Source organism: Coloeus monedula (genome assembly GCF_965178545.1).
Source record: "Coloeus monedula genome assembly, chromosome: 16".
NCBI classification, from domain to species: Eukaryota; Metazoa; Chordata; class Aves; order Passeriformes; family Corvidae; genus Coloeus; species Coloeus monedula.
In genome coordinates this window covers 3,689,375-3,759,784 of record NC_138796.1, presented here as the reverse complement: position 1 = coordinate 3,759,784, position 70,410 = coordinate 3,689,375, and the positions used below count along the sequence as shown (strand labels likewise).

Here is a 70,410-nt window from a genome sequence, read left to right as displayed (position 1 = left end):
ATGAGGCAATTTTAAAAATGGCTTGAAAGATAATTTAGGAGAGAAGGAAATGTCTTCCCTGTGGAAGCTGGCCAGGTGGGCAATGCTGCAATTAGAATTTCCCTTGCCACAGATGGTGCACAAGCATTGCTGGGGACTGCATCATCCATGTGCAGTAGGTGCATTTCCTCTGTTTTAAGGGACCCTCACACACCTCCTCAGGCCTCCCAGCCAAAGCAGGGGATGTTTATAAGGGAAGTTTTTCTGTCATGACACTACGTACACTAGAAATTGGACTGAGCCCATGAAGTTCGCTGTGGACCAGAGCTGCATTTTGGAGCAGTGATCTCGAGGTTACCGACTCCATCAATCTCTTGAGCCATCTGGCTCCTTATCTATTTTATTTTTCTCAACTGCTGTGAATGCAGAGGCCCTGCTCTGGTGTGATGGCATTTTGAATTGAATCGACAGCCAATTTGGATTGAGCAACCATGAAACAAAGAAACAAAACCCTCCCAGCAAAAGGTGTCTGATGATACTTATGGAGTAGGTGGCTCAGGGCCTTCAGGGGAAATTCCAGATGGACAGAAAGCAGCAGTGATACAACAAACGTTTAAAAAGGGTGGGACAGGGAGCACGTGGTGAACCACCAGAGGAGCTGTGGTTATGAGATCAGATGGATGGCCTGGGGAAAGTCAGAGGAGATGTGTGGAAAACCAGTGGGCAGCTCAAAGTATGATGCCGAGATAAGCGTGAGATGGGAAGGGTGCGGTAAGACAAACTCCAAAGGACTAAATGCTTGCTTAACGCCAGGAAAAGAAGCAGGTCTATCCTAATGATGTCAAGAGAATACTCCATGCCCTGGGTTAGTCATGTCCTAAGTGCTGGGCTGAATCTGGGCTGTGTTTGACCCTCCTGCTCCATCCCTCAGGAAGCCAGGATTGAGCAAGACCACACATCACACCGAACACCTCCGGAGGGAAGTGATTAAGCCATGAATAAGAGATCCACCAGCTGTTGTGCTTTGTGTGTGTGCATACACCATGGAACTACTGCAAAAAGCTAAACCTAGGGCCAAGAGAGCCTGGGACCAAAGGTGAGACCTCCATGAAGGACCACGACAACAACTACACGACTAAAAGCATGAGCAATGGAAACAGACACCATGCTGGCATGGATGTTTGAATTTGGCATCTTAATTTTAAACAAAGGAGGATAGAAGAGTATTTTTCAAATCCTCCTCATTAAGTAATGCTCTGAACTCCCCTTTCAGTGGGAGTTACACACACATATCTTTGGTGCCCTTGGAAATTTCAACCTAGCTTTGGTGTCAGGTCTACGGGGGATTTTTGTAGAAGTCTATGATAGCTGGCTTCAGAATCAGCCCTTCCTTGTTTCTGAACAGCTTTTATGCCTGGCCACAACATAGTTTAAAATACTTGATAATTACAACAGAAGACTAATCCCCAAAGACTGCTACCACTGGCTTCTGTAGAAACAGGCTTTTACACTAAGGGCACGTATTTTCCCCAGTGGCTTTGGACTTGGACTTGCTGTCTGCCCTGAGAGTAGAAATTGAGCAGGCCTGAGCTGGCCTTTTTCACTTCCACAGCAGCTACTGTGAGCATCCAGAGTTGAAATGGTGGCATCCCCTTCCAGCAGCCCCCATGGCACTGCCCCCAGACTCCAGACATGCCCTGGCTGGAGGAGTATCCAACCACTCTGGGACTGTTGGAAGTGTGTTAGAGCAGTTGGGGTTGGCTGGCTGCAGCTTTCCTTCTCCCTGGCATCCACAGAAACTGAAATGAGACAGGAAAGACACGGCAAAAGATAGAGAAAATAAAGAGATGGAGAGAATCTGAAAACCACAAACTGGGGAAGAGATGGGCAGGAACAAGGAAAAATGCAGAGAGAGGAAGAAAGAAAGAAAAAGTCACAGCAAAAGAAGCGCAGCAGTAACCCCTGAGATACAAACAGAAGCAGTTTGAGGTTTGTATGCATTGTGGCTGGGCTCTTGCCCGTGGTATTTAACTCCACAAACTAACCCAGCCATTATGCACCGAGGGATTGTTAGTGCAGCAGATGCAGCCAGACATACGTAGGAGTGTGTTAATATAAGGCCTGATGTAAAAAACACCTGCTGGCTTGGCAGGGTGTCTCAGGAAAGATACTTGTGGCTCGTGTGAGGGTGCAGTATTTACAAAGGTATCTGCTGCTTTCCCATCACATCATGCGCGATTCCCATTTGCGTTACCGGGAGCTTTGCACAGTGACAGTGTAACAGAGACTCCAGGCTGAAGCTGGATGGAGCTGGTCCCATTTACACTAGAAGGGAAGCTGAGATTAAATGTTCTCCTTCTTTTTCTCTCTTTTTTTTTCCATCCAAAATATTTAGGACACGGAGAGGAATTCTCTCTCTACAATACCTAGGCTCCAGGGCTGCCTTGTTTACAAAGGCTTAAGCTTTTATAAGCCTGAAGGAATTGCACTGATGCCATGCAAGGGGAAGAGGCACTTTGGGAAGATTATAACAATGTGGCTGTGTTATCCCAATCCCTGATGCTGCTGAAGTGGATGTGTGCCATTACTGAAGTCTTAGAAGGGCTGGCACACTGTCCCAGGATGAGATTCTCTTACAAACCAAAGATGGGGCTGGTACCAGGCAATTAGGCAGCAGTACAGTGCCAGGCTGCTTCCAGGAGCATCCCAGGGATGGAGGGCTCTGGCTCACATGCAGAGTGCAGACAGCTGCAGTGGTTTAAGATGTTCCCCCACAGCTGTGTGTCCCGCTCTCAGTGGGAGGCTGCCTGCAAGCAGGGCTGACGGAATGGGAGGGATGCCTGTGCCTCAGCTGTCCCAGCTCAGGGCCCAGGGGACACATGGAGAGCACAGATGGAGAGCTGGAGCGGCTGCAGCGTGGGCATCTCCAACACGAACTGGGGAGGCACCTCTGGCACAGATGCAAAGTGTGATGAAGGAAATACCGTAACGGTCCCACAAAAACTAATTACAGTTCATTTGCTAGGGCCCTCAGCAAACAGGTTTATTCTCTGCTTCCTCATTGTTCCATGAGATTTCTTTCCCAAGGTTTGGTCACTTTTGCCTCTCTCCTTGCCCAGCTGTCCTTACTGGAGCTCTGGTGTCTCCCCACCTCTCCACAAGGTGCACACACAGGAAAGCCTCTGGCACCATGGGAGCTGGTGGTGGACAGCCAGCACAACAGCCAGCCCCAGCAGTGAGCTGAGACACAAAGCAAGGATGCAGGGAAAGCTGCTCTTATGCCCTGTCTCTTGCCTTCCTTCTTGGCATTTTAAATCTTTCCTGCTCACCTTTCTCTTTCCAGATTTTTTTCCAGCCCCAAATAACTGCAGCAACACAACCCACTGCCTCGCATTTCATTCTCAGTCTCGCAGTCGCCACTTTATTTTGCCTTTTCTCAGTTTCATGAAAGAACGCAGTCGCATGAATAACAGGATTATTTATCATCCTCTCTCTCCCCTTCCAGGATGACTCGCTGTTTATGGAAAGCACTGGAGTGCAGGAGAGATCGTGCTACAGTTAAACAGACAGTGCTTAAAGGGCCATTGCCTGCTCTCTGCTTTAACGCTGTACTCCTCACTGACTTCCAAGAAAGAAGGAGTTCTGTATCCCAATTCATGGGAATGGCATCACTGCTGAAAGGTAAACAAATGGTACATCCAATAGCATGGAGAAGATGGTTGGACTCAGTGATCTTAGAGGTTTTTTCCAACCTAAATGATTCTACAATTCTATGGTTCTGCACTTCACTTTTTGCAAAAACCAAGAAATTTGGTTCTGGTGTAAATGGGTATGTGGTCCCTCTCTAGCCCAGCATTGTACCAGGGACATGCTCCCAGGCCCCACATGATGGTGGCTAGCAGGTGACAGACCAAGTTAAGACATCTCCATGCAACACAGCCAAATGATGTGACCAGAGGTGCTTCTCAGAGGTCTGCTGGACCTGGAATGTAGCAGGGCAATGGTAACACTTGTCCTGAGGTGGTGAGAAAAGGGCTTTGGAAATGGTTGCCCCCAGCTTCTCACCTGCAGTTTGGCCACAGCCCCATGGCAGGTTCTCTACATCCTCTCTGCATTTCTGATTACTGATGTGCCCTGTGCCTATGGAGGATCTTTATCAGCTCGCAGGAAGAAATCGCCTAAGTACACAGTGTTGAGAATTTTCAGCTGGAAAGCACTGAATTCCCCAGGAATTTCTGTCGAGGAGCAGATGCCATCTCATGGGTTGCCTGCTCTGGTCCGACCACCACTGTCAGCAGGTCTGTGGGTACCAGTGTGTCTCAAAAGGATAGAAGTGCTCAGGGAGGGAGGGTGGATTTGGAGACTCAGTGCAGGCTCCATGAAACCCTTCTGGAGAGATGCTGCACTGGGCTGGGGACTTCAGGCATGATCCTTGAATGATGTGCAGCCTCTGAGGACCAGGCTGCTGTAGGTGTAAGAAAATGAAAAGAAAAATGCACAGAACTCTACACTGGAGTTTCTGTTAAAAAAAAAAAAAACAAAACCAGAAAAAGTAAACCAATCACCAATCCTTTACTTGCTCTTCTCCTTCCCTTATAGTAACTAGGTTTCTGTGACAAAAAGGGTCAGAAATTCAATTAGGAAGCTTCACAGCCATTACAAACATTTGCAGTTCAAAGTTAGCAATTCCACTAGAGCAGCCTCCAAATCTCCCATGTTCTTTAGGTACTGCTGGATCCTGCAGTCTCTGGTGCGCTTGGAGTTGAAAATGTGTGTATCATTCTCGTGAGTTTTTATTGTAAGGGAGGGAATCTCACAGGACAAATGTGTAATGTTGTAAGAGCAACAAGGTTGCATGGATACAAGAACACAAACGGGGCGGCTCGCACTTTGAGAATACAAATTCTTCGGGAAGAACAACTATCTCACTGTGTTTGGATGGAGCTTAATAAAACTGACTGCTCCAAGCTAGGCCTCTACAGGCCTCCAAGCTACAAACAATGAAGAATAATATCACAGTTTTATGGTACTTAGCATGGCTGAGTTACATCCTGGATGGTCTCCACAGAATCACTGCAACTGGCGTTGATTTGAGTCAGAGGAGAAGAGCTTTACACCCCCAGTGCTGAGGAGACATGAGCACACCACGCACAGGACCCCAGGGGCTGAGCCCTGTGTGCATTGCTCTCATTTACAGCGTGTATCAGCATACCTTAAGCTGGGCTGGTACTTTTACAGTCGTTCAGCTGGATGAACTACGTATTCCTGACAAAACACAGCCCATTTTTAATGGCTTTATCCACCAGGCAGAGGATATCCGCACTCACAGCAGCTCCCTCGTCCCACAGGGGTGGGGAGCAGGGATCAGCTTCATATACCCACTAAAATAGCGGCCAGTGCTGGTATGCAAGTGCCCTAGTTTAATGCCTAAACATGGTATCTTGCCACCCAGGCTGGCAGGGCTGCCAGTTCGTGCTCCAGCCCTGAAGGTGAACTGCGTGTCACTCACCAGTGGCTCCGGCAGCAGGGAAGGTCAAACAGCCCCTCACTGTCAGCTGTGCTGCTGAACCTCCCGGGTAAGGAGCAGCTGGGCACTGGGGGAGAGAGGAGCACACTAACAAGAGCATTACTAACTGTCTTTTGTAGCTATTACAGCAAGTAATGTCTCCAGGGACAACTGGGTCTAACCCCCACTGAAGTCAAAAGGGTCCTTTGGGGGGAGGATCAGCTCTACAGGAACCCTGCCCAATTCATAGGAGGGCAAAACACCTCCAGAAATATTGTAGCTTTAAGTGTCAACCCATATAAGTGGAGGCTGGCCATGGCCACCCTCTGTGTTTGGGGCAGGGACATCAAAAAACTTTTCCACACCACTTCTGATCACTCCACTTAGCCAAAACCTTGTGGCAGATTTGCATCTCATGACTATTTAAGAAAATTATCAACCGTGAAAGCATCTGGAAAGCTACACCAACAAAAGTTTCAAAGACAACAAAGCTCAGCCAGAAGGATGGAGCCAGTGCAAGGATCCAAAAGGAAGAGCTGGAAAAGAAGGAAATCATATCTGTAGGTGTACCAGCTGGAATAATAACAGCCTTGCTTGTTCTCCTTGCAGCTTTCCTTGCTGCTCTTTACGGGCTGGGATTCAACAAAGGGAACGGCGTGTCTGCCATCAGTGCCTTCTGCATTTGTAATCCTTGCCTGCACTGCACCTGCACCTGTGCCAGCCTCATGCCTTTCCACAGGCAGGCAGCAACCGAGCTGCAGAGCAGGAAAATTACCTCCCCCCCCCATGGCCACATGCCCCTCCGAAGCTACAGGCCAAAAAAATGTTCAAAACCAGAGAGGAACCACCCAAAGTGGGTGAACTTCCTGTCCAGCTTTCTGGATTTTATGTTCTGCACTTTTATCCTTTGTTATATGCTGTGGGGCACTGACAGAATGGTGCAGGTCCAAATTGCTGAGAGTATTTCCTATGGTCCCTTTCCAGAGCCAGGACAGCTGTGGTGGCAGGATGTACCCTGCAGAACATGCTGAGCAGCTTTGGCCAGCCCCAAAACCACACTGCAATAAAAGCAGGCCATCCTTCCAACAAAAACCCTTATCCAAACTCATTGTTTTGTTAATTTTAACTGCATTATCTATGAGGGAAAATCCCCGCTAAAATCACCTTGGAAAAAACTCAGGTTTCCCGAGACTCCCTGAGAAGGAATGTCATTGCAACGAAATTATTCCTCTTGCAACCTCAAGACTTGCCAGGAGGGTCAAACAAGCGTCATTCCAACCTGAGCTCTGAATAGACGCCCTGGACTTCAGGTACCATTTTGGAGCCAGCCCAGTGCCCCCTGAGGCTTCCACCCCCTCCGAGCACCACAGTGCCCACCTTGCTGGCCATCCCTGACTGCACTTCTCCCAGCGACCTTCCCGCAGCCCAGCATGCATCTGTGAAATGTGAGTTGGTCCTGTTACACTGCCTGGCCTGTGCTTCTAAGAACTGAGCCAGGAGAGATTTCAACAAGTTCTGTAGTGGGTGCTGCAAGCCTGACTTGGGGCACCCTGGCTTCAGGCGATTCCACCCGCAGAAAGCAGCACTGGTGACACTGAAGTGGTCTCATTCTGTGTCAAAGAGCTTCCACATCCCTTCCCCTATGCCAAGTGCTGTGCAAACCCTGGGAATCCTCTCTCTCAACCCTCTGTCATGGTGTAATTCTATTATAATTCCTGACATTTGAGAGACTTAGTGCGTGCTTTAAATTAGACAAGCAATATCTTGCTTGCTGCTCTCAGATAAATAAAAAAGTGCAAAACCTAATTTTCTGATGCTCTGTTCTGTGTACTGATTTCCTTTTAAACCTGCAAATACCATCCTGTCGCTCTTTCCTCATGTGTGGCTTGTGGGTATTACATAAAAGGTGATATTTCATGTCTGGTGTACACATGTGCAATAGCTGTGCAGACTGCAGGAAGGTGCCATGCTGAAGCAAACATGCACTGGTATTTTGGTTTTCACACAGCTGTATGTAGGGACTTTTAGATCAAACAATAGACAAGGACAAAATGTGTTTTGTAAGCAGACAGACAACCTAAGTATAAAGTTGTTTGCAAAATCTGTGTGAATTTTATTTATGTTCCCTGGTCTTTGCTCTCCTCTGGGATCTTACATATTTTGCATTATTATCAAATATTTGTAACGATCCCTATAAACAGCCTAATGTTAAAAGCTACTCCAAGTGTAACTTGACCCAGAGGAAAGATGCTTATCTGATCTCCACAATGACAGATTAAAAAAAGATGCTGATGCAGTACATCTCTTGTGAAATGAGGGAAATATAAGAAAAATCAAAACTGCATAGATTTTTTTTTCTTTTACCATAAGATAAAGCAGGAGTTATCTCTGATGGCTTTTGCAGTGAAATACCACTAGCAAGAGCTACAAATATACTGCACTTCTGATACCAGATGCACTAGCCAGCCAAGGAAGGAAGGAGAGGAGTAAATGCTCAGCCAGCCGGTACTGTCAGAATCTTTTTCACTGTTTAGTAATTATTTTTTTTATTACTATGACAACACAGACCATAAGAATTGCTTCTTTAACCCCAGCAAATGATAAGTGCAGATGAGACTTAAAAACCGAAGTAATCACTTTTTACTTCTGCCATGTAAAAAAGTGATGGCACTACCAGAGTGTCCTGCCCTGCTCTGCCTCCTCCTGCCCTGCATGGATGGCTCTGCTGCAGTGTGGCACTTGGGTCATTTTTTTAATATCAGGAGGCATTTGAGAATGGCTCCACACTGGCTCAGCATTTTCTGTCTTAAAAAAAAAAAAAAAAAAAAAAAAGCATTCTCCTTTTTAAAGTGCTTCCAAATCTTTTACATCTCTTTTCCTTTTCTCTCTTTTCAACCCCCACCTTTTTTTTTCCCCCCTTGTGGTCCTGGAGACCACCCTGTAAGCCTACATGACATCATGAGAGAGAATTAAACGTACTTGAAAGGCCACTTCTGTTTTGGTGGGAACTTCTATGCAATTGCAAAGTGCCCATTAAAGCACAGGTTGTTTCCTAGAAGCATGTCCAAGCCAGTAGCGTGCAAACCCCTTCAGGGCTTCTAGAAAGCATTCGCTTTTGAAATGCTGAAGGAAATTCAGAGATGAAAGGATAAGTCTCCCTGGCTGTGCATTTACAGTCTATTGTCTTCCATGAAGGATAGTATCACTCCTCAGTTGTGTTATTGCAGTTAATCCACTTAAATGCTATTGGATTTTCAGATGAGCTGAATTCTTTGCATCTGCTATTAAGAACCTTTGTTTAGATGAGAAAGGGCTGTTATTTAAATCACAATGAGTTCAGGGAGATGTCAGGGTGCAGCAGGCACCTTGTGCCAATCCGCGACGGGGGAACGGGGGCAATTTCTCGCCGGGGCGGCGAGGAGGGAGGATGCGAAGAGAACGCGAGCTGCCCCCGAGGAGCGGCGGGGCCGGGTCGGGGCCGGCTGCAGGGTTCGGGAGCGGCTGCGGGGTTCGGGAGCGGCTGCGGGGGGGCCCGGGCCGGCTGCGGAGTCCGGGTGCGGTTGCGGAGGGTCCGTGCGGGGTGCAGGGCCAGGCCAGTTGCGGGGGTCCAGGGCGGGGGTCTAGGACAATTGCAGGGAGCCGGAGCAGCTGCGGGGGAGCCGGGGCAGTTGCGAAGGCTGGGTCCGACTGCGGCGGAGCCCCGGGGCGCGGCGTCCCCGCGGCCGCGGCGGGGAGCCCCGCGCCCGCGCATGCCGCAGCCGGGTGCCGCAGGGCGGAGGGCTCCGCTGCCCCCCGCTCGCACCGCCCCCGCTGCCCCCCGCTGCCTCTCGTGCAGTTTGGGGGTGCTTCTGTATTCCTTAAGGCTGTGCGTATGTGTTGTCCTTCGCAATGAAGGCTGCGCTGCAACAGCAACGTTAAAACCCGCACACCACAACCCTCCGCCGCTCTGCCCCTCCCCTTCTGCAAAAGGCAAGGCCCCCCCCCGCTAAAATAGAATAACAACGATAAGAAAGCACAGACACGCGCACACACGATCGCTCCGTGGCCATGGCGATCCGCTCTGCCTTATGTAAAGGCAGAGCACACGGCCAAGCCCGCCAGGTTACACGGCGGCTGCTGCGCAGCAGCGCCCGCCCCCCGCCCGGTGCCGCAGAGGGCCGGCGGCGGGGGCTGCCCCGCTCCCCCCGGCCCCTGCCCGCCGCCGGCTCCTTGTTTTCCCCTCTCAGTGGGCAGAGCCCCTGGCCCCGGAGCAGGCGCCGCAGCTGCCGGCACCCCCACGACTTGTTGTTGGTGGGTCTGGTGCCGGGAGTACCCGGGAGGAGGGGCGGGGGCGGTGCACGGCGGGGCGGGAGCGGTATATGCTGCTCCTCGCCGGGGCCACGCTCCAGACCGGCCACCGCTCCGGAGCGAGTCCCGAGCCTCCCTCTGCCTGGAGTTGCAGTTCGTCTCCGATCCCCTTGGGATTTAAAGCTTCTTGCATATATATATATTTTTTTTTTTTTCTCCCCCTTCCTCCTCCTCCTCCTCCTTCTCCTGTCTTTTTCTCCCGTGCAAAGTGGAGCAGGAACTGCACCAAGGCAGCCCGCGAGATCCTGCAATACTGCTCCGATTTATCCCTGCTATTATTCCTAATTAATTATTATTTTTGACCTCGCCCCAGCCGGGGAGGGAAGCGGGACCATTCTCGGCAAGAGAAACATTTCGCTCCGTATCAATAAAGATTTTTGATTTTTCCCCTCTCCAAGGAGGGGCCGGGTGGAGGGCAGGCACGGCGGGGGGGGCCGGCCCTCGGCGGAGAGCGCAGCCCCGCGGTCCCGGCGCGGCGCGGAGCGGCGGCCGCGGCGGGGGGAGGCGGCCCCAGCGCCGCCCGCGCGAGGGGGGCAGCCGCCCCAGACAGGTGATGGGCGTTTCGGCTGCGCTCCGGATCGACTCCTTGGGTTTCACTTTGGTCTGATCTAAGCAAATATGCAGAAGTACCGGCTGGTCTAGTCCTAAGAGCCAAGAGAAGCGAGCGAGAGCGGCAGAAGGGAGAGCAGCCACGCTCCCGTAGCGAGGGGAACGTACAAACAGCGGCCGCGCCGTCATTAAGCCACCGCCGCCCCGGGCAGCCCCGACCCACCCTGGATGCGGAGGACCCCCGAGCCACCCCGCTGCCTTTCCCCTGAGGGATGGTACTGAATTCCTGCGCGGCAGGAGCCGGCCTGCAGCCCCTCTCCATCAGCGTTGCCTTCCCTCCGTGTCTAAAGTGCACTAGACCGCGATGAGGACCTGGGCTTGCGTTTTGCTGATAGGTTTTGGCTACCTGTCCTTTACCTTCTCCGAGGTAGGTGAGAGCGGCTTCCTGCGCTGCCGGTCCCCGGGGCACGCTGCAGCCGGGGGTCGGGGCGAGCGGCGGTGGAGGGCAGCGGGGAGGGAGCGGGCTGCTCACCTGGGCTCCGTGGGCATCCCCGCGCCCCGGCCCCGCCGGGAGCGCTGCCCTGCCCCGGGCCCTGCGCGGCCGAGCCTGGGAGCAAGTTGCCATTTCATGCATGGCAGAAGCGAAGGGGAATGACCGTGCATTCCGCGCCCGGGCTGCTGGCTGCCCTTAAAAATTAACATGTATATAGTATATATAATATATATAATAAATATATGATAAAATATCCACGCCCCGCGGGTGCCAGCGGGCTGCGGCTGTGCGGAAGCCGAGGGTGCGCGTAGCCGGGCCGCCCCCGCGGCGCCCAGCGCTGCACACCGCGGCCGCGGGCACCGCTAGTGCAGCGGGCAGAACTTGGGTGAATCCCCCGCGCCCCAAAATGCCCCTCCCCGGTTTGTCAAGCTCTCCCGGAGCACTCGGGAGCTCTCCCGCCCGTCCGCCCGCAGGGGACGGAGGGGGCGCGGAGCCGCGTCCCGGGGTTGCTACAGGTGGCCCCGGTCGGGGCGAGCGCGGTGCTCGGCGCTGCACAGCGGCTGTAACTTTTCCCGGGACCCGGTCTGCTTGGCACTGGGAGCCGCGACGTGGGCGCTGGTAGGGTGGCGGCGCCCCGTGGGACGGGGCTCTCCTCCTCCTCCTTCTCCTGCCCGGGTCGGGGGAGCCCGCGCCCGCGGGGGACTTGGCGCCCGCCCGGGCGAACTTCGGCAGCCGCTGCCCGGGGTGGGTTCCAGGCGCCGAGCGGGGCTCGGGGGCTCGGCGCTGCCGGGCACACGCTGCCGGGCACACGCTGCCAGGCGGGGCCGTGCGGAGCTGCCGCCCCGCTGAGCCGTGGCGCAGTCGGGCGGGCGGCGCGCAGCCCCCGCGGGCGCGCAGGCGGGGGCGGCGGGAGCGCTCCGGCGCCCCGCGGAGCGCTGTGGGGGGGGGCGGGGGGGGGAAGTGGATTTTCCCCCTGCTTCATCCCAACATGTCCCGCAAACACCCCGCACCCTCTCCGGCAAGCCCAGAGCCGCGGCGCGCCGCATGCCCGGCGCTGCGGGCGCGCTTGGCGGGACTGCGCGGTGACCCGCGGTGTGTCTGTCTTTGAAGGAGGCCGAGATCCCGCAGGAGCTCATCGAGCGGCTGGCGCACAGCGAGATCCACAGCATCCGCGACTTGCAGCGCCTCCTGGAGATTGACTCCGTAGGTAAATTAGTCCCGTCCTCCTTCCTTCCGCGCCGTCGGCCGCCGCCGCCCCGGGGGGAGGCCCCGCACGCCCCGCGCTCCCCGCGCTCCCCGCTCCGCACCTCGCCCGAGACACCTGTGCGGGGACCGGCCCCGAGAGCCAGGCGACCCTGGGCTGTGTGTCACAGGGAGGCGGCGGCCAAGGGGGTCGATCGGGAATTAAAACTTCTTGGGGTTCAGGGTGGAGAGGGACCTTGTGACCCCCCGTGTTTTCAGAGCTCTCTCTGTCTCGCAGCGGAGAAGAATTGCCATAAGGTTTGTTGTTGGTCTTGCATTGCTCTGTTATCTTTAAACTACTGTCCTAGAGGTATTTAAAATATTTGAAACAATATTTATGAATGAAGTAATGTCTCTTCAAGCGCTGGGCTTTATTAAAAGGAAAATAAACCGTCCGTGCTGATTTTAAACAGGAACCTGCATATGAAGCTTACCCTCAAAAATACACTTTTTTTTTCCAAAAGAAAATAGTGCAGGGTTATTTTCTGCATCATTAGGCATGCAAATGGGTGTAGTGAGAACGTGCAGTTTAACAGATCGTTGCAGCAGTAAATCAGATCTAGAAGCATGGTATTGCTGGGTTCCTTATCATTTGGTTTCACTTGATGCACTTTGTTCCTGGTGATTTTTTCCCTCAGTTGAGAGAGAATAAACCCGGCACCTTTGATGTGCCCGGGGGAAGCCTGCATCTTGCTGAAGCACAAACATGGAGAAAAATGAATGAGTTCTTGCTTGCATTGGTACTGGGCCATCTCCTTTTAAACCATATGCTGTGTATTTTTGTAAAGTCTGTGCCAGGTTCAATCACCTTCATTCAGAGTTGCAGGATCCTTCTAGAGTTTAACTCACTGCTTTTTGTACAGTGCTTATTAATGAGCAGGAATGCACTAGGAACCTATTTTACAGTCATAGCTTTCAATTTTCATGTGATTAGGGAGCAAATGTTTTCCCATTATACTGAAAATGGGAGTATTTCTGTCTTGCACAAGACTTTACCATAGAGGCTAATTACTAATTACCAGATTGGCATCAGTTTAATATTTTTGGAGAGCAGTGCTTCATCACTGTTGTTTATCACCGCAATTAGAGAAACTTTCACAACAGGGAAGGGGTATGCAGTTCATATTTCCCCACTGAAGGCTCTTTTGGACCAGACAAGTGCACTACTGCTAAAATCTTTTTCCCAGTGAACTCAGTGGAGTTGGCTGCTGTTGCAGAAGGGCTGGATCTGAGCGCTAGCATTTTAAAATAGTGCATTCTGCTCCTGCCTTTGATTCAGGGTTCTGTAGCTACCAGAATACATTATTTTTTCAAATACCTCAGCGTAACAAGCACATGCTTCATTTTTAAATACCACTTAGAAGGAGAGCAAAAGTTCACGTGGCTCCGTTGCAAGAGAATCAGGCAGACAAGTGAGGCAACGGCAGGAGCTGAATAAATGGGTAAATGTAGCAGAGAAATTAATTTATTTCAGAAAATAATTACTTACCTCGTGGCAAATATTAACTGGAGGATGCAAGACCAAAAATAGAAAAGGTCAGCCACAAGTTTACCCATTTCATTTTGCCGTTTTCTTGCAATTTGTCAGTTTAGAAACCATTAGAGAAACAAGAGACATAAATATTTTACTATCTCACCATGAAACAGTAATTCCTTAAGACGTGAACTCAAACAATATTAAAAAATAATACCAAAATATTCAGCCTTTCACCCGGCTCTTGCTTGTGTGAGTGCTGCTTTTGCCCGTGTGCTAAGCTGTACTCTGAGCTGCTCAGGCAGGGTTGAGTTTTCATGGAGTAGCCCATCTTTACTACCCATATTTGCTTTTCCTGGGCACAGTCCTGCAGGCTTTACTGTCATGAGTAATTCTTACTAAGGGCTTATCAGAGTGACTAATCGAGTATTGAAATTGCCGTGCTTTCCTCAGTAAACAGGATCGGGCCTGTTTACTATATTTAGTATTAGCTTGAATTAGCAATCAAGTGCTTTCTCGTTGTCCCTGGTAAGATGATATTTCTGAAATGTATTTCCTTAGGGCTGCAATTGCCTTTAGGGAACAGCCAGTTCAGTGAGGGCTTGTACAGTGTATATTTCTCTTTTATAGCATGTACTCGTTTTCAGCTGAGGCTCAGAACAAAATCACTCCAGTGACTGTTCTCTCCCTCGTTTTAGTGCATGGTATTGCCAGTCCTTCTGCATGTGAGTAGCCCTGTGTAAACTCAGTGGGTGGACTTGAGAATTAAGAATGATCTTGTAGGCTAAGAGTTTGCAGGATCAGGCATGCATGAAGAAAATGTCTGATATTCCTGAGTAACAAGGCGGAATCTGTGGAAAATGAAGGAAGAACAGTAATTTTCTCTCCTGCAATGCAAAACACATATTTTTAATTGGAAAAGTAAGTTTTGTAAGTCAGAGTGGGCAGGTTTTTCTTCTATTCTGACAGATTTGGTCTCTATATTGTAGCACAGAGATGACTGATAACCCCCTTCATAAAATTAGAAACCACACCCCCAGACCATCTGGCATATTACTTAAAGAAAAACACTACCCAACATGGAGCTTATCATTGTATTCAAAAAAGAAAATCCAGGCCAGTTTGTCAGAGCCCAGTGCTGCATGTCCGACTCGGAGGGTAAAGGCAGCATGAAAATTCTCTATCAGGAAATAGGGTCTTGTATGAATTTGCTGCGATTGGGATCCAGAGGCAGTGACAGAATTGCCTTGGCATGATGGAGAGCAGAGTGTGACCCTGTTTAAAGGAGAAAGCATGCACAGTCCCAGGAAGTAGGCAGCTCTAGTGTGCCGAGTACAGTTTTACTATGAGCAGACTAAATCCCCCGAACGGGGCATTTCCTCCGCTCTGCCTGTGAAGTTCTCTTTGGCTCAGCAGCGTGGTTTTTCTCCTCGTGCTTCACCTCTCCCATCTGTCCTGTGGGAGGTAGAGTTCATTTCATCACCTATTATGTTTGCCTCCCGCTGGGAACAGATTTTCCCCAAGTCATCTGCCTGCATGGGGAAAGGCAGAGCTGAGTGTGCCTCTTTGCACGGGTTAAGGGCATCCACCAGGGTCACCTTAGGCCATGTGAATTTAACGGCCTGTGATTAAGAGCTAGCAGAGCAGCTTTTGTTAAGTGGAGAAATGTTCTAAATTAACTGTGTACTTCCATGGAAAAAGTGTTAGGCTGCTGCAGAGCTCAGTCTTTTGGAAAATGTGCTGTTGACTTTGCGGGTTTTGGTGTGGTGCTCAAAAGTTACAGTGCAATGTTTTGGCTTCCCTTGCATGTCTTACACATCGTGAGAGGCATCTTCCGTGTGTGGCCTGTGTTTTTCCTGAGACAGATGAGGGAGTACTCCTCCTCCTTTACAGTTGGTTGATCACACCTAGGTAAAGGAAAAAAACCCAAAAGTCTAAACAAAACAGGATCTTGCAGGCTGCTACTTTATTTCCTTTAACAGATCAAAGTTGAAAATTTAATGACATCTATCTCCGCAGTTGGATGTCAGAAGAGCAGATTTTGCATCAGCCAAAAAGAAGATCAAAAAACCAGACTGATGTTGCCATGGGCTTTTTGGCTCTAGGACTGATTTGTAAGACAGACCATTTCAGTTTATTGTACTTTACATTGAATTCCTGAAAAAACTGAGATTATAAGAATATCCTAAACTGCTGCTGTTGGTACTAGAAGTCTTGGATCTGTGCTTTCTGGATGCACATCAAAGTGACATCTAGAAGGGTTTGCATTAACACTGCATGTGTTGAGGGTTGTACCTCACATAAAATAGTTTGGGAAGAAGATGGAAATGCAAAGTATAAATTGATAAATATAAAGTAGCAGTAAACTTAGGATGCTTTCCACCTGCTTCTTGAGGGAAAAGAGTAATCATGTATTGGCAGAATGTCACAGGAACTCCATGATTTATATTCCATGACCCAGTGGAAAATTGCCAATCTGACAAAAAAGAACAATTTCAGCTACACTAATGGATTGACCAAGGCTAATTGCAAGAGTTTTTATGCCCGTCATTGATATGTTGTCACTACATAAAAGATTACGGAGAAATTTCTTGATCAGCTGCCATGAAAACATTTTTTTATTATTAAAATGTTAAAAGAGAGCTGCACTAATCTGGCCGTGTGCAGCATCCTCCATCTTCCCTTGGTGACGAGCAGTGTTTGAGTTCTAAACTAAGAACCACCCATTTCTAAGCTTTCTGCTCTGAGCCTCATTTTGTGAGGTGCTGAGCACCCATAAACTCCCATTTCCTTCGCTAAGAGCTTATCCTCACCCTGCAATTGAATCAGTACGTTGGGGGAAAAACTGATACAAATTAAGTATCAGCCTTCCTTAAAGTTAAACTAGAGAATGTTTTTTCTAGCATCGTGGTTTTAATGAAATTAAAGGAGGTCTTCTGGCTACACATTCAGAGCCGAGTGTGAGTTTCAAAGCTGACTTGGTGATTTTTCACTCCTGCTTGGGCAAGACTCCGGTTGACTTAAACACTGCTTGAAGCTCGATGATTTTCCCATTGACTTAACTGGGAAATGGAATTCCTTCCAAATGCCTGTGGGGATCAGGGGGACACTAAGTGCTCGTAGCATTGTGGTGTCTTCTGGCTCCAGCCATGTGCCCCATGATTCTGTTTATTAGACCCAACATGGATGATGTGTTGATAGAAATACTACAATTTGTGTTAGATAATGCAGTGAGATTTGCCTGGAACTTGTTCTGCTGTCTGCTGAGCGAGCTGTGCAGATCTCTTTTTGTAACCCCCACAGAGAGACATGGGCTTAGGAACTGCTATACATGCTTGAGACAATGCAGTGAGACAGTGAGGTACAGGACAAGCCAGAGGCCTCCTTCACCTTAGAAATCATCTTACAAGCAACACATGCTCCTCGAGGTGTCATTTTGCTTTATAAACATGGTGATGGAGAATGGCTAAGTGCAGCTGAATTGAGCAGTTCCATGTAAGCACATGGCTTAACATATTGGTTAGCTGATCACACCAGTCCTTTGGTTCTTACCAGCTTCTTTAAACGAGGCAGCGAGGGATCCTTCATGCTAGGAGGGAGCTGTGCCAGCCCTGCTGAGTGTGGGATTAGGAGCCGTGGCCCAGCCCTGCCGTAGCGCTGGCAGCACGGACGGCTTCCCTTTCCAGCCTGACGCCTGTGCCCACCAAGCAGTTCGGATTAGAGGCATTACTTTTGTGTTTAATCTCCTTTTAAACACTGTTTGCTTATGGATGGAGATGCTGCTTGCACTGAGCCTAGCTTGGATCTTAGGCTGAGCAGAATTCATGCTGCTTTCTTTTGAGTATCACTTCATTGCCTCAAATTGAGGGAGAGGTTGTGACAACTCGAAGCTGCCAAAAAGGAGGTCAGTATTAAGGTGTTGGGTGGCTGAGTGCTAGGAAACAGAAGAGGGCTGGAGGCACATCAGAACGGATCCTCATTTTGCATAACACCATTTGGGATCAGGTGGATGGCCTGGTGCCATTGGAATGGGATGTGGGAGACCTGGCTCCACTCCCCAGCTCAGTTGCAAACTTCCTGTGGGATCTCTGGCAAGCCATTTTATTTATACCACTGATGAGTTTTCTGGAGTATGGGGTGCAATAAAAGCAGAAATAAAACCCTTTAGTCATTGCTGTGTTACATGACAGGACTGGGACTGCGAATAAGGCCCAGTACCAGCTAATTAGTCAGGTTCCAAAATTTCCCATTGAAATCTATGGGAAACAAGCACCGTACATAGGAACTAGGAGCCAATTTGTTTGGGTAAATTGAGACTGTGGATTTCACAATGACTAATTTCGTACAAGGGTCTGTTCAGCTGATAAGGAGAGTAGGCAGGACCAGTGGGTGATCCTGGCACTACCTCTTGGACCTCCCATTTTATCTTCTCTTAGCTACTTACAATAGTATTTTCCAAGAAGTGATGATAAACCCTGAGATGCAGAACTCTTCCTGAGGTGCTGAAGATCCTGCTGGCTTCATGTCTCACCTGGCTGTGCAGGTGATTTGACAAGCTGCACATTCCTTAGGGCACAATTTCTTGGGAGGAGAAAAGGAGTTGGTTGTTTTGTGGAGCAGAGCCTTATGATGTGTGTTACTAATAAAGCTGAGATGAAAACAAGTTCCAGAGACAGTCAGCTGTGTATACAGAACAAACTGGAAGCAGGGAGTGTGACAGTGCAGAACATGGGAGTGTAGGGTGTTGGTAGCTTGCAGAGAGGGTAATTGAGTACTGTGTAATACCCTTTTATACTTTTTTAGAGCACGTCACAGTTTTCTTAGGAGCCAGCAGTGAGAACTTGGAGCTCTGCAGTGATGTTACAGAGGACACTCCAGGCAGCAGAGTGCTAAACCCCTTAGTTTGGGTGTCCTGGGGTCTGTGTGCAGTTCTCTGTTTGGTTCCATCCTCTTGATTCCCCATTTGCAGATTGTGCTTGTGGTTTTCAGACCCCATGGCATGGGACACGACCTGAACTGCTTCACTTAACAAACCCAAATAGTTGGAGCAGTTATTTTGTTGTTTTTTATGATAAATGAAATGCCAAGTTTTCCATCTTTGCTTTTTCTCATGGCCCTTTAACCCATGTGGTAGGCTTATTTAAGGAACAAGACAAGCCTGGATGCAGTCCCAGAGTTTGCAGTAGCTTCAGATGCCCCTCCAAAGGTTAGGATACTTCACAGGGGATTTGTTCTGCAACAGAGAGACTAAAAGGAAACCCATGCTAGTTACTTTTTGCTTTTGATTCTGTCCTAGTACTGCCCTGAAAACCAAGCAACAGAAAATTTACAGAGGCAGCATTGTTGCTGTTGAGACTAATACCATATTTTCTACTGTAGCCTCATACCAGAACTTCAAAATGCTCGTAAGAAACATTTCACGTGCAGGATTATTGTTCCTATTGCTACACCTTTGCAGTAAGAAAATCTGTATTATGCCTTTCACATAAAAATGCAACTGTTTTACTTTAGCTATGGTTCTGTGCCACAGTGTGTGCACTCTTTCTGGGGGCTTTTGGTAAAAGGGATATTGGAATGAAATTGTGCATGCTTATACATGACATTCAATGTCTATGTCTTTCTTCCATGCCTTATGCCCTTGCACTTGCATTAACAGGGGTTACACTGGATTAATTGTAGCAGGATTTGGTCTTGTGCCTGTGAACAGCACAGATTTGTACCTGTGGAGCAGCACTGTAGTGACACTGGTGCAAACAACATACCTGAAGTTTAACATTTTGTTTCCTGTTCCAGGATATGATGATGTTTCAGAAACAAACTTGAGATCTTACAGTGTTCATTCTGCTAAACATGTGCAAGAGAACCGTCCTGTGCCCATTCGCAGAAAAAGAAGCATTGGTAAGAAACAAGCTATTTGTACTTTGGGAGTGAAAGCAGAGGGGGTGCTTTTGGTCAGCCAAGCAGGACATTTCACTGGAAAAATGTGACATGCACAAAGGAAAAAAAGGGGCATTTCTAGCTTCTGCCTTTCTTTTTGCACAAAACGAGCCGTTGCCTGAGAAGCTGTCTTCTGGAGGATGTCCATAGGAGACAGACATGCACAAATTCTTTACATTCACTTTCTTGTTGCAGCATGTTGGAAAGCTAGACCTCGGTTAGAAAATGCTGTGATATTCAATGTATAATTCATAGTGTGGGGAACAACTACAGCAGTGTGCTTTAAAAAACATCAACAGTTGGTAGAGTTTTCAGTACAGAAGCTCCACAAAAGGAAACAGCTTGACTCTTTATTCACAAGAAAAATACAGTTTATCCCGAAAATTGAAAGCCATTGATAGAAACTCCAGGGCATTGATTTCCATCACTGTGTAGGGCACCAGGCATGTTTACAGGGGATTTTATCCTTATTAATAACGATGGTGATCCAACAAAGCCCAAATATAAATTTAAAAAAGGCATGATGAAGAGGTTTTATATGCACTGCTTGTTCACCTGGTTAGGTGTGAGTGTTCCACCATTCCATCTGACCGTGGAAAACATCCATGCTCTTACCCATGGTGGGTAACTCAGCCTGTTTGTGCTTGGGGCTGTGGTGGTACGCAGAGATAGCCCAGCCTGCTGTCAGCAGGGATTTGCAGTGGGAATTGGCAGGCGTGCCTGGCGCATTGGCTGCCTTGGGAGAGCAGCGGTTCTGAAGCAGCCTGCGACGTTGGCACCTCACCCTGCAAGGTGCTGAATGCGTCCCCACAGCAGGCACTGGGAACTGGGTGTGCTCAATAACTTGCAGGAGTTGCCAGCTACCTTGCAGTATTGGATGTGTTAATTTTTTTGAGTTTATGGCACTGGGGGTTGAGAGTAAGAATTTTCACTCTGTTTAGTCTACTGAAATGCATCTCTTTCAAAACTAAGCCTAGATTTCCATGATGCAGGCACAGGCTAGGCCTGAGCTTCTTGTACTTAAGAACTAAGTGAAGAAGTGCGGGCAGTGTTCCAGTTCCCTGACACATCTAACCCAAAGCTATCACAAGCTTCCACTGTAAGGCAAGGAAAAAAAAAATCTCCCAGCTGTCTTTGGAGAACTTACCAGCAAACAACTTGTCCCTGCAATTGCTATTTTTTTCTGGACTGTTTTGAAATATCAGCTTGGCTTCTTAAACAGTCCCTAGGTTGATGATGATACATGGTTTGGATCATGGCAGCATCAGGCAGTGCTACAGAGCTACTCATTATAATCCTAAACAAGCTCACCTTACCTGAGCCCGCCAGGATATTGGTTCAGCTGCAGGTTTTTCGGTCATGCTACTCTGGTGGTTTTGCCTCATTCAGGAAATAACAAATTAAGTAAAACTCACCATGTACAAAGCTTTGATAACTTCAGAAAAAATGGCAGTTGCCCTTTGGAAGGGTGGATGAACCAGACTCCTTGATGTGTGGGAGTCTTAAAGTTCTGGAAGTGGAAACCCAAGTCTTGAAAGTTTCAAGCTGGTGCAGGTTGTTTCCCAGCTGGGCAAATTGGGTGTGATACAGATAATCCTCGGTGTCACTTCTGAGGCGCTGTTTGCCAGGGGTTGCATGTTTGTGTGATGGTATTTGTGTGCAGTGATGATCCCAGTGCTGGAAAACAACAGCTGCTGTTGCACAGTCACTCTGAGGCTGTACTAGGGGGTCATCAAATGTGGAGGAGCTCCTGGCTTGCTGTCACTTCCAGAGCCAGGATTGTCTTATCTCATGGTGTGTGCCCTGAGCTGTGTCAGGAGCCAGGCCACTGGAAACCCTCATTTTAGGGCTGGCCTTTGGGAGCAAGTCAAGCTTGTCCCCAGGCTAACACCACAGCTCAGTTGTCAGCAAACAGCGCTCAGCACTGGCTTGCCAGTGACCAGTGGGGACTGGGAGCACTGGTCCCACGCGTACCTGGTGCCTGTGGGTGCTCTGGGGTGGGAGCAGCTGCTCAGCTGGGGCTGTGACTCTCCTGTGCCCGCAGAGGAGGCCATCCCGGCGGTGTGCAAGACGCGGACGGTGATCTACGAGATACCTCGGAGCCAGATCGACCCCACCTCGGCCAACTTCCTGATATGGCCGCCCTGCGTGGAGGTGAAGCGCTGCACCGGCTGCTGCAACACCAGCAGTGTCAAGTGCCAGCCCTCCCGGATACACCACAGGAGTGTCAAGGTGAGCAGGGGGCTGCAGGGCCCTGACGGGGTCCTCTTCAGCCTGGGAACTCCACTCAGCCCTGTGCCTGTGTGACCCAAATCTTTACTCTCCATCCTCGGGTAGAACGCCCTTCTCCATTTGGAGTGAGCAGATGGCCTTTTCAAGTTACGTGGTCATTGGAAAATCTTGGGTTTGGATTTGATTTTCACCGGATTCCCTTTAGGTTTTCTCTCTCTTTTTTTTTTTTTTTTTTTTGCAATGAAAATAAAGTTGATTGTGCCTTTCCCATGATCTTGCACAGTACAGATCTTAAAGTTAAGAAGATAAAATGACTCAAGGGGCATTGGACTTAAAAAAATAAATAAATCACAGTATGGAATGCTGTTTTCTTAATTAAATATTATGCAGCCTAAATTGGGCTTTTATATTTGACAACATAACACTTTTGATCTGAAAAAATGTGTTTCAAATTATCTTACCCCAGGGATAGAAGACTCAACAGCTTCATGCTGTATTTACTCATTAGACAAAATCCCTATTGCAACTTTCCAGTAAATACTACGTGAAATATTTATGTTCGTTTGGCTTCACTGTGTTCTAATTTTTATCAGTATTTAAACAAGTGCTGTTGATCTACATCTGTGTGTAGGAGATTAGACTTACACTTAGCATTCATATTGTGAAGACTCTGAGTTCTTGTTGCCCTGAATTTCTTAAGAAAAGAATTCTATAAACCCCACCACATTCTTGAAGATAAAATTGCTCAGCACAACACACTGATTGCTGCACTTGCAATGGATTTCTTGAGGAAAGTGCTGTTCACTTAGTGCTATACATCCTAGAACAAAAAGAAGGCACCTAAGCTATTTCATTGTTTTTCATACACTGTTTTTCATACTGCAGACATGTGTCTGGGCAGGATTTCTTTTTCTTTTCTGTTTCTGAACATCTGAAAAATGTTTTTGCATCCAAATAAGCTGGAGAAACATCTGAGATTCCCTCACTGTTCCCAAAAATAATCATACTTTACACTTGCTTACTGCCTTGCCTTTGTGGGGTATGCTTTGCAGCAACAATTAAAAATGAGGTAAAAATTTGGATCAGTAATTACTTGAGGGTTGAGAACAATCTGGGGAGATTGAAGGACTGTAATTGTGAGCCTTTCTGAACAGGAGCTAAACAGCAAAGTGCCTCAAGGTTGTGATATTTAGTGCTGTTGCCTTTGGGTTTGATGCAGCTTCCAGTTGATTTCGTGCAGCAGCAAACACGTACAGAGCAGCTGGATGTGCTCAGCAAAGAGCTGAGACTTGTGTTAGGAACTTGCTGTTGGTACCTGTGTGTGATAATGGAATCTTGTGCTTCTCTCCTACCCCTGCAGGGATGGGGCAGATGCAGGTAAGAGAGAGGGTCTTGGCTGTCCCCTTGCTGCTGGGACACCGAGTGTTCCCTGAGAGCTGCAAACTCCTGGCAGCAGCTTTGCAGGATGTCACTGCTGGGGCTGCTTCCCCAGCACAGCACCACGTTGAAGGAATCTTAGTCTCTCAGTCAGCCCGTTGTAGTACTTTGAGATTTGCATTCATTTTAGTAGGGCACAAGCTAAAAGTAGGCTCAGTGGAGCAGCTGCTTTTCGTGGCTGTGTAAATATATTGCCACCAGCAATATCAATATACGTCAGCCAGCTTTGGAGGACATTTTTTTTTTTTTTCCAAGCTCCAAGACTGCTCCAAACAGTCATTAAGTAGCAGGGGAAAAAAAGGACAAGAGGTCAAGCAGGAACAGGATGTTCATTGTAAAGGTTGTAGGCTGACCCCACTGTCACACCAGAACTCTTAGAACAGAATCCATATTTATGCCCTCCAGAGTCAGATCCCCATGTAGCTTTGATGTAATTGATGGTTTTCTGAGCCTTTTGCCAATCCTAAGTTTAGAGCTGAATGTCTGCTCATGCCATTAAGTAGCTGGCTCAGAGCGAGGGTCCCTGGAAAGGTGGGAGCGGTTTTGGAGAGCCTTCTCAGCTGCTCTGCAGTGCAGTTGGAAAGCCGGCTTGTGTTTTCCCCTGATGTCAGACTGCATAAAAGCTCTCTTTTGATGGAACATTGAAAAGGCTTTCCCCACTTCCTCCTCATTGACAAGGTAGTGAGATCATAGCTGGCCCATTCACACTAGAAAAATGTTCATCCAGAAAGGTCAGCAAGTGGGTTTGCATCATCCAACAGGCGAAAGCAAAGGGTGTTTTCTTTGTCTCACTGAGGGCTGCTGTAGTCAAGGTTCAGAGACGGCTGGGGTAGTGTGGGAGGAGCAGTGGAGGTGTTTGTCTTGGGGCATTTCATTCCTGGGACATGATTCAAAGGCTGGAGGGTTCGGGGATGTCCTTTTTTTCATTTCCACTGAGTTCTCATCAGTGAAATACCCTTAATGGGCTTGTGGAATTGAAGCTGTAGGGAGGCTCCAAGCCAGGGGGCTTGGTGGAACAGCTTCCCTGAAATGGGTCTTGTGAGGTTTCCCCTTTCATGGGGTGGGTTTCATTAGTGGAAGGTGGGTTTGCCTTGCATGGTGGCAGGGTGAGCCCATGAGAGCCCAGCCTCCTGGCTCCAAAGACATCTCTGTTCAGCAAACTGCACCTGCACAGCCCTGCAGAACTCAGACTGAGATGAAGAGGCTGGTTGAGAGCTGCTCTTTGATAGGGAAGGAAGGGCTTGTATTGCTCTCCTGATAGGGGAATGATGACAAGGATGGGTGAGTTAGGGGTGTTGGTGTCTGTTACAGAGAGATTTCCTCCTCTGTGTGCAGAAGCATTCAGTAACATCTGCAGATCCTGTTGCTTCTGTCCAGTGAGTTCAAGTATTTACCAAGTACCAGACCATAATTTATTTGGGGAGGTCTGAACAAGAGTCTTCCCAAGAGGCTTTTTGTAATGTTCAGCGTGGTGGTGTTCTTGGTGGGTTTGGTCACAGAAGGAGAAGGTAATTAATATTATGGAGCAAATCCTGCCTATACTGCTAATTTTGAATAGCCAAGCTGAACATTATGATTGTTTGCAGCAATGCTTATTTACACACTGAGAAACAAGAGCCAGATGATGCCATCTACCTCAGCTTTGCCTCAGGTTGGCCTTGAGCAGAAGCTGTGCCAGCTTCAGCCATCTCTGCATGTTCAATGTTGAGCTGATCCGGGGAATCTTAACCTAGTATATTGTTAGAGTACATTAATATGAGGGTGAGGTGCAGAGAAAGGGAGCTGGACAGGAGGGAATGCAGGAACAGCTCCTCAGCTGTCACTGGGGAGTTGTTCAGAGATTGGAAAAAAGTGCTGGAGTTCAGGATGAGTTGTTCAGCAGAGCTACCCAGCCTCAGAGCAGGGCAGTGAAAAGGCCATACAGAGCACATGGGATGTGTAGGAGAAATGGCTGTGTCATGTTTGCAGATTTAAGAACCTTTTTCTTCAGTGACTGTTTCTGCCATTGGGATAAGCAGCACTTTGAGCTGTGGCTTAACTGAGATTGCAGCCAGCACTCAGTGGGACTGGCAGGCAGGACCAGGTATCAAAGGTCAGTTTAGGAATGAGAGAAACAAAGGAAACCCTGATAGAGGTGAAGGTGGAAAAGCAGCCAGGTGCCCTCGGAGTGTGGGGAGCCTGGCAGAGAGCAGGGTCTGGCTGCTCTTCTCAGGGGCACACAGACCCCACACAGCCATTCCTGCCCTCCTGTCCCTGGAGCAGTGCCTTGTCAGGCCCTGCAGGATCCCTCCTCAGTCCTTTAGTCTCTGTTGACTCACATCTTCCTCACAGGCAGGTTTTCCCTCCATTGTATCTGTGTGCATTTATTTTAATATGGAAGCAGTAGATTCCAAAAAGTATCCTCATTCAGTTGCTTTTTGGGCTTGTTTCCATCCAGTATTTAGGTATCAGCCTCATGAGTTTTGCTGTTACGAGGAACTTCCTGTGCTGAGACTTCTCTTGCAAGCTCCTGTCCATGATAAGTTCTAGCTTTGTACTAGAGATGTTTTGGACTTTCCTGCTTACAGTCTTGTTTTTTTTCCTGCCCTGATTTTACCTCTCCTGGAGAATCTCTAAGAAGAAGTGTTCCCATGATGTTTCCATTAGGCCACATATTTTCATCAGATTTGATTTTCATTTTTACTTAGCCACCACACTGTATAGCAGAATGTAGACCTAGAATCTGCACTGATGCAAGTATGATGCCACTGATTATAAACCATTTAAGCTAATCAGTTATTTCCCTGTCTTGCTCTCAAAGGGTTTTTATACAGTGGTATTTTCTGGATCTGGAGTGTTAGAGGACTTTTATTTTTGTTGCATTAGAGACAAGTAAAAGGAGCTTGTTGATTTGTTGAGGACTGACCACCTCAAAGTAATACACTTGAGAGTAATGGCACAATATGAACACAAGGGAGAAAAATACAAAGAATAGAAAAAGATGTGTACACAAGGCCAAATCCCATGCTGTTTGCACAGCTATCCATGTTTATACCCACTGAAAATGTGACCTGCAGCCTTTGTTGTTGTAGATCAGCATTGTATGTGGCAGCAGGTGTTAACAGGTGACACAGACACAGCAGCTTATCTGGTTTGTGCTGCTTCAGTTCCAATATTTGCAGCATCTTACAAAATGACATTCCTTCAAACTTGTGTAGCATGAAGTAGGGCAGTGGAACGTGTGCTGGATTGTGTTTTAACTACAGTACTAAAAGCCAGCTTTAAATTGCTGCATGAATTCATTATGATCCTCTTCAGAGTATTACTGTTTCTGTGGTTTTTTACTGTTGTTTAATACCAAATAGCCACAGGAACTGCATATATCTTTCAGTTTGTAAAACCAAGCAAAACAAGGACAGGCTTTTAAAATCTTGATTACAGTTTATTTTTCTTGCATGTAATTTTCAATAAGACTGGTTTTTTCTAACAGCTGTAATAAGCATGGCAGATCTGAAAGCTGTTTCGTGATTGCTGGGTCCCTTTCTTTGTCTCTGATGATGGAGGTGTCTTAATTACTGTTTGTTTTCATAAATTTTAAGGATTAGTCATCCTTTGATGCCAGATGACTCAGTTGTACCATACATTTTCAAACCATCGTGTTCAAAGGCTTGATGGAGTTGGGTTCTGATAGGGAACTGGGTTCTGATAGGAAGTTTTGAAACATACTGCTTCGACCCATAGTTAGTCTTTCAGATGAAGTATTCTGGTGTGTCATGGCCAGCTGTTAATCTGTTCACATGGAGATCTGACAATTTCAGAAGATACCTTTTAATGTGGATCCTTTAGTTATTGCATGTGTCTCTGTGACTTTTGTTAGCTGGGTAAATGAAAATCATCTCCAGATCTTGTTGACACAAGGGGTGGTGACTAAAATGTGGATCTGAACTCCTTGCTCTGTGGAAGCGAAGGCAGATCTCCCGTTGGCTTTAAAAAGGCCAGGATTTTGCTCTAGCTTCTCTCACTGGCATTCAGAGGCCCTTGATAGTTGTGTCCCCAGAGCCAGAAGAATGTTTCTGGGAACTGGAAATGTAATGTTTTTTTCCAGCCACCACTCTCATTTTGTGACACTGTTGCTCCAGTTTTGAAAGGGCAAGGGAATGATTTTCACAGTGTGAAGATTGATTTGGAGCACAAGGAAACCATGGCTGGGAGTGAATTGTGGATGCTTTATTTGGTAATGACTGGAGCTTTTGGTTGGACCAGCCTTTATGGCTTTGTCATGGAACTTCTGTAGAGGCAACCAGCCTCTCCTGTCCTTCTGTTCCCCCATCTCTCTGCTTTATACTGCATCCATGGCATTTGTAGTTGTCTTGTTTGCTGGGACAGCCACACTGCAGCCCTTTTGTCAGATGATGAGTAGGTCTGAGAAGCCATGATTTAATTGCAGTGGTTTCCATTTCAAGCAATGATCACCACCTGTTCTGCAGTGTTCAGCACAGCTGAGAACTAAACACTGGACCCCGTACAAGCTCTCTATCACTCTCCTTGCCCATATTATGCCATATTCCCTTGCATGGCCCAGACCATCATGCCCATTACACTTAGCACAAGTCAGTGCCCAGCATCCCATGAGCCATTTCTGCACCCCAGAACGTCAGTGCTCCTGCCCTCTCTGCCATTCTTCCTCTCCCAGCTGCTAGCTTGTGGGTCAGGATGTCCTCATGTTCAGTATCCTCCCCCCCCCAACATCCTTCTGTTCTGCCTTGGTTTCCTTCAGATGAGAGATCTGCACATAGCCAGAGCTGCTCCTGCATGATCCTTCCTCCAACCTCAGCTTGCCCTCCAGACTTTTTTATTTTAAGGAAGCCATAAGTGGAGCAGTGCAGTTGTGAACAGTTGGAAGGACTGGGGAGAAATACTCAGTCTGCCAGCTACCCACAATAAAGCCAAAGGCTGGACCCCGTGTAGGAGTGGTCGTTCCCTTGGACCTAAAAACTTGAGAGCTCTTGTGATCAAGCCCCAGGTTACTGCAGGGAGGGAGTAGGAATGAGACTGAGCTTTCTGAGGTGATGTTCAGATGCTGGTTGTGTAAGGTTGAGCACTTTACATCCAGAGGGCTCTGGAGACACCAATTTGTAAATAATAAAATGTATTACAAACCATTGTAATGCCTTCACTGTCAGCCTTTAACAACACGTACAGAAGATTGTGCTAAAATTGGCAGTTTACAAGAACAACCACTGATCTGAATCTGTAAAGAAGTTTATTGTGATACGTGGAAACTGAGTTGCTTAAAACATCAAACCAAAATGAATGGGAAATTGTTTTATCTCTTGGGGGAAAATTGTTTCAAACTGCTGAACCTGAATAAACAAATAGTCTGTGCAATAAATAGTTACATGATGCACAATTAAGATAAAAGATGATTAGTATGCTAACATTTTATATGGGTTTGGCTACATTAAAAATAGAGGTTTATAGTTATCTGTCTTCAGTTCTGAACTGTAACCATGTTGATGTGTCTCAGTACATACCTCATCGTATTTTATAGGTGGCAAAAGTGGAATATGTTAGAAAAAAGCCAAAATTAAAAGAAGTTCTGGTGAGATTAGAAGAGCATATGGAATGCACCTGTACATCATCAAATACTAATTCAGATTATAGAGAAGAAGAAACTGGTATGTTTTCCTTTTATTTTTGCATTAATGCTGATTTAATATGGACCTTATTTTTATATTAGTAAAGCATATAAAGCAAACGTTGCTTACAGTGAACTCAGTAGAGAAGCTTCCAGCTGCTTCTCTGTGTTGAAAATGCAAAATGAGGGCCAGTTTGTGCTGTATAAGGAGTTTGGATTTCAAATTTAAAGTGTATCACTTGTCATTAGGCTGGCCTTTAAATAAATGTAAATGCCCAGTAGTGTTCAGGTCTTGCTTTACTAAATTAAAGGTTGTCATGTTGCAGCTCCTGGGTGAACTCTGTTGCCTAATTTCTTTAGAATTATGGAGACAGGGCTAAGACCGAGATTTACTTGACCTTGGGGAAAATATGAATGAAATTAATGTAAAGCACTTTGGAATAAATTCAGTATTCAAGGCTAAGGAGTTAGTTGGGAAACAACACTCCTCATTCCTGTTGTTTCCTTACGCATGTTTACTCAAGAATTTGTCAGTTGTTGCCTTAAACCTAAACATGCCTTATCAAGACAACCCTTGAGTTAAAATGGGGAAAGATTTATGGGGAAAAATTCTTACTTTAAATCTGGCTTTCATAAAATCATTCTGAATGATTCTGATCTAAAATCATTACTCAGATCTACTTACTGCAGTGCAGTCAATGCAGAGCTTGACACACTTACACAGGAAACCCTCTATGGTAGAAAGGACATTTCCCTTTCTCCTGATACTCTTGAAGGAAGCCTCCAAAGTTTGTTTTGCACCTCTGCAGGAATCTAAGAGTGCAGTAGAACCAGCCCAAAATTAAAAGAGTCAGTGAAGAGCAGGTAAACATGGGAGGAAAGCTGCCCCAAGGTGATAGATTTTGTAGGTGGTTGGGTAAGGAAGGTTTTCTGTACTGGCTCCATCCAGGATGGAGACATAAACCTGGTTCCAAGCAGATGTAAACATCAGTTGCTATGTACAGAGCAGAGGAATTAGAATTTCTATAAAAGTGAAGTTAAACCTCTGCTGCGATTTTACTGGACATCAATTTATAATCTGAGCTGAGTGTTTAGCTGAAACTAGGTGGAGTTATTAGACAAAACCACATAAAGTGGCTATTTTTAATGTGCATATGGTTTGATACATTTTCTATGTCTCCCATTTGGGAAAAACGTTTCATTAGATCAGTTTCAGTTTTCCAAATTGTCTTTAATTGCCAAAGACTAAGCAATTGGTTTTGATGTGCGTAAAAAATGGGGCAGAATTCTCACGGAGAAATATGTGTTCCTAGGACTTAATTACTGGTAGGAACAAAACTTGCACCCAGCAAGTGGATGGTGAGCTGAAAATAGCTCAACTCCAGAGCTGAAGGCAAATGTTGAGTACTGCATGGTAACAGTAATTATAGATGGATCTTGGGAATGACGTGTGCAATGCCAACTTCGTTTATTATTTCTTTACTTTTGTGTAATTACTTTGTAAACTCAATGTCAAATCAGACGTTGTAAAGTTATTACTTTAATGCGAAGGATAATGAGATTTCTTTGAAATGTAAACGGTTTGAGTATTTATGACTTCAGTGTTACACGAAATGCATTACCTTAGGGCTTTTCACCAGCCCTGCCCTTATGTTAACAGGAAGGCCTAGGGAATCAGGTAAAAAACGGAAACGAAAAAAGTTAAAACCAACATAAAACCTACTGGAACTATTTGATATTCAGGTAGGACCTATATGCTGAACACCCTAATAGCACAAGAACTGGAAAACTTAATCAAATATCATCACTTCGACTTAATCACTGTTCAAAATCTTGACACTTGCTACCTCAAGGCTGCAAAGAGATTAGATTTGATTGGCTTTGATAATTCTACCTGCTGGTATTTTCCCTTTAAGCTCCACATCACCATCAGCATCTTACATTCTTGAGCTACTTCCTTTTCTTGCCTTTTTTATTTCTTTTTTATTGGAGGGTGCTAATACTTCAGCTTCTGAAATCTCAAGTTCCATTGCTTCTGCTTGTGTTTCATTATTGATTTCTGAGGTCAAAGCATCACGTGATAATGCATGAATGAATTTTCAGGTTACAAATTGTTGTGTTCCCAGTCCCTGGCTGTGAAACATTGAGTGTACATACAGCAAATCCTATCATTTGTGTGACCATCAAACTCACGTTCTGGCGTGAGCTGGGGTTGATTGCACATGCACCTGACACAATCTGATGATCTGCTTACTTGACAAGAAAGATGCTAAGAAATGCCATTTTTTTATTTTGTGTTGCAGAGCCCTGTGTTACTTTCACCAGAAAATTAAGATCTTTTTTTGGTCTGTTCAGTCTCAGTAGGATGATGATAGTCAGTCATCAAAATTCATGAGGTTTTCAGTGTAGTGAAAAACTAACACCCTCAGTGCAAAAAATGACTGAAATCCTTTGGCCAACATATTAGCAATGTATGATGATGGTGACACACATTCCAAATTAAATATGGAATTTCCATTTCTTAATGACTTGAAAGTATGTAAACTGCAGCACTTGCAATTGGTTCTGGTATTTGGAGTGGGAATGATTTGGATTTTGCAGTGTCTGTGCCTAATGCCTGGATGATGGTGAATTTAATTTCAAGCCCCTGTTTTTGCACATAAACTCCCAGTGGCAGTTTTCATTTATACCAATGTATCATTTCTAAAGAATGCTAAACTTGATATCCTGTTTCAGATTAACAGGTATTTATTGGGAGTAGTATGATAGAAGCAAAGATTTTCTAAAATTCAACTTTAAAAGTGAGCATGTAAACTCAATCAAAACAGCATTTAGAACTTCTTGTCCCAGGTTAGTGACTCTTCATGCAGAACAGTTTTTTTTTTTTTAAGTCATCTACTTCAAGGACAGGACCTTTGATTCTAATCATAGAGTTATTGTATCTTTTTTCTCTCCTGCAGATGTAAGGTGAAAATAAGCTAGAAAAAAAACTTCTCTCTGGGACATGGATGTACATGGTTTGTTACATTCCTGAACCTACTATGTATGGTGCTTATTGACTGTATACTTTATTTGTTCTCCTGTGTGAAAAAACTGGCTCAAAAGAACACTTAATGAGAACAAAGAGACAATGTACATTTGTTTAATGTGACATCAAAGCAAGTATTGTAGCACTCTGTGAAACAATAGGAAGCTTCCCTGTCCAAAAAAGAAAAAAAAATGAAAGAAAGAAAAACAGAAAAGAAAAAAAGACAGTTGAATGAATGGAGGATACCAAAAGTACTCAAAAACATGACAAAAATCTAAGTGAATAGTGGATTTCTGTCAGAGCAGTCAACGGTGCTTTACGTCAAGAAATGTGCCTGCGTTCTTGATGAAGATGGATGGACACTGGTGGACTTCAGGCACAAAAAAAGCAGGAATGTATGAAATGATCAAATGCCACGCAAACACTATAGAACAATACGTCCTTGCTTGGTGGTGTTTTAAAAGTCTATACAAAAAAACCTTCTGGGGAGCCTTAAGTGGATTTTTTTTTTTACACCATAAAGTGATTATTAAGTTTTCTTTTTACTCTTTGCCTAGCTTTTTATTATCTCTTGGACTACATTTGCCAATAACACATATAAAAGACTGGTATAACAATAAGCAGAACACAAAACATTATGGTATTTCTCCTAGTGGGATGCAAACTAATGAGATGTATTAAAATAAAAATGGTATACCTATGCATAATTTTCTAGACGTTTCTTGGTTTATGTTCCCCAACCTCCCCCGTAATTTAAAGCATTACATAAAAGAAAAAGAGAAAAAAAAAGAGAGATGTGCGTAAACAAATCATAGGATATCCATGCAAAAATCCTTTTTTTTTCTTTAAGACTTATGCCAGTTGCCTACTAGTGATATTGTGTTAGCAATTGTCATTCTTATCAGTATACAGATACTTTTATTTCACATGTTGGAGCTGTGTGAAATGTACAAATTCTTGTATCTGCATTGTATAATGTCATGGTGGCATGGGAACTACCTTGCTGCAAATATTTGAACAAAACCTAAAATTCTTTATTTTTGGTAAAATGTTATGCTTTATGTGTATTCAACAGAAATATGTGTTTTTGTAAAGGTGAAGTTTGTATTTTTATCTAAAAATTAACAGTTTTATATACCTGAGAAAGCCTGCTATGTTTTCTTGAACCAAAAAAAAAAAAAAAAAAAGAAAAAAAGAAAAAAAAAAGCATTTTGTGGTCATATTTTTGTAGTAGAATAGCCCAAATAACATCAAAATCTATTTTAACTATAGCAGGGCAGATAAAATACTCTGGCACCAGCTCCTGTATTTTCAAAGTGCCAGGGGATTAAATGTTCAGTTCCCCACAGATTGCAGTGGGAGCCACATGGATAAATCCTTCTGTGCTGCTTTGGAAATTTAGGGCTGTGCCAGATATGACATGGCTACTCACTTGGCCAAAATCACTGCCCCACCCCAGTAGTTTGGATTATGTACCCTTTGTTTTACTTGGATTATGACATTGGATATGTAAAGTGAACTACTGGATTCTTTTATTTGTGAAACATCTACAAAGAGATGAAAGAGTTTTCTTAGTTTGGAACAACAGAAAAGTTTGTCTTGAAGACAGTGTTTCCACTCAAATAAAAATATCTTTAAATGTGAATGAACTGCAGAACCTTAAAACAACAAAAGAGAGCGAGATGTTTAACCTTTCCATTTCTCTAAATATAGTTCAAACATTCCCCTCCTGTTCCTGTAGCTATGTCCAAATTCAACCAAACAAAGCAATGTTAGCTAACAGGCATTATTGGCTTCAGATGCTAATGCAGAGATAGAGTTAGTCACCGTTCTATTTTGTGATCATTTTCCCAGTGTATTTGTTGAGCACCAAAACTGGAAATACATTTAACTAAGATTGTCTGTGCTTGTTTTCCACTAAGTGTACTGTTCACAATGTTATGCACATGAATGTATGTGTCTGCGTTTAAAAAAGTGTATAAAATGTAATTTATATATTTATGTTTCAGTGGGATGCCAATAATGTTGCTCCGTTCCTTTTTTTTTTGTCTAAAAGATATCTAATGAAAGAAAAAAAACCAAACATATATCCATTAAAATCATGTAGATGAAAAGCATTATGTGACCCACTCAGACACTGTGCAGGTATGAAAGGATGTCTAAGTCACTTAAGTGGAATAGTTTGCAAAACAACTCTTGGAAAGAGTCCTGTGGTTGCACTGTCATGAGAAGGTTGTGTTTGGGTTTGTGGGCCAACTCCTTGGGAGTGACTCCCCTGGGTATCCTGGAGCTCTGATTTACATCCTGAGGGAGTCTGGCCTTGTAGCAGAGTCTTGAAAACAAAGCAATCCGAGAGGTTTTGTTGGTGCCAGCAAATAAACGTGTTATGCCAAATTCAGCGCACCAGGAGAGAGTGAAGACTGAATGGGGACTTTTCCAGTAGCCATTTGTTTGAGACTTGCAGTCTTGAGTTAATTTTGTTACGAGGAATGAAACGCACACGAGTCGTTGTTGTCAAGCACAGTGTTCATACAGCATGCGGCAGAAAACACAAAAATCTCAGGGCTATGTTCTCAGCTACTATAAATTGGCAAATGTTTCTGACTTCAGCTGCCCCCAAGCTAGTTTACATCAGATGAGGATGCAGTCCGTGGCTGTTAAACTGCAAGGAGTAGTGTCATGACATGAGCTCACTTCCTGTAGTCCAGCTGAGCTCTCACCCACCAGCCTTGGGACCGTGGCGGGCTGTGGGATTAGTCCTCCTTCAAAGTGGCAGATACAACCAGGAGGAGCAGTGACATGGAAGGTTGTGACATGGGAGTCGTTAATTCAAAGTTAAGTTGGACATTTCAAGGGCCATGTCCTCAGCTGGTGTAAATCACCGGATCTCCATTGCCTGCAATGGAGCTGTACCAGCTTACACCACTTGAGGGGCTGGTCCCTCATTCTTGCTCATCCCTTCCACTCCTCGGTCCCGCAGGGATCTCAGATTGTCGTGTACGGTTAATGTAATCCTGTGTTCTCTAATACTTAAGCACAATAAGTGAATATAAGAATGAGTGTCAGACTTAACTTTGAATGTCCAAGCTCTGAAATGGTTTGTTTCACCATTGTGGCTGTAAATTAAACAGTTCTCTGTGCATTTGTGAATGCCGTGTCATATCTTCTTCTGCTGTCTGCTGGAGGTGGACTCCCTCTGGACTTCTAATGTGCTGCGTTTGGAGTGTTACAGGGAAGGGTGTGAGCAGTTGGAGCCACAAGATATCTGATGGACAGCTCTGTTATTTGTGGGGTGGGGGGTGAGTAGGGGATTTAATGGAGTCAAGGATGGTGGTTGTCAAAAGTTGCACTTCCATGCAATGCTTCTACACCTTGTTGGTTTTGTCCTTCCACATTGTAGGCAGCAGTTTGAGGATGAAATGTTTTTCTGTTCTACATTCTGCACTCATTTCCTCTGTCCAGGGATCCAGAACTTCTTGGTCTGATTGTATCTTTTTCTGAGATCTTGTCTGATCAGAAAAGACGTGCAGGGAGGACTGCCCAAACCCAATGTCAGCGTTACAATATGTGCATGCTCACTGGTTCTTTAGTCAATTCATTACATTTAATTCTGTGCTTCATCTTTCCAGACCTGTCTTTCAGTAGATTTTGTTGAGTGAAACCAAGGACTATGTGCTAGTTTTCTTTCCTTTTCTCCTGTCCTCTGTCCTGCCTGGCATCTGCTGTGTTAAGCAGTGCACGGTGACTGCAGGCAGTTGCTCCTCTCCCAGGTTCCCAGGAAGCTCCAGCACTTTGGGTTTAGGCTTTTTACTCTTGCTTAAAACAGCATATTTGGGTGTCCTCGTTCCAATGGGCTTCAGCACTCCACTTAGGAGATTCTCTTGCCTGTTCTCCTCCGGTCCACGTTACCTTTCTGTGGGCTGTTTGCCAGCTATTCTCTGCCTGACTTTCCCATCCCTCTTGTTTCTGTTTCTCAAAAATGATTTTCCTTTCCTAAGATGTGTCTCATATCTGTTTACTCTCCTCCTGCCTGACAGAACAGCCTTTGATCTGTTGGTCTCCAAATCAGATGGTTTATGTAGGCATGTGCCCTGAGATCCTCTGTCCCAGACCCACAGGCCCATAACTGAAATTATGAAATTATATACATGTGAAAGGCAAATGCTTTAGAGAAAAAGATTTATCTTTGCATTTGGAGAAATGCTCACTACTGAAGACTCTTTGCTAAAGCCCTGTCCAATTCCAGCAGCAGTGTGACTCTAATAGTGGCATTGAAGCTGTTCCAGACATCTGACAGTTTAATTAGGATCAGTGGCCCCATTTAATGTTTTAATTTGAAAGTTTCAGATTTTATTTTGAAGTTTCAAAACCACCTCAGGTTTGCATGCTCATGTATTACTGTAAATAGAAGGAAATCATGTTTGTAGGCCCCTCCCACGGCTTTGAAAATGTTGTTCTGGATAGTTATGTGACCCTCACTTGGGCTGGAAATTGTGCTTGCTGTAAAGCAGACACCATTTGGAGGTTTTGAATGAAGTCATTTCCTTGGTGTTTCTAATGCACAGTGTGTACTACTGGCAGATCTGAGAGTCAGGTAAACTCATAAGAATCCCACTTAAATTTCCTTTAATTTTGGGTAACAAAGCCTATCAGTGTTGCATTCCTTAAAAATCAGCCTACGTTTTGTGTTTATTAGTCAATTTAATTACTGCCTGTCTTCCCACATTTTATTAGCGAGGCATTATTCCGTGTCTGAGCTTTTCTGTGCTGCTCTTTGCTGTAGCATCTCTGTGGCACAGCCTTGAGCTGGTTTGTGTTCCTATCTCCTCTGAAATAAAGAACTATTGTTATCCCATTTTAGGCGAGACCGAGGCATGGAGAAAAGCCTGTGCAAGGTCATACAGCAAGGCTGTGGCAGAACCAGGGAGAGGACTCAGATCTGAGTGCTCATCCAGTGCCCTAAATCACACGACCATCTTCCCTTTCCAAGAATGAATCCTTGCACCCTTAGAGCTAAATACTGAAAAGATTGAGGGTAAGTCATTTTGCCTAATTACTGTGCATCAGTTACATGATCAAAAGCCACTGCCATATTGTCAGAGAACGTAGTGATTGATGGAAATCCATCTTTCTGCCCAGGCAATTATGCAGCCTTTTATCCTATCATGATGGGCCAGTCATTTCCTGCTTCTGTAAGGAATCAGCCTTTCATGACTTACAGTTGTGCACATAGAACAAGACTCAGATTTTATGGGAATTTACAAAAATTTAGTAGACAATTTTCATTCTCCTTTAGTTCAGTGCCATTCCTTCCTTTTATGGTGTGGGTAACATTCCCTAGGGGAACGGTTTTTATCATGGGCCCAATCCTAAATTTTTTTTCCCAGGCCCTAATATGGAAAAACACTGTAAGAGATGCCTGTGTTTGCTCTTCTTCAAACTGGTGCCTGAGCGTGCTCCTAGCTTTGGACAAACATGCCATTGACCTCAGGCAAATGGAGCAGAGTTGATGCTTTATTTTTTAATTAGGGTGTGCCTTCCTGGCACAGGATCCCAGTTGTGGGCTGGGGGTCTTTGTGCTCTCAGACTGTTGAAGGATTTTGTAAGCAACCCCAAAGATGAAGTAGACTTGTATATACGACTAGGAGAGCAGCTGGGACAGTTCCACTCCTGCTCCCGTCGAGGTTTCCATTTTGAACTACATGTTTCTTCATTTTGGGGGAAAATATTTCCTTGGCATGGGTGGATTCAGGACTGCAGTCACTAATGCCAATGAGCCCAATTTCAGATCATCTGTTTGGGTACCCAAATTGAAAACTCGCGGTCGTACTGATAACAGACAAATTTGAAATGGGAGAAATTAATGAGAGCAAATTTCCTGTGAAATTTGGCAACTTTTGGTTCAGGGAAAAGAAAAGGAATTAGAAGGTAGAATAAACAAGACCAAAGGCTCGATTATTCTTTTTTTTTCAGTTGTGGCATGCCACCTGTCCCTTTAGTCATTCCAATTACTTGCTGCATCAGGCTAAAGTATGTGCTGAAGTAGCTCAGAATCACTACAACATGTGAAAAGTTGGGACTGGTTCTTGTTGAACTGCTGCCTATTACCATGGCATATGACTGTGAGGTGGGGCCCACAATCGCAGTTGTAAATCAAAGAACAAGTCATAGGTTAGGTTCTGTTTTCCTTGGATATTGTCTCTAAGTTTGTTTTCTGTATGCTGGTCTCGAGTGACGTTTAGTGAGCTTTCCAATTAGGTGGAAAGTCACGAATACCTCGTTCCCAACCCAGAGGTAAGGCATTGCTAGCTCTTAGTCTTGTTCATAATCAATGGATGAAATCCTGGGAGCATGCTGGTGATAGCATTTCTGTCACTTGAAAGTTTCATGTCACATTTTTCCAGGGTTACTTCTTCCCACAGAGGGGAATCCAATCATTTTTATGTTTGACTTACTAGCAGGCCGCCAAATCTGACTTGGTTTGAGTTCTGAGCAACTCAGAATTTCTGTTTGGGCTGATACTTGTGCATGCCAGATGTCTCCCAAGTTCTTAGATAAAATGCACAAAGAAAGGCTCGCTTGAGTGCTTCAACAGAAAAGAAGTTCAGGTGTGAAGGCTGAAGTAGTCCCTCAAACCAGGAAACAAGGAGCCAAGTTTTGTAACAAGTGTTGCACACTCATCTTCAGATCAGACCTGGTGTTCTGGCCTCTCTGTACTGTCTTTGATCCTGCATAATGAAGGCAACTTCATTATGTTTTTTTACTGTCCAGCTTTGAAATTCAGAGTAGCTGTTAAGTCAGGTGTGCAAAAAGCAGAAGCATCTAGAGGTACAGTTGAGTCCGTAACGCTTGAAATCTCCTGGGGATTTTGAAGATATCTGTATTCTTGAAAGCAATCACAAGTAAGTAGGAGAAAATAATTTTAAACACTTCTGAAAATCCCACCCTGGTTTATTTGGCAGGTGAAAAAAGGATCCAGAAGAGATACTACTTATAAGGATAGTGACAAAGTAGATGTTTGTAGAGAATGCTCATGCCTAAATCTTTCAGCAGTTAATTATCATCTTTACAGACCATAATACTGGAATACTTCACTTATCAATGCATCAGGGCTTGGATGAACTTTGAGACGCATGAAAACGAGACACTCCTTAGGCCTGTGGTAGCTCTGTGTTCTGGTAACTGATCAACCAATTACATAATTGGTCAGGTCTCTACCTTGCATGAGCAGATACAACTCCATTGACTTCTCTGGAGGTGACAGTCACCTGAGAACTGACCCGAAACTCTTGCCACGAAGCAGATAATGGTTTCATATTTTGCTGTTTAGCATTGTTGTAAAAATAGACTCATTTCCTGGAGCAGTTAGAACAAGAAAATAGGGAAAAGCAATTTCCCACAGAGACTCATCCACACTGGAATTCACCAAGGACCCCGGATGTGAACATGTGCTGATAGAAAACATAAAACAGCAACTTTGTTTAGGGAAGCCTCTGACCTGTCAAGAATGCAGAGCATTTCTTACCAGACTTTTCCTTGGCAATTAGTGGGTAGAATTACTCACAGAAATTGTTTTGTTTGCTCGCAAGGGGAGAAGTAAGACATAAATTCAAGATAGCCCCTCTTTGACCACAAGAAAGACTCTGTTCACAGAGGGCCTATGGGTGAAGTGCTGGGTGGCCTCAGCTCCCTTTGGGGATGAACTCAAACTTTTAGACCTCACTGAAGTATGAAGCGCCCCTCCAGACGTGCTGGACATCCCCAGCTGGAATTTTTTCAGCAGTCTATGGGATTTGGGCATCCACTTTTAATTCATTTTTACGTGACTTTCAAGAAACCTTTGTTGGCATCAGAACATCTCTGTCTTTGTTCTGAAGAGAGACTAATTTTGACCCAACGATGCTGCCATGACTTCTGCCTTCCATCTCGGGGCAGCAGCACTCAAACCTTAGGTTTCAGACATTTCAGATGGGGAGTCCCCTTCCCTCCAGCCACGCTTCAGCTTTCCTTAGCACTTTGGCTTTTCATGTGTTTTCTGTATAAAGGTGGTGCTGGTTTAAGCTGAAGACCAGGGAAGTTTCAAGAGGCCAGATTTCACCTCTGGGCCCTGCTCAGCTGCTGTTGAGTCTGTGTGGGGCCAGAGGCAGAGGGAGAGATGCTCCAGCACTTCCAGTGTGGGTGTGGGCTGAGGGCTCTGTGCTCACACACTTGGAAGTGAGGATATTTCTTGGCCCAAACTCACCCACTGTAAAGTATTCTGCTCAGAGGTTTCCTTGGAGCCAGGAAGCTACTCAAAAACCTGCTCAAGATCCGAATTCCCCTTGACTGCAGGGGGTTTGCACAGCAAAAGTGACAGAAGCAATTTATCCCAGACAGAGTGGTTTCCTCAACAGGCCGTGTAGGAGTCGGGCAGGTTAATGCTCAGCTTGTGTACTTCACTGATTGTCCCAAGTACCTCTTTTAAATCAAATTTTAGCTGTTCTGGGATATGTTTCTTGTAGAGGTGCTTCAGAAGAGCTTGCCTAACAGCTTGTATCCATTTGTTGTGAAGAGCCTGCTGGCCCATCCAGCGTGGTTGGGCTATGCCTGTGTAGCTTACAGGGGGTTTGGGACCTTGCAGCTGGGGTCAGCGAGTGCAAATGTTTCCCGTTAGCTCCTTGCATACCCCAAGTTGTGATTCATCAAGGGAGGCAGTGCAAAGCTGAACTTGAGGCGTGTGAGATGTTTCTTTGAAGTTACTAGTGTTTAAAGTTAGGCATGATCTGAGTTGACTTGCTGAGCTGAGGCCCTGAAGAGCGCACTGTGCTAAATCAGCACAGTTTAGTCTTTTCCTCATTGTCTGGAGTGATGTGAGTTTCAGAAGGGCCTGAAACCTTTCAATAAACCATTCCACAGGAATGAGGGAAAGCTTTAACTATTCACTGGTCTCTACACTGGAGAGCCCAGAGCTGTGCTTGCCCTCTCTGGGCCTTCTCCCTCCTTAGTTTCTTCAGCATGTTTCTTTTCAAAGGCAAGTGGGGAAAAAGAAAAATCTTAAAATGGTGCCTTAAAAGGTGGGAAATTAATCAGATCATATCATCTTGATTTCTTTATCTCACTTAATTAAGGAGAAGTTTGCCAATAGTGATCTGGTATTTCCTAAAACAAGCATATATGAAGAACACTTTGAGGAACTTCAAAAGAATTTTCAGGCTAGATCAGGAAAAGATAAAACCAGAAGTGGAAACTTCTAATACACTTTATATTTCAGTACTTACAGGAAGTACATTGTTGCATAGGATACTAATGAATTCTGCAGGAGAAGGTTTCCAAAAGAAAAATGAAATGGCACCTTCTCTGTCTTAGAGAAAAGGTCTGAGGGCTTTTGCAATTATGACAGATATGCACTGGATATGTATGGTCATATCACCTGGAGAGAGTCTACCTCTGGCAAAAGGCTATTTAGAGTTTCAAGTGTGTACACTATTGAATTTCTGTAGCAACTTCCTGGTCTAGCTGTGGAAAGTGATAAAGGGAATGGTAAAAGTCTATCATGCCTTCAGTTGCCCTGTTCTACACCCCAGAGGGCAGAAATGCTGCCCTGTGTATAGCTGGCTGCAGGAAGCATGGCAGGAGCACATTGGAGTGATGAAGGATGAACACATAAAGCTGGTGCTGATGTTCCCAACCAGGTAGTGAGGCCAGCAAAGTGAAAGTAACAACGTGGATGCTCAGACACTCCAGTGACACTTGTCTGGAAAAAATATTATTTGACAGAGTCTTAATTAACTCAAGTGGAGAAGTAATTCTAAAATCCTGATTTTGGAATCCCAGAGAGTTAATGCTCTCAGAAACGATGTGGTACAGGATTGCTTCACATTTGTAAAGCACACAGAAACCCTAGGGATAACAGGTCACAGTTTTGTACTGTTTGAAGAGGTCCCTGGTGTCAGCAGAGCCCTCTCTGGTGCCTTGAGAGTGGAGGGGTTGTGCCCCAGGCTTGGCTCAAGGGTTCAAGTCCAGGTATGAGCATACTTTAGGCAGCAAGGCATTTCCATCAGGACTGAAGCACATGGACATTTTTTTCTTGTGTACTGGCAAGATATTTAAATATGGTGTTAGTTGCTCTTTGTATCCGCAGGGACCCAGATCCTTTTAAGCCTGTGGTCATGGTAAGGGAGTCTGACTGAAAATCCAGAAGCCTTTGCCCTTGTGAAAGTTTCTACTCTTGCTTGGAAGTGATATTTGGACTCCAGAGTTACAGAGATGCTTTTGCAATTGTTATATCTGTCTTTCTGCTTCTTTATAAATCAACCTGTTTGGCCTGAACTGAATGTTTAAATAATAAACAGCTGAAAGACAGTCTGATGGCTTCTTTCTGAGTGTTTCCCTTAGGGAGCCCTTGGGATCACATGGCATCTGCCCTGACCTTAAGGACGTGCTTTCTGGAGGCTTTTTTACAATGCTAACAAACCTCACATTTTAACTAGCTGTTAAATAAGCCAGTCAGTGGTAACTATTCAGGACAGGGATTAGGAGAGTATTCTTGCTGGCATACAAGATGGCTCTGTCCATGTGCTGGCCAGGGATGAAGGGCTGGAAAACTGTGTGGTGGAAGAGACTATTAATGTGATTTTCCACAACTTTCCTTGCAGCTGCATTTTTGAGAGGAGAGAGGCAGAGATGGCTAGGCTTGCAGTAACATGTTGTGCCGTCATAAATGCTACAGCCACCATCTGTTTCCAGCCCACGACTTGAAAGAAAACTGAGCAGTAATCTCATAATTCACATGAGAGTTTTACACTTGTGAACCCTTCCCAACCTTTGTCTGATAATGAGGGGAGTGCATGGTGCTAAGTTTTGTATTTTTCCTGTACGTATTAGTGTTTATTCGTATGTCTTTTCCTGTTTTGTTGTTTTGTGGGGGTTTTTTTTTCCACCAAAAAAAAAAAAAAAAAATTCACTGGGAGGAAAACCAGACCAGTTCCACGGTCAAAAGAAACATAATAAAGGCAAAATCCCAATTCCAGTGATCTTGCTGGCAAAATTCTCCAGGAGGAGGTGCATTTAACATTCCTCACTGTGTCTGTCTTAGTTACTTGTTGATTAACAGAAAGGAAGACATTAGAGAGTGAGGGGGCAGGTTGCTGAACTGCCCTTTCCCTGCAGAAGCAGAGGTGCTGCAAGAGCTGGACATGCGCATTTTAAACCGAGCCATCAGAGAGGACGGTAAGGGTAGGTTGGATTTTAACGAAAACAGATTCTTCTGCTAATCTTTGCTTGGGGCTGGCCCTCCGCAGGATTAAGGATCCCACCTGCTGTGCCAAAGACATGCTCAGGTTGGGGCTGCTGGTGGGTGGGAAGAACACAAACATCTGAGAGTGACTCTGGTGAGCGATCCCAGTCTGTCCTGGTGCAGTGCCCTCGGGGAAGCCAAAGAGTTGAGATCATTTAGTCGATGGAAATACTGCTCCCCTCCAGCCTGCAAGGCAAGGTGAAGCATCATTAAGGATTTCTTTCTGGCTGCTCTGCGAAACCAAGGGCTGCTGTTTCTCCAGGCCTCCTCTCACCTTTGGACCCAATTTGCACACCTCCTCCTACCACAGCTGAATGAACTCTTGCTCTCCTCTGGCCTTAGGAACAATGGCTTTCATCGTCTCTACCAGACTGCAGAGCAGTTTAAGGATGAAAGGGCTTCTCATTTCATATATCCCACTGCTGCTAGAGCTATAAATCATCGATGGACTGAATTTATAGCCAACTGCTACTGCAAGCAAGTGAAATTTATTTTGTGTTGTCATACGTATGGTCAAACTGTCCGAGACATTGCCAAACAAAAAATTGAGCTGCTGCTGAGCAACCCATTCAACCTATTCTCATTTTATTTAAAAATAATAAATAACTGCCAATCAAAGGAACTTATTTTAACATGTGCTACCTGCTGGGTGATCCTCCGTATCTCCAGGATGTGTCTTTAAGTGGAAGATAGCTGCTAGCTGTTGCCAGGTCCAGCAGATATGACATGAAGTTCCCCCAAGAAAAGGTTTGTGGGCTCACTAGGGTTGAGGACAGGTTGAGGGCCACCTCCTTTTTTAGCACTGCTTGCTGTTCTGAGAGTGTTTGGTCAGGTAGCAACAGTGCCCAGAGGCCACAGTGACTTCTGCTTGAATCAGGGAACAATCTCCATTGACCTGTACAGAGCAGTGGTGCTTCTTCTGTCTCACAGTTTGCTGACAGGTGGATTGTTGGTGGATCTCTGGGCTCTGGAAGGCTGGCCTGTGCCTGTTTTGGTGCCTTGTGATGGTGATGATCTAAAAATGAGAGAGTAGAAACTCTTCAGGCTGCTGGGGTCTGAATCATGTATTTCTGTATGATTTGCTTACAGAGCCAACAAGCCTGAAAGGTTATTTTTGTATTTTACCCAGGCTCATTAATTAGCTGGGGGTGTTGGGAGCTGTCATATTGAGCGGCCTTTCCCTGCTCACTCCTGTTGTCCTGCTGGATTCAATCCCTGCAGCCTCTCACCCCCTTGTCTGCAGTTTATGGCCACATCTGGAGTGTCTCCCTGCACACGTGCTGGTAGGAGCCTCCTCCCTGCTGGCACACACATCGTGGCTTTTGGGGTCCTTGGAGTTACAGGCATCCCTCCCAACACTTGTTTTTCCATGAGAGGGAAAGAGAGAAGGGGTACGGAAAGGGCAGTGGCAGGGAAGGCCCCTGACATGAAATTCCCAGGAACAGGATTTGCACATTTTATGACCGTTCAGATGGAAATGCAATGGAGCTGAATTATTCCTCCTTAATCCTGCTTTCTCACTTTCCTCCCAGCAGCCTCTTCCCCTGCAGTTTAGGTAATGCAGAAGCTTATAAACAAATCCCAGCGCGTGAAAAATAGCAAAGGGGGGGAAAAAAAGGGACCTGGGTTAGGGCTGTGATGGATAGACAGGTGGAAGGCAGGCACCAGAAGGGAGGATGAATGGTAAAAGCCTTTGATGGAAACACTAAAGAGCTATTGAAAATCCGAGGGGTGGGGGGAGGGAGGAGAAAGAATAGCAGGAGGAGGGAAAGCAAGGGAGTCGTGCCCCCGTCCCCCCGCCCTCTTTCTCAGGATGTTGAAAGTATTTGTCCTTCGTTACAAAATGATTGAACTGCCGCCAGGCCAGGCCACCCTTCCAGCCATTGCACTGGGAAACTGGCACTTCTGAAAGCCTCGTCGCCTCTCAAATTTTATAGCTTTCCCTTTTTGTGGGAGTTTTTGTGTTGTGCTACTTGCAGGATTGTTTTCAGATTTGCTGCGTATCAAAGAAACTGTGTTTTGGTTTTGTTGCTCTGACAAACACAGAATCCAGGTAATGAAAAGAAAAATTAAAAAATAAAGAAACGTTTTTATCAGAATACCCAGCTGTCTGCCTTTTATTGAGTCAGAATTTCATACACTTGGTATTCACAGTGTGAATTTGGTTTACCTCTAGTGCTTTTTGAAGGAGGAATTTCATCCTACAAATAGAGCTTCTGCTTTACTAATGTCTCTGTGTGCACAAAAGTGGTGCCTGTTCTTCAGAGTAGTGAGGATGACCCTGCTGTATCGTAATTAAAATGGATTTTGCACCACGTACATGTAGACAACAGTGGGAAAAAATAATCATTCCCCTTTTCAGAATGGTTCCTGAAGCTCTGCAATGTCTTTGACCTGCAGGATCTACAGATGGGAAGAACTGTTGAAGATCTGAGTACGAGACTGCTCCTGCTGCCAGAGGCTGTATTTGTACCATGTATTTATATGTGTATGTATTTATATAAGCCTGATGCTCGGAAAGGACTGGAGCCGTGCGTGTTCTTAATTAGATTTGGAAGTCTGTAGATGCAGCATCCACCCAGATTCTGTTAACCAGGGGAGGACCCAAGGGCAGTCACATGTCAGAGAGGTCGAGGTGCTGGTGGTGCCCTGGCCAGGGGGTGACCAGGGCCTGGCTGTCCCTGGGTGGGTGCCTGCTCTGTGTGTGGGGGGAGGGCTTGTCCTCCTGTCCCATCATCTGCATCGCCCTCACTGCAGCCCCAAGGGCGCTTCTCTGAGTACACAGTCCAGACAGTCAGCTGTCTGTTGCCTCCAGGATTAGATCCTGGGATTAGGTCTCTGATGGGCCATGCCATATAATTAAAATAGTCCTGGGAGAGCAGAGAGGCAATGTGCCACCTATACACAGCTGAGTACTGGGGGGCTGTACTTGCTCACAGACCCGCTGCAGCTGAAAGCAAATCTCTCCACTAACATGATTTACAATAGCAGTTTCCACCTAAACATCTCCAGTGCCTGGTTACATTCATGAGTTTGCAGTGCCTCAGAGGTAACACTGCCTTTGCCCCCAGTTCCAAAAGAGCAGAAAGAGTAAGTGGTTCGCTCAGGGTTAGCTGGGAGTCACTGGAGATGGTGCTCCACTCTCCTGCCTTCAAAGGAATTTGCTGCAGTGACCAAAGCAAACAGCCCCTGCTGTTACCACGCCGGACTGTGGCGTGTCATTCGCACTTTGTATCTGAGATGCTGTGTCTGGGAAGGTATCACTGTCCTTGTGAACCAGCTTTTAGTTCTGGAGCGTGGGTGAACACTTGTCATCATGCCAGGATGACACAAAGTCTAGAAATTATGATGGCAATTCAGGTCATGGGATAAAGGGGGAAAAATGCTGTCTCAGAAGTGTCCCCGTCTGGTGTCACTGCTGGCGATTATTTAAGATGCAGGACATGACTGTGGCAAAGATCAGGTCGTAGCTGATATGAATCATGCCTTGAAATAACACTTTCCTTCTTACATTGTGAAAATTACAGCAGTATGGGAAGTGAGAGAAAATGGGATTTCCCTGGAGGTTAAAGATTTTCCTTTAATCAGCTTTCATAATGTTAATTAAACGTTTGGAACAATGGCTGAGTCCTGGGATCCGCCCGCTCTTGCATAACTATCTCACAATGCCGATTTCACTTTCATGTTTATTTGCCAGCATGATTCCAAGTGAGAGCTAAGCAAGATCTCCACACCAAGGAGCTCCTTGGGGTTTGGGAAAACTCACCTCCCTCTCCTACCTCTCCTAGGGAGAGCAGACTCCAGCTCTCCCCTCCCGAGGAGGAGCAGCCTAGAGGGATCAAGGCACTTTTGTCTGTCATCGTTGCCCCATCTGCAAATGGGGCTAATAAAAACTTACTGGTATTTTGAGGCTGGTGCATATAAATATATTCCCACCCATATGGAGAAAAGGGTGTGTTTATAGAGATCAGTACATGGGTACATCTATTCCGGGTAGGTAAGATGGATTACAGTGCCACTTGTTCCCTGAATTTTTCACTCTTTCTGTAGCATAGTTGCTACGTGCCCATGGGAGCCATCGTCCCTGGTCCTTTGAGCACTGGGCTTAATATAACCTGGTCTCATATCACACACACACAGAGCTCTGGGGAAGAGAAAATTTGGGGAATGGTTCACAGGCAGGGCATGACATTGATCACCCCAGGGACCACACACCATGGGAATGGGAGTTGTGCCGGGCACATTTCCTGGGCCTCTTGGTGCCAGACTGGGATGTGTCTCCCGGTGGTCTGAGATATGTTGGTGAGCCCCAGAGCTGGACTAGAGATGTCTCAGAGCAGCCACCAGCCACACACGTGCAGGGGGTGCCCACACATCCAGAGCCACAGCCTGGCCACTTTGTTCTTCAAGTTAGAAAGGACTTGCTTCAAAAACAAAGTATTAAAATGTACAAATGTCGGACACTATCAGAAAAAAATAAAAAAGAACCTATTATATTTTAGGTCAAAGAGTTATCTAGCTCAAGATTTTTAAATATGTGCAAAATGCAGTTTGTGCAGAGGGGCCATTAATCAGCCTCTGGAAGAACTGCCTTTTCTGTCTTCTGTTATGCTGCAAAGATGAAAACAAAAAGCAGGGAGTGCAGGGGCAGCTCCATTTTCCCATTGGACGGAGCAGGAGGGCACCTCTGCCCGTGCGGGCTCCTGCTTCCCTGGCAACATGTTCCCATCTCTGCAAAAGCTGTTTGAATACGCCGAGCCACGCAAACTACACGGCACTCTCCCTGTTGACACACGCCTTTGTCTGCTCAGAGGAGGTGCTCTGTAAACACCAGTGCTGGATGGTTTTTATGTGACTTATTCCTGATTCATTGGTTCTAAATTAGTAGCCCCAAGGCACACACCTTTCGTACAGGCAGGGAAGGGATTGCCTCTTCTCCCCACCTTTGGAAACTTTGACCTGCTGGGATCACAAACTGTAGGAAATCTCAGAGGCGAAGTCCCAGGTACCGCCAGCAGTAAAACCTGGGAGTAAACAGATTAGATGTGTTTGAAAGACATTTCAAGGCAGCTTGGGCTATCTGGCTCAGTTTGCCTATACCACAAGCAAGATTAATTTCAGGACTGATTTTGATGGCATGAAGGCTTCTTCCTTAATACAGGAATTGGCTGTGTAATTTCTCTCTATATATACATATTTATCTTATTTTCCTCTTTGGGAGTGAGGAATTGAAATCTCTTCTCCACACCCCTTTGATTAGCACAGGAGTGGCAGGAGGGATTTTTCCTCTCTTAGTCATTCTGGGCAACCTTTGAGCCCAGGTTTTCCACCCTGTTCCCATTAGGAAGCTGCAGAGGCCACACGAGTGAGTTCTGGCCAGCTGGGAGCCGTCAGCTGCCTTCAAAGCCCTGGCCAGCCCTTCTGTGATAAATCTATGGCGAGGTGTGTAATGCACATGGTATCAGCCCCATATCCCACACAGTTCCTGTCCCAACAGGGATGAAAGCTTTTTTAAAAACTGGAGTACAAAAGGGGAAAACCTATTTCTTGAACTTTTAAGTCAGTTTATGGAGCAGTCAAGAGTGTTAAGGTTGGGTCTTACTTGGCTTTATCCGAGGGCTGCTGGCTGTAGGTTTTACCAGCCTCTCACAGGAGTGAGGTGACAAAGCCCTAAAAGTTGAGCTGGTCCCTCCCAAATCCTCCCTTGCAGACGGCAAAGTACATTGTTGATTTATGCAAAAAAGAAATGTAGAATCCTCTCTGCACTTTTTGGGCTGAGACAAATGAAGATTTTGTTGTCAGTCTGGCTTGGGCATCACCTTTCCAATTCTCTTTTGTTTGGTCTCTCAGTGATTCATCTCTCCATTTCACTTCTCTTTTGTTTGTTCCATAATTGCTGGCTTAACCTGGAGGCATGAGGCTTCCTTGTGGAAACATCACCAGGCTGTCAGTCAGCCACGGAGAGGTGGTACAGCTGGTACAGTCCTTCCTCCCTCTCAGGAGTGAGTGAATCATCCCTTGAATATGCAATATCATCCAGGACAGGAGCCAGGATTCTCAACAGGCACATGAATTCCAGCATCTCTGGAAACATTATTTCCACATTTTGGGCAGACTAAGAGACAGTAAGTAAATAAGCAAGCTGTGGCATTTGCAATCTCTGTAGTTTTATTTAAAGTGACTGCCTGTGCTCGAAATGCTTGTGTGGGTATTAAAAACACAAAGAGAAAAGCAGTGTATCCTTGATCTGATAATGCCCAAGGCAGCTTCAGGGTATGGCCCATTTAATGCCATTGAGCAGTCCATTGAACAGTTAAGAACCCACCAGAAACAGTAACTGCCTGCTTTCCTCCTGAACACTCACATGAGCCAACACATCCCAAACCCTCTCCGTTGCTGGCCTCTGGATTTCTCCTTTGGAACTGTGTCCGTGCTGGCTCTTGGTCCTGCAGGGAGTCATTTCCCACTGCCCTCGCACAGGAGCAGTGAAAGGCACACGGGCGCCTTCCCTCAGCTGGGATCTTCCTCAAAACTGTCTCCCCTCCAAGGAAAAGACCAATTTCCCATGGTTTCCTGGGCTGTAGGTGGGATGTAGCCAGAGAATCGGGGAATATTCACTGCATCAGTAGTAGTCCATGACACAGCATTTCACAGCATCAACTGGCTTCCTGAGCCCTTGTGTGCTGTGTTAATGAATCCAATAAAACTGCACCTGAGTGAACATACAGTGAGATTTCACTGCTGAATGTGTGAGAGATGCAGTGGGAAAAGAACACTGCTCTGATTGAGCTGGTCAGGAGGGCTGTGATATGGTTTTCTCTACTCTAATTAATACCAAGAGCCAAGACTTTTTCTGCTTCGTTTTTGTGCCGAGGTTATAGCTACGTGTTAACCTTCATCAGTCCTTCTGATGATAACACTGAAAGTGAAATACCATTAAAATTATCTTCCAATATGTTTAAACCACTCTGGCACTTTTCCAGGCAGTGTTTGTGCCCCTGTTTATGCCGCAGACCCTGGTGACCCTGGAATACTTTTATTTACGACAGCATAAGCATCATTTCCATGGCAACATGCTTTTCAAGCTGCAGATTGAGGATTGCAATTTCCTGAGCAATAGAAGAAGCAATGGTGGATTTTTTTCCTCCTAATCAGCTAGTAGCAACTTTCATGTGCAAAACGACCGGCCTCGACAAATCAGTTAAAAGCCACATTATCATCAAGGCAATTTGAAAGCTCAGCATGGTTAGCCTAAAAATAAAAGAGAGTTAGATCCAGTTGTTTAATGGAAATGGAGATCGTGCAATGATATCCTCACTGCTGCTCTGGTAAATTGGCTTCGACTTGCTCTGCAATGCTGCCTAATGAGGAGCAGAGCACTTCCCTTCACTGCAGTGACACATCAGTTACAGGAAGACTAGGACACAGTTATAATCCTATATGGCTTCAGACAATGCTTTCCCATATTGGAGGAGATGACAGAGCCTGTTTGAAAAGAGCCCAAGCTATCAGCAAAGGAGTGTTGTTAACAGGGATGTTGGTTAGCAGCTCATGTGAGACTGTGCTTGGTGCTCTCTGCCTTCAGAGAGCTCCAGGGTGCAACTGCTCCCCGGGATGGAACAGCCTCCTGTGCACACAGAGGTGCCAGCACAGCCCTGGGGGCAGAAACATCGCTCAGCAGTGCCACAGCACTGCTTCCCTCCCCAAAATAAGTCTTCAACAGCAGTTTAGTGCTGTCACTCCACTAATAGGCTCACGGAGGGGAAGAAAGGTGCAATGATGTGCCCGACGTTGCCCCGGCTGACAGTCAGAGGTGCTCCCTGGAGTCCAGGACACCATCCTGTCTACCAGGGGCCATGACCCATCTATCAGAGTAGGGTGTGTTTGAAGGCTGAAGCTGTCCCCTGCTCAGCCAGCTTGGTGCCCAGCACTGCTGGGACCATCACTGCTCACTGGAGAACAGCACTTTTCACAGCTGCTCTTCTCACCATCTCTCACAGGCAGAAAATTTGCACTAAAAATACTGCCTTAAGGAATTCAGAAAAAGGTGAGGATGTTCTTTCCTGTTAGATTGCCCTTGAGAGCGAAGAAATCTCACTTCCTATCCAGGCAGGATTTGATGCTGACCACGCCAGGTCCAGGAAACTGTTATGTACCTTATCAGAGACAAATTTCTAAGTCATAGTAGATATCACCTCAGAGATAATAAGTGTTGTTGCTGGGTTTTTTTTCCCCCTGGAATTTTTTGGGGTGACAGGTAAGTAAATATTAAACTACATTCTGTAATGGTACAGGTACACTCTATTTGATAAAAACCATGTTCACACTGATTTGCTTTGGGCCTCCAATAGTTTTGGGGCAAAACTTCCACTGTTTTGAAAGCATTAGGACAGCAAAGGTGCCTCCAGGTTCAGGGGACCCCCGTATCTCGTGAGGTACAGTGGGCCATTAACTCTCCTGGTGGAGGCTGAGGAGATGCTGCTTTCAAACACAAGCTTTTCCCTGGCAGGGCCTGGTGAGGTGTTCTGGGGTGTTAGCTAATGGACCACGCATGCTGCAGAGCTCAATGTCAAAGGCTTCCAGGACATCAGGAGATGCAAGGAGCCCTGGACTAGGTGACATTTCAAGGTTCCTTTTGACCCAAACCGTTCTGTGATTCTATGACTAAAGCCACTGCATGCTCCTGTGCAATGCCAGCCAGAGCATCCCAGCACCCTCCTCCCTTTGAAGTCTGTTGTCAGACTTGATTTGGAGTCCAGGCACCTGGGATAGGAGCTCAGGCAGCCACTAAACACGTTCTGCCCCGGGGAGAGTGCTCACCCTCACGCTGGCTGGCAATGGGAGAGCAGGAAGGGTTTTCAGCCTCCTCTCATGGTTTAGACTTGAACTTGGAACTGTTTGTTTTTGCTACGCCACCCCTTCCGCCCTAGTTAATAGTCAACTTTGAAACCCAGCTTTATGTCCCATGTTTGATTTACATTTCAAATGCAGGGCCAGCAGGGCAGGCTGTCTAAATCACTTGTCAGCACAAGGGAAGGAGGTGACACAGTAGGAGGAAAGAGTGAGACGGGGCTATGGCCCAGTATAAACGTTCAGGCAGCTGGGCACTGGGAGAGTCCCCAGCAAGCGACAAATGCTCACCTTGCTCAAAGGTTGGGGTCTAACCCAGGCACCACACAGGGACCAGCTTGTCTCCTTTGATTTACTCTCCATTCCTCCAGCTCTACAACCCTGCATCCTGTTTTCCTTCTCCTCTGCAGCTGTACGTGGAGGTGAGGCTCAAAAAGACCCAGCGAGAGGAGTTTCTTTTGAAACCAAAAATAGCCTGTCATGATTTTGCTTTTTTTTTTTTTTGGTCAGCATGTTGCAGTCTTAAATTTATCACTGAACTGGCACACAGGAAGCCTCTCTAATGGCTGGTTGGAGGGCACAGGGCAGAGCAAGTTCACCGGCCACTCTCAAAAACTGTCTGGCTGGAAATATCATTTTCAGCTGCTCTTTGATGAGGTAACATCAAGGAGCAGAGCGACTGCACACACCACCCAGGCCACTGCCAAATGGTTTGCAGGGCCAGTCAATGTCGCATTGAGGAAAGGGAAAACATTTGCAGAATCGGTCAAAAATGAATTAAATGTGTTTAAAAGTGATTCCTGTGCAGACTGTTTACTTGGAATGGCACAAATATGATCAGCCTGTCCTTAGAGACCTTCTCAGGCTTGACCTGATGGATGTGGTGATGCTTAATCCTGCCCTGATGCTGCTGCCTGGAGTTGTGCTGTGCGTGCCTCGACAGCTCATCAGCAGAGTCCTGCTGGCTGCCACACACTGCCCTGATGCATTTGTACAGCAGGACAAACTCTTCCTTTCATCTTTTTAAATTAGACACAAGATCCTTGGGCTGCAGAAGGAGCAGCCAGCCCCTCGTGGAGATGGCAGGTGGAGGAGCCAGTGTGGAGGCACAGCCCAGCACCATCAGAGGCTGGTGAGAGCATCGTGCCTCTCCAGTGAGCCCACATTCGCCCCAGCTTCCCAAGATTTTGCTGGAAATAGCTACCTCTTTTTCTTGCAAGCATGTTAAAAACTACCTGCCAGGTTCAGCTGATGTAAATCCCAATAAATTCGTTCACCAGCCTTATTCCCAGAGAACTGCTGCTTAATGCTCTGTTTCTTCATAGCTGCAATTTCTCTCAGTTTATTTTAACGTGGTGCCTTGCTCTCAGCTTCACCACACACATCCTCTGAATTGCCAAAAAGGCACTGATGAACATGAGCTGTGTTACCAGAAATCACATTCCCGTTCCTGTTCCTTGGCTCATTTCTCTCTCATTTCCCTTTGCCTTCCTATTTTAAGACTGCATGCATGACATACCTGTCAGCTAGATCCAGTCAAATATTTATCCAGTAATTTAATCAGCGAATTTTATGGTACATTGCTAACTACATTGATGATTTTCTCCTCGTTCATTGCGGTGTGTTAGGGAGCTGGAAGGCTGCAGGTTCACAGGGGTGTATGAAGTCAGAGGAGTTTATAAAGCATAAAAAATTTCTCCTTTTTCCTCACAGCCCTGACACCTGTGAGGAGCCCTGGCTGTGCGCTGTGCTGAGGGGAAGGAGAAAGCTCTGGAGCCTTGCTGGGACTTGAGCATCAACGTGACCCCACAAGAGCCTCAGCTGGGGCCAACTGCCGGCACATGCCGAGGGAAAAGCAAACAGAAAAGGAGCAGAGTCCACTGAAACTGGGAGTGAGGGATTTTACCTTTAAATTTCAGAGCACACCCCCTTTTTCCACTCCCTCCAAATCCCCACTCATTCAGAAGACAGAAACTAGTCTTTCATAGGGAACTGTTGCCCCTCAAAGACAGCTCTTAAGCCAATCCCAGCTCCCAAGCTAGAACAGCTTTAGGAAAGACACCAAAGCTTCAGGCTGTGCTTTTGAAGCCTACCTTGACCCCAAGCTGGAGCTCCCCAGAGCCAGGCACCATGGCTGAGCACCCCACAACCACCCTGCTCAGTGCCCCAGGGCTGGTTAACCCTGGGCTCTGGTAGCTTGGCCAGTCAGCCCTTTCCTCACCTCAAAACGGGGCCTCAAAGGAAAGGGAGGAGTGAGAGGTAGCACCCTTTTATAGTGTGAGTAATGGCTCAGCAATATGTTCCCCCGGGGCAAGGTATGCTCCACACACCGTGATTTCAAAAGAAGTTGGGAAAAAAAAAAAAAAGCAAAGAAGGAATGAGGAACTAACTCAACACACCCGGTAGGTAGGTTCTGGCTTCCCGGGGGAGAATCAGAGTACAAACTTCCAAACTGTGCTTAACGTGTTATAAACAGCTTTTCTTTTTCTTTTGCCTCTTCCCCAGCCTGAACCCCTGTTTTTTTGCAGGATAATGCTCTACCTTGACAGGATGAGAGAGATGTTGTATGTCTGTAGATAGAGATACTTTATCACCCATTTCCATTAATAGCTGTTAAGAATAGGGATAGAAATGATAATCTCCCCTGTTGCATCCTGTGCCCAGTCTCCAGGAATCCTGTTACTTAATGTTTGAAACATCCTTTGGAGGATGGATGGATGTAGTCGCCCCCCACTCATTCCTGGCTCTGGAAGCAGCAGCACAGCCAGAGCTCTGCTCACCACAAGCCCTGGATTTGGCTGCAGAGCTTCAGGCATTTGCTGAAGGGCTTTGCTGGGCTGGTGTGCTTTGATGTCTTGCAGGATAGGGTAGGAAGGCAGCAGGGGATTAAGGATTTTACCGTGATCCCACGAAAGTTCAGTGCAGAGTTTCATTGATTTGTGTGGAAGAGAAGCTGACCCTCACAGTTTGTGCAGCTGGGAAAGAAGATCCCAGTGTCCTGTCCTTTCCTCTAGCCATTAGGCTACACTTCTTGGAGAAATATGGGACATGGGGGAATTTACACTCTCCTACAACCATGAAGGTTGTGCCAAAAAAGAAGCAATGTTCTTATATAATAGCAAACATAAATCTATAATAATTGCATAATAATGTGTATTATCAGTGCATCACAGTAAGTGCCAGGCTGGACACAGTGCCTTTCAGAACACCTTGGCAGTTTTACTAAAACAGCAGATAAGTGGAGATTGATACAACCTTGTCAGAAGTGTGGATATTTTTTTCCCCTGTAGTACCTGCACTTAGCTGAAATTCCACAAGTGATTGCATTTCACTTGGGTATACCTCCTGCAGCAGTGGCATGAGGCCTATTAGTAAATAATTTCAAACTCACTGAAATTCAAAGCATTTTCAGTACATTTGTGCACCTCAAACAGCTCTGGTTAATTGCTGAAGTGACACTGCCTTCACCTCTCAAACAGCATTAGCTGATTTTATCCAGAATATGAAGATCAGAAGATGAAAAATTTTAGGCTGGAGCATGTCTTCTTAAGACTCTTGTAGACACAGTCAGACTAGGTAGCTCAGCATGCCCTGGTTCTCTCAAAACTCTTTGATAAAATTATAATAATAATTGTAGTATATTAGTTAATCCTCAGGGATAGCTCCATTTTCCATGCATGTAACCTTTACTGCTTTGGGATGCAAGCTATTTGTCTTGGCAGCCTGAAGCAGCCCATAACTCCACCATGATAACCATTTTTAGTTTGGCCTGTAGATGTTTTTTTTTTTTTTTTTCCTTTTTCAAATCCATCTGTCCTGAGCAGTCAAATTCCTGATTTTATCTCGAACCACCCACCCTCTTCACTTACAATGGAGACCTTGGAACAAACCCTCATCCTCTTCCCTTGCTTTTTGGTTTTCCCTTGCCTCATCCTCAAAGAGATTCATGTTTCTGTTTCACCGTGTCTCGTTTAAATACTTCTGTCCCTGGAATTTCTGTACTCTGAGGTTCTGTATTTATTACCTTGCAATAACAGCAATAACAGCCAAAACACTTTTGTTGAATTTACAAGTTTTAAGAACAAGAAAAACAACCCAGAAATCATTTTCCTGGCTTAACAAAGCTGTTGATGATGGGTGCATGCATGAGAAAAGAAACCAGCTCTTCCCCCATCCTTTTCTATTTTTTTCAGAGGAAAAAACAGCAAAAACATCTCTGCTAGAAAAATCATTGTCTCATTGGCAGTGCTTTGCCATTCAGCAGGTTCATTCAGGCTGTTTTCATGGGTGATTCTTTTTTCAGATGTCCAGCATCCAAATATAGCAGATGTGGATGTTTTCTGTCTCTGAAAGCAGAAAAATAGTCATTTTGATGAAGACAGTGGGACTGATGCAAAATGCAGAGTGAGACCCAGTGCCTGGTGAGAGCCCTCAGCTGATTTTGATCTTCACATTGTCATGGGGGCAGCAGTGGGGAGTCTGTAACTAATTTATAGCAGAGCATGGGGCTATTCCATGTTCAAGTTCTGCCCAGAATCTGCATGAGGTAGGAGGGACATAGATCTGCCTTTGCTCTGTTCTTTCAGAGTGTGCCCCCCGTGATTTACACAGCCTTTGCACCACGTGCTCTCACCAGCTGCCCAAGTGCAATTAGACCTGAGCAAACTCAGCGATGGGGGAAAGAATTATGCTGAAGGATTGTCTTAAGAGTGCTGTGAAAGTGGCAGCAATCTGAGAGACACTGGGAAAAATGCCTCTGGTGAAACATGTACTTCTTCACCGGTATTTTAGGCGTAGGCACAAAATGATGTTGAGTGTTTCTTGCTTCCCACAAAGTGCAAAACTGTTCCTTTAGGTTCATCCCAAATCCTCTGAGTGACTAATTCCCTCTCGGAGTTAGCAGGGAGAGACACATTGGGCTGTTTTGCAGACTTAGCAGGGATTATTTGGTTTATCACCATCAGCTTTCCTACACTCCAGAGCCACTCTTATTCCCAGCCAGATGTTCAGAGGTGGGCCCAGCATCTGGGCGGTGCCTCACCAGACCCTCTGGATCCTCACTGACAAATACCTGCAAAAATGCTTTAATCACTTTGGTTTGGCTTGTCACAAGCCTCACAGGCTGGATTCAGTTACTTGGGCTCCTACTTGGCCATCCCTGGTGGGCAGTCAGGGACTGTTTTGGGTTTTGAACTGCTGCCTCCTTGAAGGACTCATGTAATCACCCATTTCGCTGACAGTCAAGGTTGTTCAGCAAATCTGTTGCCTCTTGGGAACCAAGGCATAGATATTCTTCAATAACATTCAGGGTTTTACCTCTGATTCGTAACAGAGCAACATTAAAATAATTAATATTAATGTATTGTATTAGTAGATGTCGTATTTTATTATCGCAAGATATGAATATCAGTGAGCTAATGTTAATTTTTAGCTAATTAACATCAAGTTTCTTTGGTTATGGTCTTTGCTTAGTTGACCACTGTACAGCTTCTGGAAGTTACGTGTGATAAAGACTTGCAAGATCAAAGCTTCTTTAAATGTTTTTTACTGTAATTACTGTTGTTTTCAACATCCCAATCTGAAGAGTATTGGACTGATCTCTCCTGGCAGAACTGGAATGTGTCCTGTGTCACTTGAAGGAAGGTTACTGGGTGAGTACAAACATGCCACAATTATTTAAATCTGTCATTTCCTTTCCCCATGGTTACTCCTAATTCAACACCATAAAGCCTTTGCCTCCTCGATGATGTTAAGAAAAAGTCTTTGTTTAAGCCTGCTCTGCCAACCCAGTGACATAACCCAAGCTGCCAGATATCTCTTTCCTCATACACAGGTGTCATTCCTCTGGATCTTTCCAGTTCTACTGCTGAAGTGTATCCCATTTATTCTGGTTATCTAGAAATCCTCCCTTCCCCTCCAGCCTGGTCCGCCTTTCATCCCGACCATCTGGAAGACTGCTGTTAGGCAATGCTATCTTGGTCTAATTTGCAAGAAATAATTGATTTATTACTGCTACATACCTTCCCTGATTTTCCTGGACATGGCAGAAATAACAGGCTGTCCTGGTCTTAAGGAACCTCATATAAATTGCATTCACACACAACATATCTCTGCGATAAGGGGACCTGAGCTCAAAGGAAGCCGCATCATATCTCAACTCTCTGGAGTTTTGAGAGGTTTATTTTAATAATATCCTGACTTTAGCATATACAATCCATGGTATTTGCCAGGCTTAAAACAACAGCCACAGGAGGATCCTGTCGTACGTTTTGCAACCGGTTCTCACATCAGCAGAGTGCTGATCCTGCATGGAATTCATTCCACATTTTATTCATTATCTGAATGAGTTATCAAGACAGCTCTCTGCCTGGCTGGAGGTACCAACATAGTGCAGACAGATTTTTTCCCACAGAACTCTCCGAAGCGATACTGTCAGCATGGCTATATTTAATGGGCTCTACCCATGCAGTCAATCTCTCAGTGCAGAAGAAATAGTTTACAATCTCTGAAACCCTACACTCCTCTCGGCCACGGAGCAGGAAAAAGTAACATCTACCGTCATTCCTTTTGCATGTCGCTGGATCCAGGGGGAAGGGAAGGCTAATAAGACAATGAGGACATTGAAAACAATATTTTGAGAGGCAGAGCAAGGCAAAAAAAAAAAAGAAAAATCAGTAGTCAGCATCTGCAAGCAATCTTTAACCACAGCTAAAGGCTGCTTTTAAATTCACACATGTCATGCCCTTCTTACCTTTGCTTTAGGCTTAGTTTAGAAATAACCTGTGATCTTCTTTATATCATTGCTATTGCTGAGTGGAGAGTTAGGACAAAGACTGTTGCATGCAGAGAGGTTTCCCCCTAGTTAAATGCCACTAGGCAGAAAATAACTGACATTTTGGGAAGATAGCACAGGGCAGCATTATGTGCTTTGGAGTTCTGTGCTGTAGCCCTGCAGAAAGCCTGACAGAGCTGCCACACACACTCAGGTAAAGGCCATTTTTCCAAAAGTGATTTCCATGAAATAAAATTGCCTGTTTGACAATTTTCAAAAGAAGTCTGGTCCATGAATATGGCAGAGAAATGTCACTACATGCTGATCAAGAGGCTGGGGTGAGTGGCAGGGTAATGGTGTGACCTTCCCTTCACATGTGAAATAAATCTGCTGGGGTGTGGAAGAGGGGTTGGTGAGTGATGTCTGTGAAAGCCTGGGCTGGGGAGTGGGCAGGCTCCACACTACACATGGCATGAGCACCATGGAGGGAGAACAGTCATTTTAGTGAGGTTTGGCAGGATTTACCTTCAGAACAATGACACTGATGAAAAACAAAATGACCAGATGAGACAACACATCTGGATGGCAGTGGCAAGAGGGATGGAGAGCCTTTTACCTGGGAATGAGCAGTGGCATAGCCATGTTGGGCAGCTCATCACAATTGAAAATGCAACTCAGCCGTGGCAGGGAGAAGGCAAGGAGCTTATATGAGACATCTTCTACCTCTGTGAGTCCAAAACCTTATTTCCAGAGTCTTATTCTTAGAAGTGCTATTAAGTTGGGAAGTGTAGAGGTCTTGAAATACAGACATGTAAATTCTACCTTATAGCCCAAAGCTTTAGGATTGATGTTCATCACTTCTTACCGTGCTGTATGTGGTATGTGTGTGGATCCCTTTTTTAAAGTCATAAACCACATCAGTTTTAATTGTCCAGGTCAAGATTTGCTCTTCTACAAGGCATAGGTATAAAGTTGACTGCTCTTATGACACAGTTTAATTCTTAACTCTTCAGTCAGACAGGAAAAGATCCAGAGTCTTCTTGCCCACTATGTCCTCCTCCTCCCCCCTTTATGAAAAAAATACCAAATGTGCAAGTTATAAATAACACAAGTTATCTAACATTTCACCATATAAGGAATGAGCAGAAGTGGAAATGCTGATTTCTTTTTTGCCTTTAGCATTCAAATGAAATGGACAACACAGCAAACTGAATATTCCCAGCGAAAAAGGTTTGTGGGTAGTTCTGGTGTCCTGCTCTGAGCTTTGTGGGCCCCTTTGCTGATGATTCAACAGCCACAAATCAGGAGCTTGACGTTGTATTCCCAAAGCACAATGGTCTCTGACCAGTTTGAAAGGAAGGGACGCGGGGCTCCCCTACTCTTGTGTTACATCCTGTGTAGGGGTAGGCAGCACACAGGAAAGGACTGCTTGTAAGAGCTCATGTGCTCCCCAGGAACTGTCATGAGCTCAGCAACACCATCTTCACTGCTGTCTTTAGCCACAGAAGGGATATTTTGAGGGCAAGTACAGGCAGTTAGATCTGTTGTCATATAGATTAATCTTGGGGTAAGGTTTGAAGCTAATCTGGAGCTAAAATTGGAGTCTGAAGTAACTGCTTGGTTTACACCTTTTTGTCCCTTATTAAATAATAGGTGTCCTTCCAGACCACTTTCCCCCCATGAGCAGGAGCTGATCTGGTTCTGGGAAGCAGATTCCTTCCCTCTGTGCTTCTCCTCTGGAGCCTGAACTGGCCTCCAGTTAATTCATATGGAATTGAAAAAGGGATGAAGATATGAAGCTGTTCTGAGCCTCTCTCTCTCTCTCTCTCATACAGGGAGATACCAGCTACTGAAAAGCAGTTTTGTATCCCCTGGTAACACCAGGCTCAAGGAACATTTCACAAATAAGGAATCTGGCTACCTGGTTATTAACAGCCCAGTGCTTACTTACAGTTATCTCCTACTCTATTTGCTCACAACCAGGTATGAAAACATACATGCTAAAAACCAAAAATAAAGGGAAAAATTCACTGATTTGGGAAACAAAGTGAGCTAAAGCAATGAACCACAGTACATGTTTTTTTTATACATGTACAGCAGCATAAGGAAACTGTGGGAAGCTAATTTGCAAGCCTGTTTACTGAATACCTGGAACAACTCCCATTTCCCATTTAAATTATCTACAGGAAGCCAAGTGTCTAATTTGCTTCTCCAGTACCTGCTTGCTCCACTCATTTATGTCCTTACTCTCATGCATTTAGTAGACCATCTCTCCTGGCATTTCAGATGTTTATTGCTGCATCTATAGTCTGTGGAAGCCTTTCCAGGGAGAAATAAATGCAGCCTGCTAGCAGACAGGGCTGGCTCTGTACCTGCCTTCCACTTCACGGGCACAAACAGGTATTTGGAGTCAGGAGAACAGCAGGTCAGGGTTATAACATCCAGAATCCCTGGGCCAAAAACAGTGTGCAGCTCTTGCAAAGGCAGGGACTGAGGAGCAGCCTCCTATTTGTGGTCAGTGCTAAACCTGTTCCGTATCCGGAGAGCTCTGGCTGCCCAGGGTTAAAGCAAAAGATGTCCAGGCAGGGTAATAATGGGATTTAAAGTATTCCCTTCCACTCACAACAGCACCTCAGAGCTGCTTTCCAACCTCACCTGCTCAGGGCTAACCCAGGCTGTGAAGGATGCCTCTTGTGTCATCAAATTTGTTGTCTCCTTGGAAAAGAAGGGGTCGTAGCTTTGGCTGTGAGAATTGCTCATGGAAAATGGACCTGGGTTTAGTCCCTGTGCTCTGGTCTCCAGAGTCTGTGAGCTTGAAGGCTCAGCTGTGCGTCTCTAACCAATTATGGGCTGCGTTAGCACTGCAGCTTGCTTTTCCAGAGGCAGTGGGAAAATGTGAGAAGTGTCAATAAACAGTGACAGTTTTGAGAGCACTGGGCCAAGGTTTCGCCTTGCCCTTTGACACACAGTTATATAATGGTTCTTCACCATCTGTGGACTCTTCTTAACCAAAAGTTGACCTGGAATATGCAGGTAATACAGACAGTGGAAAGTAAATGCCTCTGGTTTAGCAGTTGAAAAGTGGTTTACTTGCAGTAAGATTGAACTAGGTGATCTTTCATGTCCCTTCCAACCCAAACCATTTAATGATTCTACAATTTGCAATGACATAAAGCACATGGAGCAGCATTTTAAATGCCTTCTTCGACTGCTGATTGGTTCTGTCACCAGCCAGCCTGCCCCTCTGATTAGAGGGTGACTTTCAAAAGAACAGTAAGCACCAGTTCACCCTCATATATTTCATGTATTTGTTTGTTTGCAATTGACAAAAGAAGAAAATTCCTTTATTCTTTTCTCTCCTCTCTCTCCAGAGAGGTCAGGATTTATCCTTGAATGATTACATGATCTGTTTCATGCTAATTAAATAGAAAGCAAGTAAGAACTATCGTTTATGGAGTCCTTAAGCCCAGAGGTCTTATTTTACATTTCAGAAGGAAATTGAAAACATTATTCCTTGGAGAACTGAGATATAAAAACACTGGGAAATATTCATGTAAGCGGAGCACACAGAAATATCTTTCATTTATGTTCCCATTTGTTAAAACAAAATGGTACTTTTTTAAGCAAATGATGAAAATTGAATACTTTCTTCACAGTAGGAATATCACTGGCATCAGTCTTAGAGCCAGAATGACCATCAACCCCCTGGCCCTAGAAAACATCCTTCACAATACAGTGGAGTCAGAGTTTGTCCCAGTAGGTGACTTGTCTTGCTAAAGCTGTTGCAATTTGCAGTGTTCTTCTTTAAAATAATCATTTAAGGTAGAGGTGGAAAAAAGAACTGTCATTCTTCCAGTATCAATGTTTGATTCACTGTTTTGACTCCTCTAAGCAGATATCATTATGTCTTCCTCAAATGCCATACACAGTGAGTAAAATGCCTAACCTGTAGTTAAGAACAGCATGTTTTTAAATCAATGATGAACAGGAAGTAGTTCAATGGATTTCTAATAAAAAACCAAACCCCAAAATAAAACCCCCAACATTGAGCAACCTGGAACCTGCAGCTGCTTCTTTTGCTTCCTCAGTGATTTAAATTTAATTTTACAGGCTTTATTACATTACATGATCTCACCCTTTTCATTCTCCACGTGGATGAAAACATGGTCATAGAAATGATATTCCTGTGGAGCTGCAGAGCTCAGTTTGGTGGAGGAAGAATGGGACATAGGTGGTAAATGTTTCTGGGGCTGAATCACCTAAATTAAATTACAGCTCCTACAGAACCTGTCTGGAGAGAACCATTTTAAAGCAGGGCTTATAGTAAGACAGGTACTCAGCAGAAGGAAACCTGGTGATCAATCAAAGTAGTGCTGATGAAGATGAATTGTGGAGAGATTTTGTTTTTAATTGGCTTTGGACACAGTTATAGGTAAAATCTCTCTCTTACCTAAGGCCTTAGAGGACCTCCAGGGGCAGGTGGGTGGGGAAGGCAGCAGCAACCCAGGAAAGCCACACAAAATAGCCAAAGCCTTTTTTCCTCCATTTAGGAAGGCTGGAAAGTTCCTTTCTCCATGGATGCCCTCAGTGGGATATCAGTGACCCATATCAGCACTGCCGAGCAAGCTGAGGGTGTTTTCAGCAATGAAGCACAGGGAAATGAAGCCATGACTGCAATATTCCACAGAGTTTGGAAAACCAGACTGCATGAATGTGCCTCCTGCAAATGTTGGAAACTCTCAGCCATACTATCCTCCATGGCACCTTCTTGAAGGATTGGGAATGTACCTATCAAAATCCCTTCAATTTCATGGTTTTTCACTGGCTACTGACACCAGTGAAGTGCTTCAGGAATCCTTCCATGCCCAAAGCAGCTGTTTTGCACCTGGTTTTATGGGAAACTGTGAAATGAGATTTTCTCAAGATTTTTGGGGGGTTGAGTGTGGGACCTAAAGAATTTAAAACAACTATATGAAACGTTCTTACTTAGTAAAAATCATGCACTCTGGAAGAATTAATTACTAGAAATCTAATGAAGTATAAAGACCTCGCATTTCATGTTTTGATCTTTTACTGATTTCTGATAAATATTTTCAATCAGGAAGGCTGACTATGGTGACAAATCTTGAAAAAATCTTTTGTACCAAGAGAAAATCACAAAAGATTTGGTTTTTTGTACATAAATAATCCACGCAGAATAAGCATGATACATGATAACTTACAGAAAATACTGTTCTAAGGCTGCTGGAAATTCTTCCATCTAGATGGAAATTGTATTGTGAGTTGAACATTTTTATTAGTATTTGCTTTAGTTACATTTCCATTTTCAAGTAGAAAACTGATATTTTTTTGGCTGAAAGTTCTTCCCTCCTCCAGCTCCCAGTGCAAAAATGTCCAACCATTTTCTACTAAGCAGGTTTTTGCCTTTCAGGTTTCCAAGAAACAAGGCGAGTATATCCACCGTATCCCTTGTCTAAGCCACTTGATTTTACTACAGCACTGGGGAGGCTCACAGCTCAGCAGAACAACAGTGTGCAGTGTGTGCCAGCAGATATGCAGGAAAATCATGTCTCTGCCCCCACAGCTTGCAGTGTGCAGGGAAGAGAGGGAGAGGAAAGGGAAAGCGGAAAGATGTGCCTAAGCAGAGATTTAGCTGTGCTTTATGAGCCCAGTCATTCTTTCCTGCAGAAGAGTTCCAGTGAGAAAAAATACCTTGGGGTGACGTTTGGAAGGGGATCTGACGGGTGAGGTAGGAGGGAAGAATGATGGAAAAATAATAGTGGAAAGGAGAGAAGGAAATGTGTGAAGGGGGAGAAAACTGATAGAGACACAGAAGAGATCAGAAAAGGGGGGGGGGGAACCCACAAGAGAGGAGAGTGATGGTTGGTGGGGGGCTTGAACAGAGAGGAAGGAGCAGGACAGAGAGGACCCCACATCCAGGGTCATTGCAAGTGAGGAGAGCAAAGGAGTTTCAGAGCTGAGGAGGGGGCAGGGCCATGTCTCCCCATGGCTGCTGCTTTTCTGTGGGGGGGTCACCCAGCTCTGTGTCCTGGCCAGATTTCCCTGGGAAAGAAGGGAAGGTAGGAACCAGAAGGCTGTACAAGGACCGATGGCTTTAAACTAACAGAGGGCAGATTAGATGTCAGGAAGAAATTCTTCTCTGTGAGGGTGGTGAGACCATGGCACAGGTTACCCAAAGGAGTTGTGGATGTCTAGAGGTGTCCAAGGCCAGGCTGGATGGGGCTCTGAGCAAGCTGGTCTAGTGGAAGGTGTCCCTGCCCATGGCAGGGGGTTGGAATGAGATGAGCTTTAAGGTCCCTTCCAACCCAAACTATTCTGTGATTCTGTGGCTTTTCCCTCTCCCCATCTGCTGCTGGGACAGGGTTGATCCCAGGACTTTTGCCCCAGTGACAGGTCAGCCATGGGGTGATTGGGAGCTCTTGGTGGGGAGCAGAGCCCAGTGTGTGGTGTGATTAAACTGGTAGCTGCAGAAAAAGCATTTACTCCAGTGGAAATAGATACATACAGATGCATTTCATTCCTCTGCTATTAAATGTGTAACAGGCTGAGCGAGCCAGGTGATCCTATTACATTTCAAAAGGTAGCTCTAAGAATTCATCTTCCCCCCACTCTGCAGTCCCATATGTTGTGTGAAGGAGATGGCTTTACTGAAGCTGCTATCTGCTATTGGCAAGATGGGTATATTCCAGGAAAGCTATTAAGTCAAACATCCAAGTCTGGTGCTGATGGTATTTTTCCTCCCCCTGAGCAAACTTTCTTTCTTATCTCTGGCTGTCTCATGTATTAGCACACATGAAAATTTTACTGGTATGAATTATATAAATGCACTGGAGAGGCTCCTCTGCAGTAGCACAGAACAGGGAGGCTCTATTGTAACACCACAAAAGCACCTCATGGATGAATGAATATAACAGAACAACAGAAAATCATTAACAGTTCATGGGCCAGCTAAGTGTGCTGACCATAATTTATTTGTATTTGCTTAGATTTCTCTTCTGATTCTGACTAGACATAAATCAGAAAACCTGTTCAGCCGTATCATGATCTCAGGGAAAAGCACAGCTTAAAAATTGATGACAGAAGTGCCTTCTTTTCATCAATCCTCTCTGTCTTCAGGAGGGCATCTTTTGGTGAATCATATCCAAATGGTGTAAGACATCTCCACCTCTGTGGTAGCAGAAGGTAAAACCCAAGGTCAGGTAGTCCTCAGAGCTCCAGTGGCCTCCTTTATCACCTTGTTCATCCTGGTATGGCTTGGACACAGTGGAACAGTGGAATGAGGAAGAAAAGGTGGAGAGGGGAAGACCCTCATATGGCATGTCCTGGACTGCTTGAAGCCTAGAGGTCAGGGCCCAGGTCTTCATCAACCCCTGGCAGCACCAGGCAGCCTGGGAAGACTTTCACAAGCAGTGGTGGAAAGAAGCCTCATCCCAGGCAGGTGTTTGGACAGGGTACAGCTGGTGCTCCCTGCACACCCAGCCTGCAGGAGAAATGCCAGGAGTGTTCCTCGGTGCAGTGATGAGCCAAGTATCAGAAACACCTGGTTTCTGCCATCTGCCTGAAAGAGTTTGTGGAGAAAGAAGCAGTCCTGGGTCTCACCAACACTACCTGGTAAGTTGTTGAATCTCTCCCCAGCTGTCCCTAAGTCACATTCATTCAAACACCACTTAGAGACCCCATTACGGTCTGTTCCTCAGTTAACATTTCGCTCTTCGGGAGGAGGCAGAGCCCACCCAAGTCTAGCCAGACAGTGAAAATTTGCTCTGTGTTTGGCCATCTGAGTCAGAGACAAGAAAAAATCATTGTGTCCATGAAAGTCCTTTTTGTCTTGTGTGTGTGTTTGTGTGGGGCCTTCCTGACATTTCAATGATCTTTTCTGTTTTCTTGCTGAAGTTCTCATTTCTGTGCCATGCCCTATTGATAAGCTGGGACACTTCTGAGAAGCCTCACATGGAGACAGTCACATCCACTTCCTACAGCATGGCCAGGCACAAGGAAAATCTTTGCAGAAGATCTCTTACTTATAAGGGATTTAGTTCCCAGTCCAGCTAAAACCACCATCACCTCTCCCAAAAAAAAAAAGAGAGAGAAAAGGTAGCACTGGCTCACAGAGCTTCACAGGGGGAAAAGGTGCATGTCCATGGTTATTCCCCATGTAGGAGGACAGCTATGACATTTGAGTGATAAATATATTATTTGTTGGTCATAAAGATCAAAATGCAGATCTACTTTCTCTGAATGTAGAGTGCCTTCCAAGCTTTTTTTTTTGTATTCACTGGACACTTCAGTTAGTTGGACAAGATCACTGAGGAGAACGTGGCTGATATTTTAGGTGAGGATGCTGCCATAAAATATTTTCAAGTTAACAAGCCTATGGCATCTTCTAACTTTTAACTGAAACCCCACCATGTCTGCTGAAACAAAACAGGGATAAGTGAAGTGAAATCTGAACTAAGGTACAGAGTGGTTTCATGATCACCTTCCCCTTGGCTGGGATGGTCAGGGAAGGATGTTACTGTCAGTGGCACTCTCCAGCTGACCTCTGCTCCTTTTTTGGGACCAAAGCCAAAACCAGAAGGAGACAACCAAGAAGCCATCAGCGCCAGAGCCCTGCCATAGGCATGAGCTGGGCACAGGCAGGAGACCAGATGTGAGGGACAAAGAAGAACATGAGCTGGCATCAAGTGCTCAGTTCCCATTTTAAACAGAGCACAGCAGGCAAGATTCCCAGTGAGTTCAGCATTTGCTTGGGGGATCTGAGCACCTACAAACATACCTGTACTTACACTGGTGGCTAAGTCAGCCTCCTTTTCATCAGAGATCAGTAACAATAGAGCCGCCACCACCACCTTGAGATGTTTTCAGAGCTGCTTTCCAGAACGGAAGGAAAGAGTTCCCCAGAAGGTGCAGGCCAACAGCTGCCTCTGCTGTTGCAGCCAGGATGAGACCAAGGCAAGGAAGTGAGAGATGCTGCCGAGGTAAATCTTGGTGGATGAGGTTGCTTTGGTGATAAACTGGCTTGTAGGGAGCTCATTGCTTTAGGTGGATGATGACATGATTTGGAGAAGCACAGGGAGTCATCAGCCAGGTTCTCATGGACTTTGAAACCTGAGCCACAGCACAAAGACTTGGGCTGTTCTCAGCTGCTGATCATCTTTTCAGCAAGGCAGGCCTGATTTCTAGCCCTCTTTTGAAAATAGGTCTTGAGATCCAAGATTAACATTTCCCAAGATACCTAAATGGTTTAGGGGCCTATTTTCTGGTACTAACATATTTCAGCAACAGCAGTTGTAGCTTGGATGACAGATTACTGTTAATGATTAAGAAATTACTGAAGTAAATCCTCCAAAAGGCTGTTTGAAACTACCTCTGGATTTCCAAGGGGTTTTGGTTCTTTATCCTCTGTGTGGGATCTGTGGTTCTCCATCCTCAGGGAACAGGCAACCACCCATCTTTTCTTGATGGCTATATGGATAAGGTCCCAAATTTTTCTGCCTTGAAGTATGGGATCATGGTAGAGAAGAGGCTGAGAACCACTGGTCTATATTTAAAATTTCCTATTTTGTGCCAATGCTGTTATCATTCTCTTAATATACTGCAATTTTGTCTTCCCAGGGGTCTACTTCCTTTAAAATATTTTCTTTTTTTTTTTCTTCTTTGCATTTTTGTGCTGAGATCATCTTATTGGACATAAACTTTTAAAATTTTGTTTTCTATAAAACTGGCATCTTTAAAGCAAGATATTACTACATTTCCTAGGACTTTATTGTACTTAGGTCTAATTGTTCCTTACTTAAAATCCATGGCTAAATTCCTGTCGATCCAATAAAAATAAGTTATATCAAGAAAAAATGTATTTATAGGAATATAAAAAGAATGGATTATTACATAAGATTTTTGTGTAATGGAAAGACAATTAACCAACTGAACTGGGTTTGTGTGGCCTATTTATCTATCAAGTATTGTGAATGTTTCAATACGTTTCCTCTATTCATTTCTAATTCCCTGCTGAGCCAATAATATTTCCAAAAATACTTAGGCAGAGGGTGAATCCGTAGGTGTCCTACTAAGTGAGAGCTTGTCTGTATTTTTATGATCCGCTCACAGTAGGAAATTTCGTAACATTTGAAAAAAAAAGTTAAGAAAAAAGATGCTGAAACCTATGCAATTGTTCTCCTGCAATATCTGGGGCAGAGAGCACAAATCACACACAGAAACCTCCTGGGAGAGGCAGGTGGAGGAGCAGGAAATCAAAGAGCAGCGGTGCTGTGCTGTGCCGAAAATGACAATCCCTGTGAGGGCTTCTGACATCACCAGTCACTCCCAAGCATGCAGTTAATGAATATCTGTGCTGGAATTATTGCTGAGTCACTGTTCAAGTACGTCCCCTTTGGCCTCGTCAGGGCAGACAGGAGCTGATCTGGGCCATGCAGATGTTGGTCTAAACCAGTTTGCCATTTAGCAGATTGCCATAACTGAATTCCTCGTGGGAGGGTACCCAGAGACAGAATTTGCCTTCAGTGGCTATTAACTGTACAGCTGTAGGTGCAGCCAAGCTGGTTTGTTACTGATAACCAGAGTGGGATTAGAGGGAGTTGGGGAAAAAAACCTTGGAAAATGCCTAGATGGGGAATAAGCATCAATTTTCCATTGCAGTGTAAGGTTAGGACACTGGTAAATTCTCTCTCCCCCACTTGTCATTCAGGACTGTTATTGGGGTGAAGAGCTGTCACCTCCAAGGCACTGTGGCACTGCCTTTTGTGCCTGTGAGCTGCCCTGACACGAGCAGCTACTAGTGAGAGCAGTGAGTGGGTAAAGGTGAGAGCAGTGAGTGGGTAACAGTGAGAGCAGTGAGCAGATTCAAATGGTTGCAGCCCAAAATACAGCCCTTGCATCAGAGATGCTGTGTTGCAAAGGAGACACCACGTTGCTCAATGTCCTTAGTGACCACTGGCTTTCAGAAAGCTGTAGCAATAATCAGGGTTTGGAGGCAGCTGGGCTGAGAGCTGATTTACTCTTCCCATGTGTGGGGATAGGCCTGCCTGTGTCTTTTGTTCTAATTTTCCATTTTTCTCCAGTAATATCAGCCACATTTGGATGACCAGGACACAACACGATGGTGTAGCCCTAAGGACAGAGCTGCCTTTGACCCAGGGCTGAACATTCCTGCTTTTATTTTATTTTTTCCAGGACTGACACTGTAAGAAGTTAGCATGAAGCAAAGTCATGTCACTGGTGCAGTGCATTCTCAGTAGGTTCTTCAAGAAGGCTTTGTCTGTTCCTCTTGGAGGTGCTCACACACACAAGAACATTAAGTTTTGAGGTGCCAATATTGAAATTTCTCCAAAGCATCTGTAGATAGGCAGTGCTTTTGTCCTCCTCCCTTCTCCCACCCCTCACCATTCCTTAAGCCTCCAGAGAAATGATGCAGTGAAAGTTTGCACAGAAAACGAGGAAGGAGCTGTAGACAATGCTTTCACCTGCTGTGATGTGCACAATAGCCAGAGGCTGAAAGCACTCTCTTCGTTCTTCTAGGAGGAGAGTCTCATGTGAGCTCTCAAAATAGGACTTAGCAAGCCAGAGCTGAATTTCGTCCAGTCCCACTCTCTGCTGGAGAAGGAAAATCTTGATATTATTAACGTAAGAGGTGA

At 45.4% G+C, this 70,410-nt stretch overlaps 1 protein-coding gene across 9 annotated transcripts; it reads left to right on the top strand.

The window, feature by feature from the left end:
- The first annotated feature begins 9,887 nt into the window (after nucleotides 1–9,887).
- Nucleotides 9,888–43,637, top strand: PDGFA (platelet derived growth factor subunit A). 9 transcript variants are annotated; one of them, XM_082292073.1, is made up of 7 exons: nucleotides 9,888–10,808; nucleotides 11,985–12,081; nucleotides 19,384–19,488; nucleotides 21,572–21,759; nucleotides 28,727–28,853; nucleotides 36,703–36,876; nucleotides 42,476–43,637. In XM_082292073.1, the coding sequence occupies exons 1-6, from the start codon at nucleotides 10,746–10,748 to the stop codon at nucleotides 36,834–36,836; spliced, it is 714 nt and encodes a 237-aa protein (XP_082148199.1). In that variant the 5' UTR covers nucleotides 9,888–10,745; the 3' UTR covers nucleotides 36,837–36,876; nucleotides 42,476–43,637. The 9 variants fall into 9 exon arrangements, 7 of the variants coding, with proteins under 7 accessions (XP_082148199.1, XP_082148201.1, XP_082148200.1 ...); XM_082292075.1 differs by lacking the exon at nucleotides 42,476–43,637 and adding an exon at nucleotides 38,804–39,456; XR_014226859.1 differs by lacking the exon at nucleotides 28,727–28,853.
- The last annotated feature ends 26,773 nt before the right edge of the window (nucleotides 43,638–70,410 follow it).

What these genes read in the sequence shown, in the direction of transcription:
- PDGFA (XM_082292073.1), top strand. Translation starts at nt 10,746, where the DNA reads ATGAGGACCTGGGCTTGCGTTTTGCTGATAGGTTTTGGCTACCTGTCC. An exon ending in TCGCAGAAAAAGAAGCATTG is followed by an intron (nt 19,489 to 21,571) that starts GTAAGAAACAAG and finishes CTGTGCCCGCAG; the next exon opens with AGGAGGCCATCCCGGCGGTG. An exon ending in TACACCACAGGAGTGTCAAG is followed by an intron (nt 21,760 to 28,726) that starts GTGAGCAGGGGG and finishes CGTATTTTATAG; the next exon opens with GTGGCAAAAGTGGAATATGT.